Source organism: Coptis chinensis, chromosome 7 (assembly GCF_015680905.1).
Source record: "Coptis chinensis isolate HL-2020 chromosome 7, ASM1568090v1, whole genome shotgun sequence".
In the NCBI taxonomy this organism is placed as follows: domain Eukaryota; kingdom Viridiplantae; phylum Streptophyta; class Magnoliopsida; order Ranunculales; family Ranunculaceae; genus Coptis; species Coptis chinensis.
Genome location: NC_141462.1, coordinates 41,255,563 through 41,327,651, shown reverse-complemented (window position 1 = coordinate 41,327,651; position 72,089 = coordinate 41,255,563). Strand labels below are relative to the sequence as shown.

Below are 72,089 nucleotides of genomic sequence, written 5' to 3'. Positions count from 1 at the left end.
TACGTCTGGAGTATTTTTTGGGCGATCTGGAGTGCGCTATCCTTGTCGTTCACCTTCTCCAATCTTTGCGCGAAGTCTTCCAGCCTTGATTGGTGGTGTTGGTGAGGGTTGTAACGGCGTTGTTCTCCACTGTGTCTGGAGGGCCGTTGTTGGCGTTGGAGGTGGTGTTTTCGCGCATCGTCTAGTTTTCTTGTTGAAGTGCTACGAACGACTCTTGTAGCGTCTTCATCTGATCTGCTAATGCTTGTAATTGTGCTTCCATGGTGGCTTGCTTGTGACCAGCTTCGTGGGCTTGAGAAAATGGTATGTGTCTTTTCTCAAGAGAACGAACCGGCAGACGGCGCCAATATAGATGTTGTATTTACTGGACTGATGATTTGTGAGGTAGGGAATGGCTGCACTCTTCCTGGGATAAAAGTTGCCTACGTATCAAGTTTCTTGGGGTAAACTTGTATCAAGCCTTACGTAGTTTATCTCTCTCTATTTATAGATGTTTGAGCTGACCTTCCATATTTGTCTTGGACTATTATGAAGTGTAGATCCACCTTGTGTGCTATCTTGATGATTCGCCATTATTCTCCTGTTACAAAGTTAATGTCTCCTTGATTGTGGCGTTGATTGAGCTCCAAGATTGCACTAATTGATTTGCTTCCATAAATGGCTGTAATTGATGCTGTGGCCGACCTGAGTGTTGGGTCATGGGTTCGACTTGATGATATGGGACGAGCTGTGGGAGAACGACCTTGTATGTTGACACGTGCACTGTAGTGTGAAACAGAGGATACTTACAATAATTAGGTAAATAAATCTTACTAGACCAAATAACTCCAAACTAAACCTTAACAAATAAGGTTCGTTCTCTGCAATAGTTATGGCTAATGTCTCCAAGTTTTTATTATATTATTTGTTGGAAATACAGCAAAATATGAGTGTTGAAAGTTGAAACTTGAAAGAACTAGCCCTCTACCCCTCCTTTCAAAGTGAAACAATAAAAGCACGGATCAAATATAAGCAAACCCAATAGTAATCCATGAAAAAAAAAAACATAACAAGTGCCATTGAAAGCACAAATACATGAAAACCCAATACTAGTCATAGAACTTAAATATGCTGAAATCAAGCAACCTAATATAGTCCATACAGAAATATCAATAATAACCCAATCCAATAGTAGCCCATCAACTCAAACACAAAATGTACCAACCAAAACACACTAGTCCATTATTTTACTTTGGTTTATGATTGCTTCCTTTCTAACACAACAAGCTAAGTCAAGAACAATTAACCAAACATAATTAAACGATATGATATGAATATTACCTTGGGAAGAGGTTGTGGATTAATACCCATTGCTTGAAAACAATGGTTAGAATCGATCAGTAGAACTAACTAAATCTTAGCTTCAACAGTAAAGATGGGTAAACTTTTCCAAACTAAAAAAATCTGAGAACCCAAAAAAAACTAGTCCACTTTTACTTTTTTTCTATTTTGAGGGAAAAAATAAAGAGGAGATTACCACAAGGAAATTAGTAAGATGATGATAAGAAATAGAAGACAATATAGAAAACAAAGAGCACAAAGAAGTAAAAGAGAGGTAGGAAAATAATATAATCCCATAACACCAAGCCAAGTAATAAAGTAAATATGCTTCAGGAAGTGCAGCACAAAAGATCGAGTTAAGATTACAACAAGGAGATGGAGAAAAAGATAGACATTGTACAAGCAATCACGAAGAAGTGCGGTGATTAGAGCTATTCTAAAAGGGGCGTGGTATTGGCACCCCACTTTATAGGACTAGCATCCATTTTGAATGATATATGCCATATATCATCTATTTTTCTCTTCATAAAATGAATGATATGTGTCCTATATCATCCAAAATGGTGCTAGTCCCATAAAGTGGGGTGTCAATACTGCCGCCCATTCTAAAATAAGCTGCCAAGATGAGAGGAAAAGAGAATGGTGATTGATGAAAATGAGGATGGGACTTGAAGTCATGGTTAACATTTCGGATTTCTTGGTGCTCAAGACCCAAATATAACTGTAGAAGCACTGCGATGGTACGGTTTATAATTTTATATGGATTAAAATTTCAACTTACTGGAATTTCAAAACTTAGGTAACATGAATATGGAATACTTATAATTTTGGACGAAATCTCGGTACTTTTGAAAATTGTGCATCCCAAGAAATAATATTTGCAATTTCGGTGAAAACCTGGTTTATGTTACCAAATGCAAATATTATCCACTAGGCCCATATGAATCCCTATCGGACGTCCAAGAGTCATAAAAAATGAGCCAAATAAACTTGAGGGTATATATGTAAACACAAAACAAACAAAAACAAATGTTCGTTCAAACTCATCACCTGTCTTTTTATTACACTTCCTCACAACTCTTCCTCATAACTTCCTATTTCTCCTCACAGAAACACAAAAACCAACCAATCGAAATTATAAGTAATGGCAGCTTACACAATGAAATTCATAGAACTACTAGTAGTGAAGAATACGGTCGAGGAGGCTAACTACTAGTAGTGAAGAATACGGTCGAGGAGGCTTAGAAGAACAGTGACTGGGGTTACAAGTTCAGGGACGAAGCTAGGATTCTAAGTCAGGGGTGTGAGATTATGTGGACACCCTACCCCACTGGAAAAAAAAAATATGCAAGTTTTTTTTTTATTTTTCATGTCAAAATGTCTAAACAATAAAGATCAACAAAATTATGTATTTATTTCAATTCACAAAAATAGAGTGTGTTGACTACTAAGAATTGTATATAGACTGATGAAGTTAACTACTTAAGCACTTAAGTCATTAATTGATACTATTATGTCTATATATATCTACATAATCTAGTCCACAAATCTACAACAATTCAACAAATTGTTAACTTCCTATAATACTATAAGTCTATATAACTCTACTATCATGTGGAGAAAACTATAAAAGATTAATATTGAAAGTAAAAAATTACCTCGTTTTGTATTTGTTTTTTTTAAGTGAAAATTTTATTGATAATAATAACGAGTTTTACAAATAATTAGGACAAACGTGCAACAAGCTGCGCCTCAAGCCCTTTATGAATTTGTTTTTGTTTTTGTTTTTTTTTTGGTTGAGGTCTAACGTTTGTTTAAGAATTGAAAATGAAAGAAAGGAGTGGTGATTAGAATTATACAAACTGACCGGTTAGGTTTTGGGCCTTTGGCTATTTGTTTTAGTCTCATTAACCCATCAAACATTCAAATACATATTTGTCCATCTTTAATGGTTTTTTACTCAAAATATATAATAAATGATAATTTTGTAAGGGCAAAAAGAGAAGTAAAAAAAAGTTGGTTTATTGGAATATATTTTTATTAGTTTTTGTTTTCACACTATTTTTTTTGTTCATTATATTCTCACTATAGTTGTGAAAATTTTGGGGGTGCGGTAATGGAAATTTGCTAAAAAAATTTATGTGTGTGTGTGGGGGGGGTGCGAGTCCTTATAGTTTGAAGATTTTTCTAGGCAATTAGTTATGTGGTAGTGAAGTTTTTCTAATCTCAGGGGTGCGACCGCCCCACACGCATCCACCTATATCCATCTATGGTTACAAGTTTTGGAAGGCGAAGACGGAAGCTGACCAGAGAGAAAAAAAAACTAAAATAGGCCGCATGCCAGTTTGAAATTAAGGTTGGAAGATATTAAAACCGGCAGGAAAAAGAAAAGTAGATTTGAGAAATATTTGGATGAGAATATGTATGGTGGTTCTCATACCAAGCTCTCCCCATCTTCATTTCCTTTTATATTGAACTTGGGGTATTTAATTTGTTCACTGAACAAAAGTTGCTTATAGTTTCACAAACAACAAATTTCTTGGCAACAACCAAGCTTAACTTATGTTTTCCAGTTTCATTTATTGTTGCTTGGGTGTTGTTCAACAAGAATAATGATGATGCAGATAAGAAGTGAGGTGTTGTGAATGACGAAAGATCAGCAGATGAGAAGAGGTGTTGTTCACTTTCAGTTAGGCTTTAGCTTTCATTTTGTTTCTGTCTTTCCTTTATCATGTTTAACCGATCTAGGATTTTGTATGCAGACTTTGGCTATGGAGAGATCGATCTCTATCATGTTTAAATGTTTAATGTCAAATGATGGATCTAGGGATTTATCATGTTTAAATATTAAGAGCTGACGAATCTACTTCTTTAAATGGATCTAGGGTTTATTATGTTTAAATGTTTAATGTCAAATGGATCTAGGGATTTATCATATTTAAATGTTAAGAGCTGACGAATCTACTTAATTCTTTAAATGGATCTAGGGTTTATCATGTTTAAATGTTAAGAGCTGATGAATCTACTTCTTTAAATGGATCTATTGGTTATCATGTTTATCATATCTTTATATGATATAAATAAAGGTGAAATAAAGAACCAACAGAAAATAGTTATAGAAGCAATGCCAAAATAGTGAAAAGAATACAGAAGGCAAAGGTGCCACAGATTGGCAACCAAGACAGTCATGAAAGAATATTGATCTAACTAAAAACACTAAAAACAATAGTTTTACTGCTTCTAATATTATCAATACTTAATTCTAATTTAATCTCATAACACAATCTATAGCATAGATGAGTCACGAGATCGTTCCACTCTTGTTTCTCAAACACTTAATGAATAAACATAGAAAATAACTAATCACTAATGATGATCATGGTATATATAGGTATCTTTCTTTAACATAGTATTACTAGCTATGCTCAAACGAGGCCGGATATCTTCACTTTGCAATTGGTTATTTCCTTCTTGGTAACATTAACTCTATTGGAACAACTAGATACCTTCCACATTGTAATTTCTGTACCATGCATTCAGACAAGTCCTTATACCTGATTACATGTGGGTAATGAAGAACTATGGTGCAAAGGAACAACATACTGAAGATAATTGTGTTGTCTTCTATAATTCTATTGTGCATCGTACGTTTATAGGACCAACATACTGAAGATATTGTGTTGTCTTGTTCAGGAAGAAGTTGTGTCGTCCGTTTAAGAACATAATGCCTTGCATCTCACCCTTTACTTTTGCGATTTTGCCAGAGTATAACTTGTTACAAATTGGAAGGTGAGCTGAAGTCAGCTTTTGGCCGATTGGGTGCAAAGTGGCAAAGTGCATACCCAACGTGTTTTACCACTTGATTCAATACATGTTAAGTTAGTGTTAAGTTAGTGTGGATATATATATATACAGTCCCGCTCACAAGCAGACGTACTTAAAATAAATATTGAAATCTCACGATATATACTCTCAACAAACTTTAGTGCGCGGTCCCTCAAAACCCAAAATCTCTCTCTTCATTCGTGACTCTCTCTCTTATTCTCTCTCAATATTACCGGGACCTCTCTCCCTCCTGGTACTCTCTTTCTCTATCAAAGGGTTTCTCTGTTCTCTTTTTCTCATCTTATATTTATAAGCCTAAACAAAAAACGCCGGCCGGCTTTACACAAGCTTTGCGAATCTCGATTACACGTAAGTTTAATGTTTTTTTTTTCCTAACATCAATATCCATTGTTGCGTCTTCAATGCGCCTTTATTTATTAGATTAGAACGACCTATAATGCCACTAGCGCTGCTGGTGGATATGCCACTTTTTCCTGGGTTTGAAGAAAAAGTGACAGTTTCCAACCTGTTTCCTATAAGGAATAGTCTACGAAAACTCTCTTTGCCAAAGGGAGGAAATAGGAATGATTGCAAGTTATGGGTTTAATATTATTATTTATGAAATGTAGTAGCCCAATTTTTAAACTTATTGATATTGGTTTTGAAATGGGACAGATTGAACGGCGGATACATGAGATAGAGTCGGTCGTTGTAGCCGCCTTCCCTACGAAGAAATTTGGTGAGGAGTTTTTCTCAACTAGAGAAGATTCTCAGTAAGTTTTTTTTCTTCTTTTTAAGTTGTTATGTATTCGATTTTGTCACTTTTCTATTGGAATTTTGGTTTTAGAGGTAGTGCAATACTGCAATAGATAGAGAAATTAATAATGTATTAAAGAGTTTTTCTTTGTGTGGTTGGATGACATTGAGAACCATTGTTTGTCATTTAATCACAGTTATGTATTGAACAATCCTTGAATAACATTTAGACATAGAAGTAAAGAGTGGTATCTTTAGGAGTTTATAAACATTTAGTACACGAACTTTCGTTTTTTTTATTAAATGGTACCCGAACTTTGTTTTTCGCCTATTCGTACCATGAAGTTTCAATTTATTTCAATTTAGTACATCAGTTAATTTTCCATCCAATTCCGTCCAATTTCACTAACGGCATTAGCACTATTCATGTTAGTACTATCCACACAACACTATTCATGTGAACAGTGTTTTTTCAAAAATTCAAATTTTGAAAAAACAAAAACTATTCACGTGAACAATGTTTTCACTGTTCACATGATTTTTTTTTAATATCAATCTTAAAAATTAATTCTTTAATGGAAAATAATTAAAAAAAACACTATTCACGTGAACAATGTTTTTACTATTCACATGAGTAGTTTTTTTTTTTTTTTTTTTTTTTTGAAGTGGAAATTTTATTAATAATGATAACGAGTTTTACAAATAATTAAGACAAGCTGCGCCGCAAGTCCTTTCTGAATGGCAAATCCTATTCTCCTAAAAACAAACTCGTTAGAACCAACTATCATTACGTTGCAGTCCATAACTTTCTGCAATCTCTTAAGGAGCTCAACAGACTGTTGTGCCAAGAAACCAAAAATATCAAAACTGAAAGGAATGAAACAATGTTGGTTAGCTCTACAAGCCTCCTCGTGTTTCTCAATTTTCCCTGCCGCTGCTCTATTAGCTGCTTCTCCCACCTCAAAGACTCCATTCCCAAGCCCTACCAATGGAGAGGCTCCAGTTACATCAACACACGCATGCCTCCCCTCAGACCAACTGTAGATCAATACATCCACAGGCCAAAGTGTCGATCTGCCCTCATTCGGATCAGTGATAAAATTCACAGGAGCCTCCTTCTTCACTTGTACCCCAGCCCTCCAAAATGCATCACATAAAATATCTCTAACATGATCATGTCGGTATTTGAAACCTGGGAAATATCTATAATGTGCTGCATGATCCCCAAAAGCATCTAGTCTACTCTTTTTGCAAACAGGGCATAGACCACCATCAGAGTACAAAGGAATCATGAGACGGTACCGGAGAATAGAACGATACTCTACCGGTGACATACGCTGTCTAAGTCCCTCCATCGGAATATCAAGTAGGAAATCCTTTTCATGTTCTGACTGCAAGCATCCAATGACTGCTTTCTGACGAGCAGATAACACAAACTCCCTCTCAAGACCAGCAACAATCTTACCATAGAATGCTTCTGCCAAAACTTTTTGTGGTTTTGAGGGGACGGTAGCATTCACAGCCATAGAACTGAGGTCAAAATGGGTAGACAGAGACTCAATGCACTGCTAGCAACATCAAGAATCTCATCCAAAGGTATTGGGCCACAACTCCTAAAAATGTGGTTCTGAAGCTCAGAAGTCTGACAGTGAGAGGCCACAAAAGCAAAAGTAGAGACATCAGTGGCACAATAAACACCTAACCCACCAAGACGTAACAGGAGTGTCGATAAACGCCACTGCAAATCACCGAAGTCAAGACCATCAGAAACCATAATACCCTAGAGAACACTGCGGAGATGCGGATCAAAAGTCTTTTTGCCTCTCTAAACAGGGATGGTGGACAAGTACAAATCGTAAAGACCAACTTAGAGATCCCTGCACAAGCAGGTAAGAGCGCTAACTCACACTGTGGATCATCCAATGTAGCTAAATGGTCCATCAAAGTCATAGCCTTTTCAACACGCTTGATAGCAAGGCCCATGACAAAAGATGAATAAGTGCTGACCGCACCTCCAAGCAACCTGACCCCCTGCTGAGGATGTGACAAAATTGAAGGAAAGAGACTGGGAGTGGAGCGACGTGGATCTAGTGGTGGCCAAAATATCTCAGTTTTAGCCACATTAAGAACCAGCCCGTAAGAAGGTCCTTCTTCTTGAATCATACCCAAAACTTTCGCCACCTATTTTGTATCTCCGATCAGAGTCCCATCATCTAGGTACCAAGCCTGTAGCAATAACTGACAACTGGACTAGATCTGTAGAATCAGGGGATGCAAACACCAGTGCAAAGAGAAGGGGGGCTGTACCCCAGTAGCAGACCATATGTAGCCATCACCCAAATATAACCTCGCAGGTTGACAATACAAGTACTCAATCCAAGGGGCAGTAGCTGGGCAACGAATACAAACCTCTCTCAACATGGTATTCCGATCAACCATGTTAAAAGCATTCTGAAAATCTACAAGCAGCATCGAAAGAGAGGTACTGTCCCTATTAGCATACATTATACGATTGACATCATGCAGAATCGCTTCTGCTCCACCAGAAACACCAACCCCATACTGAAAATCTTGTAAGTACCCTACCACATCTTTGGAAACTCCTTTCATTGCAATCTTGGAGACCAGACGACGCCAAACCATACCCACAGCTATAGGACGAATACTATTATCCGGCTTAAGAAGTGGAGTAAGCGGAGCACTCGCTATGAATTCCGCTAATGATTGTGGACATCGTCCTTGTAACCAAAGATTCACCACAGGGGTCAATGCATCAAGCAAATCAGACGATATAGCTACTACAACACCACTTATGGCATCCAACAAGTGCTGAGCTCGAAGACCATCACGACCACAAGAAGTACCTTTCGGAAACGACTTAATGCATGACAATAGGGTGTCTCGCTCTACCAATAAAGGAGGCTTAGCAAAAGGAACAGTTGGTCTCAACAGGTGGTTGTCGCATTGGGTGTTTCTCCTCTAATGCTTGAATAGTCTCCGCCGAGTTAGAGGCAACCCCTGATGATGACAACACTTTTACCGCTGCAGTAAAATGTCTATTAACAACTTTCTATAAGCATAGACGCACATTCTGAGTGGAAATAGATCTCCGGGGTGGCTGGATTGAAAGAGGCTCTACTGCAGACTCTAAGAGGCGAAACAATCCACCAGGCTCGTTCCATATCGACAAAGCATGGAGAATCTGTTTCTGTTGAAGGTTTTTCCTATTACCAGACCGACGTTCCTGACGATTCTGTGGCTGAAAAACCTATAGAGTGCAGCACGGAAGAAGGAGAAGATGAACCCATGACATGACTGAATTAGAATCAGCCGTAATATCCCAGAGAGCAGACTTCAATGCACTAGAAAAGGCCAAACAACAAGCACGTGGTATACTTTTCACAATGCGAAAGGGTATACGGAATGCACTATCAAGTAACGTCTCATCAAGAGAGGGAACAACACCCAGAGGCCTCAGGATAACACTAGCATCTCCTTGTGATGAGAGTGCAAGTTGCATAGTCATAGGGATGGGCGGTGGTTCTGGTATACCGACAATAAGACATCCCAACTCCCCATTATCAGTCATTTCCAGTGGTTTTGTGATGCCTCCTGAATGACAACATGGTATGGTTAAGGCATGCATGCTGAGACAGTGGCCACATATCCATTTGTTTATCGTTTTCAAAAAATTAAGAAGGGATAAATATAAACTTATATCCTCTTTAATTTTATCCCGCAGTCTATCTGTATCTCCCTGGGCACTTAAGTGTTACTTCTTAATGTGAGTCTCGATATACGAAACCGCAAAACCGCCACCACCACCACCACTGTCCCCGTCTTTGCACTTGTCAAACTCACGAAATGGGCAATGCACATGCTTTTTCTGAGAGAGCATGATGATGACACCCTATGTTCTAATAAACCCAAAAACAGACGAAACCAAAACTAACCCACAACAAACAGGAGCACTGCCATAAAACGAACCCAAACAACAAACCTAGATTGAAGCAAACCCAACTCTATCAAAACCAACAAATAGCAAACCTAGCCTCGAAGCAAACCCAACTCCATCAAAACCAACAAACAACCATACCTAGCTAATCAATTAACCAAAGAAAGGCTACAAAAACAGCAAGGAAATAAAAACAAACCATCCCGACTTTTTTTTTTTTTAGGCTAATATACGGAGGGGGAAGGGATTGGGGCAGTAGTTGGTGGCCTGGGCTTGGGGAATGGTCTATTGGATATTGGAGGTTGTAGTGGAATAACCCAGATGGTGAGGATGGGTGAAGATGGTGGCAGTAGCAGTTGCGGAGCTGATTGGTGAAGCGCGAGTGAGGGTTGGTGAAGATGGTAGCAGTGGCAGTGAGGATTAGTGAAGGGCGAGTGAGGATTGGTGGAGATGTTACTGGCGGTAAGGATTGATGGAGATGGTGCGTGGGAAATGGTGCGTGGCAGTAGCAATGAGGATTGGTGGAGATGGTGTTACTGGTGGTGAGAATTGGTGAAGATGGTGGAGGCGGTGGCAGTGGTAAGTATGTAAGTGTTGGTCATGGGTGAGGATTGTGTTTGAAGATGGTGGTGACTCCAGGTGGTGGACGGTGGTGGTGCAGCACGAGTGGTGCTGCAAAGTCAGATCTGGTTATGGGTTTTCCGATTCGATGCAAGTGGCGCAGGTGCAATGGAGAAGAAGTGTTGGGTTTTTTTATTTTTTATTTTATTTTTTATTTTATTTATTTATTTAAGAATATGTTGTGTGTGTATATATATATATATATATATATATGTATGTGTGTGTGTGTGTGTGTGTGTGTGTGCTATGTAAGTTTTTATGATAATTTTTTTTTGTAATAATCTAATTTTTAAAATTGATTAAAGATTATTAAAAAAAAAAAAAAAAAAAAAAAAAAAGTTCACGTGAATAGTGTTTTTTGTTTTTTTTTCAAAATTTGATTTTTTGAAAAAAACAATGTTCATGTGAATAGTGCTAACGCCGTTAGTGAAATTAGACGGAATTGGATGGAAAATTAACTGATGTACTACATTGAAACTTCGTGGTACGAATAGGCGAGAAACAAAGTTTGGGTACCATTTAGTAAAAAAAGCGAAAGTTCGTGGTACTAAATAGTTATAAACTCTATCTTTAGAATATGAAGACCAAACTTCCTGAATAGAGTATTAAGTTTTTTTTGTATTTGTACTACTAAGCTCTTTGCAGAATTAACTAATGCGTGCTTTGGTTCATTATATTCTCATTCAGCATAACATTAAAGATTAGTGAAGTAAAGTATGTTAACTTGTCTTTTAGACAGGTAGCTCGAGGATTCTTTGCCTTTCTTGCTTTAGTTCTTCTACAAGGATCACACCTTATGAGCTTGTACTGTATTCTCATTGGTTTTTTACCAGCCTTTTGTCACTTGCTCCTTGCACATAATTACATCCTAGAAGTTAGGGCCTTAGGGGTGGGTGTGAGTAGAAGTATAAAGTTTTCCCTGTTACAAAACTTCGATGATTTTAGTTCTTAACTTTTTATTCTGTTCCTTATTCTTCGATATACATGTTAACCCTTATTGATAGATACTAATGTTTGTGCACACACGATGTGTGGAGTATGTAACTATTGATGTAATACAATTTGGTAACTTTTAATTTGGGGTATTTACTTGAAAATACTTAAGAGTTACTCCTACTCCTGTAAAGAGGAAACTAGCTTGCAGTTAGTCGAGCCCTAACATGCTCCATACACCAAAATCGTGTGTTTGATCACATCTGTGGCATTTGGTCCATGGTTTACTCAATTCCATCCCAGCTTTGACTTAAGACAGAACCTGTTAGCTTGTTGTGAACACTTAATAATAATGAGCATTTAATTTATGTTAGCTTCTTTTCATTGCTCTCTTCTTTGAATCATATATGTGATGTGGCTTCTTTCTATGCACTGGTGTTACAGTAGTAGATCGTATGACACAAAGTGATGCATTGAGAGCAATATATGTTATATATATTTTTTTCCAGGTTACATTGAGATGGAAAATGAGGATTTCGAAATTGATAGTGGGAGTGTAGGTGGGAAACCTAATCACATTTACAATCCCCAAGTATCAAATGATACCAAACCTAGAAAAGAGCAGGAGTTTGAATCACTTGATGATGTCTACAGTTTCTACAATAATTATGCCAAAGCCACTGGATTCAGTGTTCGTAGTTGGTCTGAAAGGAAGAAAGATGGTGAATGTGTAAGAAAGGAATATGTGTGTTACAAGCAAAGAAAAAGTTCAGAAATAGCGGACGTTGATACAAAAAGGCGTCGGGGCAATGTAAAAGAAGATTGTAAAGCAAAAGTTGCTGTGACAAAGTCAAACTTTAGTACATTTGTTGTTACTGTATTTGTTGAAGGGCATTCTCACCCGTTGTCGACCCCGCGAAGAGTACATCTTCTAAGATCTCACCGTGGTGTTTCCAGTGCCCAAAAATGTTTAACACAACAACTTGGCATGGTAAACATACCACAACATCAGCAGTTCAGTCTTCTTGGAGTTTAGTCAGGAGGGATAGAAAATATTGGTTTCACACAGAAAGATTTAAATAACCAGGAAAGGGACAAGCGTAATAAGATGAAAGGCCATGATGGAGATATGTTTGATGAGTTTTTAAAATTGGAACAAGGGAGGAATCCTTCTTTCACTTTTAAAATTGAGACAAACGATGAACAGAGAATTACACGTTGTTTTTGGGCTGATGCAACCTCGAGACGAGCATACAAATTTTATGGTGATGTAGCTATCTTTGATACTACCTACAACACTAATCGATATGGCTTGATTCTTGCACCGCTGTTTGGGGTTAATAATCATGGTCAGACAGTTGTTTTTTCTTGTTTATTTTTATGTGATGAGACCACAGAATCATTTATTTGGTTGTTCAACCAATTTTTAGAAGCTATGTCAGGCAATCCCCCAAAGATGATTATTACAGATCAAGATCCAGCAATGACAAAAGCCATTTCTCAAACTCTTCCAACCACTTTTCACAGGTTTTTTTATTTATTTATTTTTAAAATTAATTTGCAGACGCGTTTATTATTATTTTTTTTTTGTTTTACATGTTGAAGCTTTGGGTACTCTGTCAACAGGTACTGCAGTTGGTACATACTGGTGAAATTTTCGATGAAAATAGATTCAGTTATATATAGTAAGTACTACACTGAGTTTTCAAACTGCATTTGGGGATCTGAGATGAAAGATGAGTTTGACTTGAAGTGGAATGGTATTCTTCAAAGGAGTGGTTTACATGAGAACAAGTGGTTGGAGTCAATGTACGAAATCCGATCACAATGGGTGCCTGCACATGTGAATCACATCTTCTCTGCAGGTATGTCAGGTAGTCAACGAGCGGAAAACACTCATTCATTTTTCAAAATGTATGTTTCAAAAAAAAAATCTTTGGTAGATTTTATGGTTCAGTTTGGTAGGGGACTTGTGCGCCAACGTCATGAAGAATTAATGACAGATAACAAAGATATGATTGAGAAACCAAAAATGAAAATGCCCCATAGCTTTTTGGTACACATGGTTGATGTTTATACACGAGTTATTCTTTAAATTTCAAGATGAGTTATGGGAGAGTTTGAATTATAGATTTGTACTTGTTAGTGAGAATGAGAAGTGTTACGTTTATAAGGTTCATAGAAAAATGGCAGCCGAAAAGTCTAGAGTGCGGGAAATTTCTTATAAAAAAGATCTAGATTTTGCTTCATGCACTTGTAAAAAGTTTGAGAGCTTAGGGGTCCCTTGTAGGCATATTTTAGCTTATTTGAATAAGATGCATGATTTTGATAAGTTGCCGAATCAATATATTTTGAAAAGATGGTGTAAAACTGCAAAGTCAGGGGCAGTCATTGATGATGGTGGAATGGAGGTTCAAGATGATAAATTATACATCATGAAGCGGAATGAATTGATTCAAATGCCAACACTTGTAGTTGATAAATCCCTCGAAAGTGAAGAAGCAACTAAAGTGTTTACAAATGCTTTAAGTGGTGCACTTGAAAAAATTAATAAGTTGGTTGGTTGTGATACAAGTGTAGCAACACCACATGAGAAAAGTAGTCAAGCGTTTGGTTGTGATACAAGTGTAGGAGTTTCTGGAGCAAAGAGTTCTAATTTGGCAATTAATTATCAAGAACCAAGTCAAGCAAGACCAAAAGGATGTGGAAAAAGACTTAAAGGAGATAAAGATAAAGCACTCAAAAAGGCACAAAAATATAAAAGGAGACGGTGTAATGGATGTAACAAGGTTGGAGTGTCACACGATAAAAGGAATTGTCCGGAGCTTAAGAAGAAGGGTAAAGAAGAGCTAAACAATGGAGAAGAGCTAAACAATGGGTAAGAAATGCAAAATTCTCCTTTCTTTCTTTTTATTCCTATTAGAGTATTCACAAATTCTTTTCTTATGTTAATTGACTTGCAGTGAAAAAACTTGCTTGTACGACGAGGACGCAACTTTGGACTCTACCACAGATGATGATTCTTATTCATCTTCAGGTAAATATACATTTTTAATTATTTTTTTTATATGTATGTTTATTGTATTTTCATAGCTTTGAATATTCATGTGTTTGTTGTAGGAATGTCGCTTGATTAAAGAGAGTTGCACATAATTAGATTTTGAAGGTCGCATTGCAAAGGTTACTGCCATTTTGAAGAATACAAGCTATGATGAGTGATGTGGAGCTTGCTTTTGGAAGTTTCATTTGAATGGTTCTGCATGTATTTGGAAGGGTTTATTCTAAATTTTTTTTTGTGCATTGAATGTGTAGAAAATTAACTAGAGTGTTCGCTATATCATTTACATTCAGTTGTTGTGTCGTCCTAGATGAGTGAAACTTCTATTTCTTGTGTTCATGAGAGCTTGGAAGTGTTTGAAAACAGATTGATCTCGAAAGGAAATTGAGACATTAAATTTATTGGTCTCATGAGCTCTAGTTTTTATTTGTCCAAACATCATTGAAGAAGACTACTTTCCAGTGCTGTAAATGTATCATATCCTAGCTCTAAAGCATTTAGTTTATTGTTATTTAGAAACAAGTGTTTGCTCCTCAACTTTACTGATATCCATGTACGAAAATAACATTGAACAGGTAACATGGGCACAGATCAAGGAGGGGCTTCAAGGTCATGGAACTGGAGGCCTGTGAAAGACGTGTTTCTTAATGGAGCCAATTTCAGACAAACGGGAAATGGTGCAGCAATCCCAAATTACAACCCTTAACAAAGATTTACAGTAGCAAATGCAAGAGCTGTTAAGTCATTAACAAGATCAATAGGTGCCCTGCCGCTTGTTTCGACCCCCACCTATGTGGCAAACGTCCATTGGTAGGGGTTTTATCCTTATTCGCTCAATCGATAGGGCTAAAGCCCAATTTGCAATACCATGAATCAATGTACAGGCCCATTAATTCATGTGTCTAGGGCTAGCTGAACCCTAGCCACATGACTTGCCACTTACGTACATTAGTTTATGTCCAGATTCGTTTCGTATCAAAGAGATAATCATCAATTAAGAGTCATGATCAATTACAATTACTTGAGCTACAAGAAATCTCTACTCTACACATATAAATACCAAACTATTTTTCATACAGAACTACGTTCTTAAGACTTGATCCCATCGATAATTTGGGTACGTAGGCAACCGAAAGGTACAGTCTCATAATTCTCCCGATCACCATCACTTTTCTAACTACTTTTCTATGTTCTTCGTCTCTTTCATCAACACTTAGTGTTTTGATCATATTTGGTCGAAACATCGCTTAAATAGATCAAGATGTTGATTCAAGTTTAAAAGCAACTTGATCAATCTGATTGTCTAGCAAAAGAAAATTCATTTCATTCTACATGTGTTTTGGAACATTCTGAAATTTTAACTTGATTTTTCGTACTGATGCATGCACAGAGAGGCTCATGTCTTGCACAAAAAAAATTAAGTCAGAAACAAAAGGTTATATCATTATACTGTTGTAGTAAGATACAATGTTCCACCAATACACATCAACTTCATAACAATCAATCTTCCTCACTTTCAGAACTTTCATAGACTAAACCTAGTAAGCTTTTAATGGGGTTCTCACTTTTGAACTCAGTTTCTCCTTCATTTGGCCATGGTGATGTAAGCTCTTTCTTTGTATTGGACTCAGCCTTTTCATTTGTCACAGTTGGAGGGCTTAAAACAGCAGCAGGTTGATTTCCATCAGAAGGGATTGAGTGTCATACGATGATCCCTTTGAGATTGATAGTAGTCTTGTAGAAGAACTAAAGCAAGAAAGGCAAAGAATCCTTGAGCTACCTGTCTAAAAGACAAGTTAACATACTTTACTTCACTAATCTTTAATGTTATGCTGAATGAGAATATAATGAACCAAAGCACGCATTAGTTAATTCTGCAAAGAGCTTAGTAGCTAGTACAAATACAAAAATACTTAATACTCTATTCAGGAAGTTTGGTCTTCATATTCTAAAGATACCACTCTTTACTTCTATGTCTGAATGTTATTCAACGATTGTTCAATATATAACTGTGATTAAATGACAAACAATGGTTCTCAATGTCATCCAACCAAAAAAAAAAAAAAAACTCTTTAATACATTATTAATTTCTCTATCTATTACAGTATTGCACTACCTCTAAAACCAAAATTCCAATAGAAAAGCGACAAAATCGAATACATAACAACTTAAAAAGAAGAAAAAAAAGTTACTGAAAATCTTCTCTAGTTGAGAAAAACTCCTCACCAAATTTCTTCGTAGGAAAGGCGGCTACAACAACCGGCTCTATCTCATGTATCCGCCGTTCAATCTATCCCATTTCAAAACCAATATCAATAAGTTTAAAAATTGGGCTACTACATTTCATAAATAATAATATTAAACCCATAACTTGCAATCATTCCTGTTTCCTCCCTTTGGCAAAGAGAGTTTTCGTAGACTCTTCCTTATAGGAAACAGGTTGGAAACTATCACTTTTTCTTCAAACCCAGGAAAAAGTGGCATATCCACCAGCAGCGCTAGTGGCATTATAGGCCGTTCTAATCTAATGAATAAAGGCGCATTGAAGACGCAACAATGGATATTGATGTTAGGAAAAAAACATTAAACTTACGTGTAATCGAGATTCACAAAGCTTGTGTAAAGCCGGCCGGCGTTTTTTGTTTAGGCTTATAAATATAAGATGAGAAAAAGAGAACAGAGAAACCCTTTGATAGAGAAAAAGAGTACTAGGAGGGAGAGAGGTCCCGGTAATATTGAGAGAGAATAAGAGAGAGAGTCACGAATGAAGAGAGAGATTTTGGGTTTTGAGGGACCGTGCACTAAAGTTTGTTGAGAGTATATATCGCGAGATTTCAATAATTCTTTTAAGTCCGTTTAAGTACGGAATGCCTTGCATCTCACCCTTTACTTTTGTGCTTTTGCAAGAGTATAACTTGTTACAAATTGGAAGGTGAGTTGAAGTCAGTTTTTGGCCGGTTGGGTGCAAAGTGGCAAAGTGCATACCCAACATGTTTTACCACCTGATTCAATATATGTTAAGTTAGTGTTAAGTTAGTGTGGTGTTCTCTCCAAATCGGTTTAATTCTAACTATATATATATATATATATATATATATATTATATTATATATATATATATATATATATATATATATATATATATATGTAGCAGGATGTTAGAGGAGTTTGAATAAAATTTCTCTTGGGTGCCGGGTTAACACACATACAAATGACATCTTGTTATCAAGATTATGTAAACATAAGAAATAATATATCTTTCTGAATTCTGTGAGTAAGTGCATGTATAATGCAAGAGTGCATTGCCGGGGATTGCATTTTTGAGGTTGTCCTTGTGGAACATGTTGAAAGCGCCATTATTTCACACGTCCTTGGCTGGACTGCTACCATTCATGCAAATTGCGCATTTGCACGCTTAGAAACAGTATTGTCAATTAGTGCATAATAATCGGTTGTGTAATTTTCTTTGCTGTACTAGTGACAGTCGTCTGACAGATAATGATGAAACTTTCAATGAGTCCTTGATGCTTATTGTTACATTTGTTTCTCTGGTTTCTATAACGTTCTATAATCTATATAACTCGTTTTGTATCTATTCCAGGTTTGGTACCTTTTTTTTCCCCAAGGGAAAGTTCTTGATCCACCTAAATTCTCCACCCTTGTCTGCGGCGATATCGATCATTCCTTTTTACTTTTACTTTTTTGTAACTAGAACTTAACACTGACAGACTTATCTTCTGCTCTTATCGAGGCCTTTCTTACTTCTAGAGTTCTAGGTTGAGCTAATCACTCAGGTGTTTAGATACATTTCAATGCGCCATGAATTATACTGCAAGGGATTATTAGGGATTTATTAGTCTGGATTGGATTTATAAGTCTGATCAAGGGATTTCCATCTTTTAGTCAAGAAGGATTAACAGTCCATTGAATGTAAGTCTGGATCACAGTAAAACCTTCTCAAGTTATTCTCCATCTTTTACCTCGTGGTCTTTGCTACAAGCTTTCAAATTGATGCCATGAAATTTGGTTTTGGAGATAAAACATCTGTCCATCCAGGGGCGGACCTACAGCAAGATTGTAATCTTCCTTAACAGGTGCTTGTGGAAGTAGGCATCCCACCCTGGTCAAATACAAATTATCGCAGTAGTGGGGAATCGATTGGTATTGGTATAATCCCGTGTTCCACCGTGTCCATCAACTACGATTCACTGGCTGTAAAGCAGCCAATAATTCCTCTCCTATTCCTAACCCCAAATTAGTACATTAGACTAGGCTAGAGAGAATATGGGAATTTCCTAATGATAACTCTGATTTCGTTTTCAGTAACTTATTACCTATAGAACTATGTCCACAACACTCGACAGGACGAAAAAACCCAAACTCTAAATAAGAAAGTCATATTCTAGTAGGATTCTTTCTTATTCTACACAGCTATATATTCAATCATGTGTTTCAATAATTCAGAAAGATATCGTCCCAGGAAAATAATAGCACTTAGGAGTTCAGAAGGAGAAGCCTTTAAAGTTGAAGAAGATGTTATCATTCAATCTAAGACGTTCAAACACCTTATTAAAGATGACTGCGTGGACAACGTGATCCCTTTACCGAAGGTGACTGCAAAAATCTTAGCAAAGGTGATTCGGTACTGCACGAAACATGTTGTCATGCTAACGATGAGGATGAAGATCTGCAATTTTTTATGCAAACTTTATGAACATTGATCATGACTCATTCTGCTCTTATATCGGCTGCCAAATATTTGAACGTAGAGTCTTTGTTGGATTTAGCTTGCAAAAAACCAGAGGAGATTCACAAAACGTTCAATATCAAGAATCATTTTACTCCAGAAGAAGAGGAGGTCAGGAGGGTATATGAAGTATGTCTTCTGTTTCTGTTTTCTTGCACTTGACATGTTAGAAGAGTGCATGCTTTTTTCGTTCTTCTTGTTTCCTCAGCTACTGCTAACTTATTCACCAGTAAGTATTATTCTTGGGATTAATATTCAGTAAGTATTCTTTGATTCCTCCAAATTAATCAGGAAACAGAAATTTAAAGTCTAAGCAAAATAAGATTAAAGAATAAAGTCACTAATTACATGAAAGAATTGAAATCCAACTACAAACGTATTGAAACAAACCTGTCCCCATTCGAATATTTGAACCCCTTTGGGTTCTTGGGATTCCAAGATGTCAAGATCTTATTATCGGTTCCGCTCTATCCTGGATGGCCTGAGATCTTATCAGTTTCTTACGTCTTTCTAAATGCTCAGATTTAAAGTTTTGAACCAAAGTTTCCTCCTCTCAAAAGAGGACAGAACGCATAGATTAAGTCAGACCATGCACAAGAATAAACTGAGACCATCGGTTTAATATATGATCAAGGTACAAGTAACAAATTTTCGACTACAAGAACAGGGAAAGAGCCAGAACTTACGCAAACAGAAAATAGTAGATATATGAAGAAAATTAACTACCAGAAAAATTAGTATATTGCAGCCATTTGTGCTGGAATTGTAGCCGTGGCACTACGCCTTCTGATTAATATACATGAAACATAAGGTACTTCGGCTTCTCCCGATATTCCTTGTTCTGGCCAGATGATCGTGTTCATCCGTCGAAATATATGCAGATTCACTTTGCCTTGATAGTTGCAATTCCAAACCTGCTCTTTCCACTGTTAACATCTCACATAATTGTTTTTGCTTTGCTCGCTTTAAGAGTGTCTTTTCCAGGTTGCATAGCAGACCAGCTCCATCATGCAGCAGACTCTATCTTTGCTGCAAAATATTAGCTAGTATGTCTGACAGACATGGCACGTGGTCTGGCACTAGTTAGGGGCACATTTACCCTTAATCTCCATTCTTGTGGATAGAATCATAGGACACAATAAACAATTTTCTAAACCGTAAAAATACACATGCAATGACAAAGGAGCACAGCGCCAAATGGAAGGTGAATTCAGAATTTGATGTACAAATGGTATAGAATAATTTTACCTAAAACAGTTGTATCAAGTTCCAACATTATTGCTTTCCTTTGTATCTTGAGAATAAAGTTCCACTTTATCAAATGGCTTACTTCTCCGTGGGAGATCAGCCAAGTTACAGAACTCCGATAAATTCTTTCTAGGCTTGACTTTTTTCTTCTTCTCTAGGGGTCGAGGTCCTAAAGTATCTACATCTATAGTTGCACCAAAAGCTTTTGCTGAGTAGACAACAGCATCATAAGCCTTTGAAGAGAGCCTTAGGCCCTCATTGTGAGCTCTCAAGTACATTTCATAAGCAAGTATAGGTTTCGAATCTCTTCCAAGAGCCAGAATCAGCATTTCATACGTTATCTCATTTGGAGAGATGTTCTTACCTTTCAAGCGATCGAACCACTCAAAAGCAGAAGTCCCCATACCATTGTGCGCACATCCACTTATAATCGCATTGTAAGTGACAACAGTAGGTTCAACTCCAGAATCAACCATTTCTGTGATCACGGACTCTACCATTTCAAATTTTCCTTGTCCAACATAAATTGAAGCCAGGATAGTATAGGCATACAAGTTTGGTTTGACACCCACTTTAATCATATGTTCCCATACTCGGAGTGCCTCATCGTAGAGCTTGCCTTTTTCAAGAGCACTAAGTAACGCTCCATAGGAGAGAATTGTTGGTTTCTCACCTTGCTCGACCATCCTACTAAAAATCTGCACAGCAGCTGAGGTTTATGATGCCTTGGAACACGCTACAAGAACTGCATTCCACTCCCTAGCTACTTCCTGGTTTCAGGCCTTTCTCTTCCATTTTGTTAAGCAACCTAACACCCCATCTCCATATTCCTCTCCTACTAGCTGCAGTCAGTAGAACATTGAAGTGAGAGACTACAAGCTCATAAGAGAGGTTATTAGGCTTTGGCCCTTTGTCCAACAAGTCTTCGTAAATCTCTAATGCTGCCCACCTCTTTTTAGCCTTCCCCATCAACCAAATCGCATGGTTACATACTGATAAGCTAATCTCAGACTCCCTTTCTCTTATCCGTTTATACAAATCTTTTGCCACAATATGATGACCTTCGAGAGTACAAGCCCACACAAGACGCTCATATTCTGCCCGACCACGATTTAGCCCAGCCTTATCCATCTCTGAAAGAAGCTGCAAGACCTTTGTGCTTGAGTGGTCGCCCTTGACTAGCCAACGCCGCATCACTTGGTAGCAAATCCGTATAGTGAACTTCTCAAGCTTAACAAACTCCTTCTCCCAATCTTCATCATCATCGTTTCCTATTTCCCCCTTTTTATACCTATCTCTTAACTCAGTAAAGAACTTAAGCCCTCTGTTTCCATCTTCCATTCTTCGATAGGCCACTAAGGCTGTCAAATAGGATACTGGTGACGGTGACATACCCTTCTTTTCTATCTCCTCGAGAAAAGTAAGCGCTCTGTTAGGCCGGCCTTGCTCTAGGTAAATTGCCATCAAGTGTTGTATGTCACCATATTAGAACCAACCCCTTCCTCTGCCATGTCTTCCATCACTTTTTCCACTCCTCCAAATTGCTTACATTGCTTCATTGCACCCAAAAGGCTATTGTTTATGAAAAGGTTAGGACCGATACGCCCACCAGTTGTCTTCTTTTTCATCTTAAGCCACTCGAAAAGAGCCAATGCAGATTCCATTCTCTTATCTAATCCAAATCCTCTAATCCTAGATGAGTAAACAGGAAGTGGCAACTCTTCCATTTCTCAAAGAACCTCTTCAACATCATCTGCAGTTTTAGCAAATTGTAATCTCCCCGCTAATGCACGAACATCAACCCTTATACTCATCTGCTCACCTAAATCATTCTCATTTTGTCCATTTCCATTTCCTTCAGTCACAACATCGACAGTCTCACTATCTGCCCCTTCATCAGTACTACTACAATCAACTTCCACACTATCAGACTTATCCGACAACTCACCAATTAAACTAGTACTTTCTACACTAACTCCATTGCCAATTTCCACTTGCTCCACTGCCCAAGTTAAAGCTGAAGACACACCAACAGAACTTCTACTTGTTTGACTACTAAGTTTAAACACTTTTAAATTGCTTGGAACAAAAACAAGGTGGTATCTACTAGTGCAAGTAAGAGCATATCTAGGTGGTGGTAGCATACTCTTCAAATTTGAAGAATACGACCACAGAATCTGGTAGCAAATTTCGACCAACTTTAGGTGGTCGCAAATTGACTTTGAATCAGGTCTAAAAATTCATTGTAGGCTATGAATGAATGCATGTGCGACATTAGTACAATCGGGCCTACGAAAGACTAATAATGTCGTGCTATGTTTTATATAATATCGCGACGGTCGGACTTTTGTCATTTTACAAATTTTTTTCAACTCACCACTCATAAGCAACCTAACACCCCATCTCCACTAGTTAATAGGAAAAAAATGAGTTCCAATCCTAATTTAAATCCGTCTATAATAACCAAAACACGATGGAGTGGTGGCGGTGAAGAAGAAAAAAAAGGCATACGTTTGGGATAATCCCAGCTTTTGGTGATCTAGATGATGAACCAACCACTTCGAGCTGGAAATCAAGGAGCCGAGGTCCGATCCATCATCGCTTCAATATCTAACAACTTCGATTTTGAATTTCCTACGGAGGCTATTGATTTCAGCCATCTTAGGCGGTGTCTAAGAAGTTTCATGATAGGCATGTCTCAAGAGTTGTTCTTGAACAACAAGTATGTATTTTAATTTCATAAATTAGTAGTAGTAGTAGTTAATTTTAGTAGTTCAAATCAACCCATTATATTTTTATTTTTATTTATTTTTTTAATTTTAGTTTCATTTTGTGTACATCGAGATGTGTTATGTATCGGGTTCGGTGCACTCCACGCGGCGCTTTAAGACGTGGTGGGATGATATTAAGAAAGTCGGTTGCACTTGACCATGTTAGAGATGCAATTTTAGCGACTCCCTTTGCTCATCTAGTTGACATCCCTTACAATAAAGACCGATATTCGGGGAGTTATTAATGGTTTAGTTGAGAGATGGTGGGATAGTACACATACTTTTCACTTCCCGAGGAGGGAGAATTGGGCTTCACTCCATTAGATTTTTGCATGATATCTGGTTTGAGTATAGGATTAGGTAATCCGTTGAGATGTAGCATCAATTCGAGTTGTGCCCAAATGATGACTTTCTTCCCTTGTCCGACCGAGGAGTCATATGACTTTGGTGTTAGGATTTCTGGTATCAAGGCGCATACATTACACCGTTGACTACCGATTCAGATTGCGGTTTTGATAGATTATTTGTCACTTGATTCGATGATGGTCAAACACATGTTGATGAGTATGTAAGAGCTTTACGTATGTATTTGATGGGTGTCTTTTTTTCCTTCCGCCATTCCACGATTAACTTGGGATATCTAGCTAACTTTGAGCACTTGCATGAGTTGGGCGGTATTGATTTTGGTGGAGCCATATATCGTCATTTGTTCGTTGTTTAGATAAGGCTTCTCAACGTGGTGGTGTTGTTAATTTCCGAGAGTCCCCAGATGGGAGGGTTTGTCATTCTCTTAGAGGTATGGTTTTATGAGTATTTTCGTGCTGCAAATCCTATCGTCGCAGAGTATACCGATGAGAGGCCTAGGCTCAGGGCTTGGCACGGACCTTGTCGAGCTCGTCTGACCAGTGAGATCAGTCATAACATAACTTCTGTCCGAACCCAGATCGAGCTTAGCACACAGGCTTCTATTGTTTGGAGGCCTTGGAGGACATCTGTGCACATCGGCGCGAATGACTGTAGATATGCATTGTTCATTTCTCATAGGAGGATGGTATTCACTTGTGGGAGTGATATGGAGTGGTATTTAGGGGATAGATGTTACAGACAGCTCACACCATGCTTTGGTATCCCTCCTGATCCGCCTACCCATGTATCAGAGGCTAAGGACATGACCTTAGAGCAAGTCATCGAGAGTAACGTGCATTGGACTTGGCTACAATCTTCTGACCTAGTTACATTGCAGACTTATGAGCAGTACTACCGTTACTAGTTTAGGGTGTCTATTGGTCATTTGCTCCCAGCTGTAGGTCGTACAGGCAACATTCATACGGTTAGCAATTTGGGTGTCAGACATGAATTCCAGATTGGCCACCGCCGTCCACCGACGTTTCATTTGGACTGGCAGGTACACATTTGTTCCAAATAGCCAGATCCCCTCACCGAGTGACCTTGGGTTTTCAGTTTGAGCGATCCGAGTGGCCAGACGATTTACCAGTCCATTTCTTCTATTGATGCCACTCGCGTCGTACAGTTAGAGCCTGACCTTGGACATCTATCTCTGGTAATTAATTTTATTGGTTTTGTTTTATTATTTTGGTTTATTATGAAAATGTCATAAATTATTAATGAATAATTATTTCAGGATGACTTACGCATGAGATATAAGACAAGCATTCGTGTAAATGATGGCTTGCGCTCATCGGTATTCGCCTACAGTGTTGAGAGAGAGAGACTTATTTCCCAGGCTCATGTGGATTATGACGATTTGCAACGCCAGATTGATAAGTTACAGGCTCAGATTGATCGCACAAGGGTGAGTTCATCACAGCATGGACAGACGGAGAGTTCAGCACAAGGACAGTCGAGGAGAAGTTCACGGCAGAGGAGACGTATGTAGGATAGTCTAGGAGGTTGTTGTATGACGATTATTATTATGTTGTGTGATTTAGAATTGTTCATTTGATCATTTTGATATGTTGTGTGATTATTATTATGTTGTGTGATATGTTGTGTGGTTATTATTATGTTGTGTGATTTAGAATTTACTTCATTTGATTTAGCAAATGAATTACAATTTTTATTAATAGAATGACAACTAATACATGATTGCAAAAACATAAAATAAAAATAAATAAATAAAAGATAACTATTACATATCACCCTTTTATTACATACTACTAGAGTTACTCTAATTATCTAATAAATAAATAAAAGATAACTAATAGATGATTACAACAATCAATGTCGGTCACCCCTAATGCTCCATAGATGCTCGACAAGGTCGCTTTTAAGTCTATCATGCATAGTCTTTGATTGAACTCGTAGAGTCCCTTCAGTGTAGTGTTCCCGAGTAGGTGGGATCTGTGGTTGCCCTTCTGGATCAGGAATGTACCTCCTCATTTCATAATTTTTATTCTTAGCTCCGATTACCATATTGTGCAATATGATACATGCTCTCATAACAGTACCCATTGTCTCCACATGCCATAATTTGCAAGCTTTCTTCAAAATACCAAATTTAGCTTGCAAAACCCCAAAAGTTTTTTCAATATCTTTTCTTGCAGCTTCTTGCATCGTTGCAAACCACTTCGTCTTTAGAGCATTAGGGTTTGAAATTGTTTGTATAAATGCTGCATAGTCAGGATAGATACCATCAGCTAAATAATAACCCATATTATAGCTATGTTGATTTACATCAAAAGAAACAGGTGGAGAAGTGCCATTGATCGATCACGTGCTCAAATACCGGCGAGTTGTCCAACACGTTGATGTCATTGTGTGACCCTGGCATCCCAAAGAAAGAATGACATATCCACGGTCTTCTTCGGGTTGCAAATACCGAGAATAACAGATGGTTTTCCAGAACGACCACTGTAAGCACCTTGCCATCCAGTTGGACAATTATGTCATTCCCAATGCATACAATCAATGCTTCTCAACATACCCGGCCATCCACATGTGGCAGAATGTGCAAGCAAGCGTTATGTATCTGTAATATTTGGCCTTCGCAAGTAGACTGAATCGTACAATTTGATAATTGCATCACAGAAATGCCTCAACGCCTGGTTTCCACTTTGCTTAGAAATGTATAATTGATCGTCAAGTTGATCGCATTAATCGCGGCCATAACCAAGAATATGCAAAGCTGCAGCCACCATGACCAGAGGATCTATACCAGGTTTACCAGCATTGTTAACTTTAGGCTGAAAAAACTTAAAATGAGTTTGAATATCGTTGAAGATGTGAAGAAATAAAGATTTTTTCATACGAAAGCGCCGTTTGAAATCCTCTTTCGGAAAGACAGGACGATCGACGAAGTAGTTGTTTTTCAAGATTTCCAAAGTCAGAGCATATTTTCTATGTTTAATTTTTCGACCCTTCTTTGAACCACCATGTGGTGCCTTCGGAGCATGTACTTGTGCTTGTGCAAGTACAGCCAAAGTGTGTTTCATAAGGGGCATGGCGTTAACAAATTCTTCATCAAGACTATCTACCGAGTCTTCCGCTGGAGGAGATGTAGAAGAAGACGACGATGAAGAAGATGAAGATGAAGATGAAGCGGAAATATCTCATATACTTCATGATCCATTTTTTCGCAATGTGTGTGTTGTTTGTTAAGGATTGATGTGAAATGGTTGAGTTGTTTGATACAAATGTTTGAGTTGAGTGTGTGTAAAATGAAGAAGGAGATGAGTGTAGATATAGAAGGTAGAAATCCGGCCGTTTTTTGCCCGTTGGGACACGCGACAATAGGAGTGGCGCGCGCCAGTAGTAGTGGCGCGCGACAGTGGTAATGGCGCGGCTTTGTTGTGGTCAAAATAAAAAAGGTGGCGCGACATTAGTAATCGGGTACGCGACATTACTATTGTCGCCGCGATCCGCGATCCAAATTGCCAAATTTATTTAACAAGAATGCTAACAAAGGCGGTGATGCGACCACCTAGAGTTGGAATTCCAGGAAATTCCGACGCATTTCTTCAAATTTGAAGAATGCGACCACGAATGCATCCACCTAGAGATGCTCTAAAGTGTTTATCCTTTGTTCTTGAAGTATTTAGCCCAAAACTAAAATGGGGTACTGCCAAAAAGTCCCCTCTAACAGACCAAACACTCAAAGATTGCATTTTGAGAGGAAAACATAACTTAAAAGAGAAGCCCCACCATGGAAAAAAACACAGTTTCTTCAGTAAGCAATACCAATAGCATTAGTTTAAAGGAACAGAGAGAGAAATATACCTTGAAAAGTTGTGAACGTTGTTTTGTGAAGTGGGCAGTGAAGATTGAAGGCTTTTTTCTCTGTGTTGTGTTTGGGTGGTGTTTGTAAAGGTGCATTTTAGTTCACCTTTACATACAAGGATGGAAGGAGAAGGGGATTGAATATGGTAAAGACTGAGTTCGTTGATGAGTGAACTACCTATGTATCTTCTCTTGATTCTGAGGGGAGAGAAGAATCAGGTCTGATGTAGTTCATGTAAGTGATATTTATAGATATTGAGAGTATAGATCCACGAGACACGTGTGCTGCCATGCACAAGTATGGGGTGGAGATTAAGAATGAGTGTTAGGTTGGTTTTGGTAGGAATTATGTGATGATTGAGAGTGGTTATAGTAGTTCGTATATAACGGTGATTGGAAGTACATGTATGGCTCTGGTAATGATTGCCTCTGGATAAGGGATGGTGTCATCAGATGAAGCGTTCTACTTGAGGTCGTCTGTTCGACCTGTGATATCTTGTAGCGAGCTGAAGTGAACCACCTACACGAAGCGAGCTCAATACGAAGTGATCTTGGGGGTAGGATTCCTGCTTATGAACACGTGCTTAATATTCTTGTATGATAATATTACTCCCTCACACAGCCCTCTCAGTAAGTCGTGTTATACACTGAAGCGATTTGCTGAGAAAAAATGGTGGCACGTGTTAAGCATGAGTGGAGAAGTGGACTGGTGGAGGTCGACTCGTATTGTATGACGATATGGTGTAAGGGATAGCTGGCACGTGGCTGGCACGTGAGAGAATCGTAGCAGTTGTGGAGGAAACGTGTCGCCGCATTTCCCGAACTCTTGAAAAGACAGGTCCTTGGTACACGTGTGCGGGCTAGGGTGTAGGCTGTAATCATATTGCAGTGGGAACTGAATGGGCGGTTATTCAAAACCAAATTTCAGAGAATTGAAAAGTTATTTTCTGTTTTCTTCTTCAACAAAAACGCAGGCTAGGGTTTCTCAGGTGAGTGCTTTTGCTGCAGCTGCTTTTTCATTTTCTGTTTTCTTTCTTCTTGTTCAAGTGTTGTGTGTCTAGTAGGTAGGTCGGTGTTAGGTTTTGTTGCTTAGGTTTGGGTATTTGATAAGAAGAACACATAACATGTATGACTCTGACGATACGCGATCAGAAGAGGTTCAGAAAGTATCTTTAAGTTATGGTGAATATGAGGAAGATAAAGAGGATCGGAGTCGGTGGGTTTTAAAAGTGGTCCTGAAGATGATGAGGCTGAGGTTAGGGATGATGAGGATAAGGCACGATCTGGTTCTGTGGGTGCTGTAGCTAGCACTTCAGGGTGTGATGAGGGGTCCTCCTCTAGTGGGCTGCCCCCTAGGATGGTGGATCGACTTGCAGTGAATGCATTCCCCGAACTAAGGGCAACCTATGGGATAGAGGTAAACAACCTGGAGATACACAACCCAGGCCAGAACGAAAATGTTCAGAGTGAGGAGTACAACCCTCCGAACTATGGGATAATAATCTGTGAGGGGCAGTTGAGGGCTGGCATGAAAATACTATTCTCAAAGCTGGTTTTGTGACTTTTTGAATCTCTGTTGGAAATCCCCCTGTCAGTTTGTTGGTAACACTTGGCGGCTGTTCAAGGTGTTCGATTTACTGAATGCGAGTGGTGAATACCGCATAGGGGTATCTGATATTACTGAGCATTTCGTTGTAAAGCGATCTTGTAATTTCAACTTTAGCTTGCAAATTTTGATGGGGCGTTCTAGTGTGATGGATGGTGTAAGCAATGAGGCTTGGAAAAAGAGGTCGTTGCTGTTAGTTGGGAACTATTATGCTAGAGGATGCAGTTTGCAAACTAGGGTTTGCAATATTGCTGGTGGGTAGGAATGTATTACTCTTGTTGTTTTGCTGGTTAGGTTACTGCTATTTTAACTGACTTGAGTCTTTGTTGTGTTTGCAGAGTTCGCTGTAAAAAAGCGAACTAACCGGAAGGAAATAGAGAAGTTCGCGAAATTGACTCGGGCTCAGAAACAAGCGAAACTGCCTGAAGTCACTCATTTCTTTGTGGAAAAAGGCGGTCCCGTGATTAGGGAGAAAAGGAGGGATTAGAAGGAAAGGGCTTGGGGTCAAACGAGTGAAATAGCTATGGATAATCGTAAGATTGACCTTGTGACTAGGGAGGATAGGAACCGAGGTCCTATTGCTCCTAGACGATCCACAGGAGGTGCTGGTGCTTCGGGTGCTGGTGGGTCGAGCTGGCGACCTGAAAGGGGGTCGATTGGTACCCCTGTAGAGTTGGATATGGTAGCCTTCAACCCTCGTGAGCGGAGCAGCTCGTTGAAGAGGAAGGCTAATGCGTCACCGAAAGCGGGGATCTTTGCAAAAGGTCATCAAAGCTGCGAAGCATGTGCTTGGGGAGAGCTCCAGTACTGGGGGCGGTTCTGGTGGTGGGCGAGTTCGCGGTAAGGCCACTCGCAGCACCAGGTCGAGGCCGGACCCCGTCATGGACCTGGAGACTTTTGGGGTCAGGTAGAGATTTCCCCCTGTAGCTCGAGAGCCTACCCCGTTGGCCAAGGCGAAGGCCCCGAGTAAGGTGAGTGGAAAGTTTGTTATGGCTGTTGAGGAGTTGGATCCCCAAGCGGTGTACTTGGATGACCAAGGGGTGCAACGGTTTGTGAGGCGAACTGATGTCAGCTTCAAGTCGAGTAAGATATCGGCATGCTTGCTTGATCATATAGCTCTGGATGGCAATCGCAAGGAGCTGGATGCCAAGGGGATGGCGGATAACCTGAGGCGAATGGATATAGCGCAGTGTCTGGTAAGGGGAATGCTTATGATTTGGGTTGTCTGTTCTTTTATGAGAACGGTGCGAACTAACTGCTATTTTATGTGTGCTAATGCAGCTGGTGAGTGGGTTCCAGAAGCTGAATGAGATCGCCCAGTTCGCTGAATCGGATAGAGAGACCGTGGTGAAGCGGAAAGACGAGCTGAATAATGTTTAGGACGCGTGTAGCATAGATCGCCAAGAGCTTGACGAGGTGAAGAAATAGCACCAGGCGTTTAAGTTGGCGAAGCTTCTGAAGGATAGTGAGGTAGAAGACCTTAAGCTGAAGTTACAAGCCGCTGAGGAGAACGTTTCAGCTGCGATTGGAGAAATTGGTAGGTTGAATGACTATGCCCAGCATTGCAAGGAAATTGCTCAAAAAGCTACTAAAGCGTATGATGTTCTGGATGCTGACTTCCTTGAGTTGGTGGCAGACTACAACGCCTTGAAAGAGGAGCATGAACGTGGGGCTCCTAGTATATCAATGGTACCTATACAAGGAGATGCATGTGATGCTCCTACTTCTGTGGTAGCTACTTAGGAGGTCGTTGAATCCCGAACTGAAGGTGTTACGTCAGATGTGTTTGTGAACTTGGGTGCAGATGGTCTTTCAATTGTGGTTGAAGGGGGTGATGTAGAAGTTGAAGACCCCCTAGCTGTTGAAAATTTGGCTGTTCTTCCTGTAGTTGGAAAGTTGTGAGAGTATCTTCTTGATTCTGATGTTTGTAAACTATGATACATTAAAGCTGGTTTTCCAGGGTAACCTGGACAGCTCGACTTTCTTTTTGTTATGGTTATCAAAACACTGAGCGAACTGGCTCCCCGTATTGTTATGGGGAGCTCGTCGTATGATGAATGATGATTAGCCGAGTTGGATTTCCTGAGTAGACTCAGCAGCTCAGTTAGTAGACGAACTGGGGACTAAATTTGGTTGAACAGTTCGTCCTTTTGCTTTTATGAAATGCTGGTTTTTGCTTTTCTACTCTGTTTAACTTTTGTTGGTGTGAATGTATGATTCTTGATACTGTTGTAATGGTCTGTCTATGTGGGCGACCTTTGATATGAGTGGGGTGGCTGAGTAACTTGTGATCCTGGGTGAGCGTCCTGATCTTTATCTGTCCTTAGAGTTGTAAGTCGCGAGTATCCTTAGTACGCCTGAAGCGTTCTAGGATTTAGATCAGTAGGACTACAGTACGTGCATGGCACGTGTAAGAATATGAGCGGTCGACGACATGAAATGATGGCTGCCAGGTGGCCTGACGTTTGGCATCTCGATGTAATTATGGCGTGCCTAGGGAAGATACGTTATTTGAGAATAAATAGAACTGTTCTTGAAAGACCAAAGACATTTGCTCTTCTCATAGCTGAAGTTGCTCTTCTCCATACTTCGTGCGCCATTTTACTTTGCTGATCAACTCAGGTATGCGTTTTTTAGTGTTGTGGTTTTTCCTTTGAATTGGACAACTGTGTTCTTGTTGTTAGTTCGCTGAACGCTGTTTTGTTTGTAGAGTTTACTATGGCCAGTAGACACGTAGATGCTGGTGGGGATGAGGCGATGAGAGAAACTTCTCCGCTTGTGATAGAGGAGATGGCGTTTACACCCCATCCCTTTGGGAATCGTGGCAAGCAGAAAGCGGTTGCCTCTGGGTCAAAAAATGGCAAGCGTGCCAAGGTGGAGGGTCGTGGGCGACTTGGAGGTATCATGCTTAGGTCGCCCAGTCGCAGAGGGGGTAATGACCTAAACCGGGAGGAACATGGCAACCTGGGTCAAGGTCACAATGCTACGGCTGACAGTTCGTCGCAACGTTCTTGTGGTGTGGGGCGCGACTTCTTATACGTTGGGAAGACGGGGAAGAAGCGCATGGTCAAGCGTTCGGATTGCAGCTTCCATTCGACCTCTATAGCGACCTGCCTCTTGGAAGGAATGATTTTGGATGGTGACAAAGCTGAGCTGGAAGACGACACTCTGGAAACGACTCTGAAGACTACAAATTTGGCATGTTGTTTGGTGAGCTTTTTACTTGTACTTATTCCTTGTTGTGTTAATGACGAATATTAACATTGGCATTTTCTTTGTAGTTCCTAGCTGGCTATGATAAGTTGAAGCGCACTGTTAATCGTACTGATAATGTTGATAGTGATACGACCGAGTTGTTGAGGATGTGTGCTGCCTGGGAAGCTGACAAGAAGAAGATGAAGGCTTTGAGGAGAAAACGTCAAGATGCGCTGTAAGAGAAAAGGGTGTTGGTTAGTTCGATGGTGGACCTGCGGGAAAAACTGGCTTCCGTGACTGAGTACGCCAAGCAGTGTGAAGGTGTGGCACGAAAAGCACAAAGGGAGTATGATCGAGTTTGTGAAGATCATGTTGTGCTGGCGGAAATGTATGTGGAACTACTGGAGAAGCAAGACTGTGAGGCCGAGGGTACTGCTGCACTCTTTGTATCACAAGATGTGAGTAATGTCCCTTCTACCAGTGCCGCTCCTACTGACAAGCATGTTGTTGGTGATGCTTGATTGTGCTGCTGGACTTGTCTCTTGTAAGTGTTGAAGAATTTTTTGGATGTTTTGTTTGTTCTCCTCTCTGTAAGAGAGTTAAACAATAGAGCTGGTTTCTCAGGCTTGTCTGAGCAGTTTGCCTCATGGTACAGATACATAACGAACTGGTTTCCACGAAAGTGGCAGTTCGATATTTTGCAAAAGTTGTAAGAAATACCGATCTGGATTTCCTGGGTAGACCTAGCAGATTGGCGGATTTGCGAACTAGTTTCCTGGTGTTGGTCAGGCAGTTCCATTGATGAATGTGGATGGAATGCATGTTTCTTGCTTATGCTTAATTACTTGTAGCTATTGTGTTGTTTATAATGTGTATGGCGTATAGTGGCCAAGAAGCCTTAGAATTAGCTTAAGGAAGCATTTTGCTTGTCGATAACATTCTCAGATATGGGTTGCCCACCCGTAAGAACTGTATAGGCTGCGGAGCTTGGTAGCTCGGGTGAGCATGCTAGCCTAATATGGCATGAGGCTCGTTAAGAGCGTTCTCTTTGAGCTGATCCTAAAGTTAAAGGTAGTTAACTAATGAGAATTTGATAAGCTATGAAGCCTGTGAGCTCAAGAGAGTGTGCGGCTCACGGAGAGTGTATTGCTTATGTAGAACGTGCTAGCTTAATAAAGCATATCGCTCACTGAGAGCGTTCTCACTGAGTTGATCCTAGAAGTATAGGAGCTAAACTAGTGAGAATTTGAGAGGCTCTAGAGCTTGCAAGCTCAAGAAAGCGTGCTGCTCACTAAAAGCGTTCTCACTGAGTTGATCCTAGAAGTATAGGTCCTCAACTAGTGAGAATTGGATAGGCTATGGAGCCTGTAAGCTCAAGAGAACGTGCTGCTCATAGAGAGTGTGGTAGCTTATGAAAGTGTATTGCTCACTGAGTTGATCCTAGAAGTATAGGTCCTCAACTAGTGAGAATTGGAGAGGCTATGGAGCCTGTAAGCTCAAGAGAGCGTGCTGTTCACGAAGAGCGTGGTAGCTTATGAAAGCGTATTGCTCACTGAGAGCGTTCTCACTAAGTTGATCCTAGAAGTATAGGTCCTCAACTAGTGAGAATTGGAGAGGCTATAGAGCCTGTAAGCTCAAGAGAGCGTGTTGCTCACGGAGAGCATGGTAGCTTATGAAAGCGTATTTCTCATTGAGAGCGTTCTCACTGAGTTGATCCTAGAAGTATAGGTCCTCAACTAGTGAGAATTGGAGAGGCTATGGAGCCTGTAAGCTCAAGAGAGCGTGCTGCTCACAAAAAGCGTGGTAGCTTATGAAAGCATATTGCTCACTAAGAGCGTTCTCACTGAGTTGATCCTAGAAGTATAGGTCCTCAACTAGTGAGAATTGGAGAGGCTATGGAGCCTGTAATTTACAGACGGCGCCAATGTAAAGGAGCGTTTTAGTTCACCTTTACATACAAGGATGGAAAGAGAAGGGGATTGAATATGGTAAAGACCAAGTTCGTTAATGAGCGAACTGCCTACGTATCTTCTCTTGATTCTGGGGGGAGAGAAGAATCAGGTCTGATGTAGTTCATGCAGGTGGTATTTATAGTTGTTGAGCATGAAGATTTATGCAACACGTGTAAAGACGAGTACAATTGTGTGGTTGAGATCTAGGATGCGTCTATGGTTGGTGTTAGTAGGAATCCCGCAATGATGGGGAGTGGTTGGGTTGTGCTAGTACGGCTCTGGTAATGATTGGTTCTGGATAATGGATGATGTCATTAGATGGAACATTCCGTATGAGGGTGTGCAAGTTGAGCTACTCTGGAGCGAGCTCGTAGGATGAACATCTTAGATCGCGTGTGCGAGCTGATGATGTGAGTCGCTCTGAAGCGAGCTGAGTATACCACTTGCGTGAGGTGAATTGCTATGCACCAAGTTCAGAGGACGATGACATGAGGTCGGTGCGGTATTTCTGTTTGTGCTGGACACATGTGTGGTATTCATTGGATGTGAATACTACTCCCTCATTACCCCTCGGTAGGTCACTTTGTACGTAAGAGCGTCCGGCGAGAGAGAATGATAGCACGCGTGTTTAGCATACGCGAAGATGCGCGGCGGTTGTGAACGAAATGCCGATCGCGGCTCGGTGAGTATGTTGTATAGCTGTTAGAGCATTTGAGCTCGAATGAAAGTGTTTGGGCTCCTGAGAGTATGTTATTTTGATTTCGCATTCGGTTCGTTGAGAGCGTTCTGTACTGACTTGATCCTAAAAATGTAGGTCCTTAACTAGTGAGAAGTATTGTGGCTAAGCAGCCTATGAGCTCGAGAGAGCGTTTTGTGCTGGAGAACATTTGAACTCCTGAGAGTGTTCAAGTTCGACTGCGTATTTAGCTCATTTAGAGCATTCTGCACTGAGTTGATCCTAAAACTGTAGGCTCTCAACTAGTGAGAATTAAGTGGAGCCTAGAGTGGTAGGTCGTCAACTAGTAAGATTTGTAGATGCTATGAAGCCTGGTAGCTCGAGTGAACGTGGTAGCTTAAGAAAGCATGTTGCTCGTGGAGAGCGTGTTAGCTTAAGAAAGTGAGTTGCTCGCGAAGAGCGTGTTAGCTTAAGAAAGCAAGTTGCTCGCGAAGAACGTGTTAGCTTAAGAAAGCACGTTGCTCACGGAGAGCGTGTTACTCGTAGAGAGCGTTCTCACTGAGTTGACCCTATAGTTGTAGGTCATCAACTAGTGGGAATTGGAGAGGCTATGGAGCCTATGAGCTCAAGAGAGCCTGTTGCTCGCGGAGAGCGTGTTAGCATAAAAAAGCGTGTTGTTCACGGAGAACGTGTTAGCTTAAGAAAGTGCGTTGCTCATGGAGAGCATGTTAGCTTAAGAAAGCGCATTGCTCACAAATAGCATGTTGCTAGTAGAGAGCGTTCTCACTGAGTTGACCCTACAATTGTAGGTCCTCAACTAGTGGGAATTGGAGAGGCTATGGAGCCTATGAGCTCAAGAGAGCGTGTTGCTCGCGGAGAGTGTGTTGGCTTAAGAAAACGTGTTGCTCACGGAGAGCTTTCTCACTGAGTTGATCCTACAGTTGTAGGTCTTCAACTAGTGGGAATTTGAGAGACTGGGGTGACCTCTAGGGTCTTGATAACAGGAGCTGAGGTGACCTCTGGGATCTTGACAACAGGAGCTAAGGCGACCTCTGGGGTCTTGATAACAGGAGCGGAGGCGACCTCTGGGATCTTGTCAACAGGAGCTGGGGCGACCTCTGGAATTTGTACTGGTGAACTAACAAGTGTTGGGGTGACCTCTGGGGTTCTGACTAGTGGATTAATAGGAACTTGGGCGACCTCTGGGGTCCTGACTAACTAATGGATTTGTTTTTATAAAGCCCCAAGCATTTTGCTTTGGTGCTTTGGACTTGACTTCAGCAATTAAATCTTTGGCCATCGTGTAGCTGGTGGGCTCGCTCCTAGGGCTGATAGACGGGTTAGTAGACTTGTTCGCGGAGAGGATCTGATTGCAGTGATAAGCCTCGACCGATTGCTGCGAAGCTCCATCATACCCCTAGGGCCAAGAAAGCAGAGCAGTTGTGGGAATTGGAGATGTTGTGGAGCCTATGAGCTCAAGAGAGCGAGTTGCTCACGGAGAGCATATTAGCTTAAGAAAGCGTGTTGCTCACAGAGAGCGTTCTCACTGAGTTGATCCTACAGTTGTAGGTCCTCAACTAGTGGGAATTGGAGAGGCTATGGAGCCTATGAGCTCAAGAGAGCGTGTTGCTCGCGGAGCGTGTTAGCGTGTTAGCTTAAGAAAGTGTGTTGCTCGTAGAGAGCGTTCTCGCTGCGTTGAGCCTAGAGGTGTAGGTCATCAACTAGTAAGAACTGGAGAGGTTATGGAGCATATGAGCTCGAGTCAGCGTGTTACCCAGGTGGGCGTCATGACCCGAGTGAGTTTGCTTGCTCGAGTGAGCGGGTGGCTCTAGTGAGCATCCTGATTTGGAGATCGCAGTTGATAGCTAGCCTTGAATTGGCGTGACTATAGGTAGCCCTAGTTTTGGAGCTTTGATTGACTTGTAAAAAATGCGAGCTAGCACCAAAGAGTTAGTGCGAACTAACAGTAGTAATTTTGGAGATGCATGGAGCATAATAACATAATTGAACATGTTTAGATGGCAATAGTGAGCCCCAATCCGGAGATGGTTGTGGCTAGCCCCCAGTGTGCATTGGAGCTTGATTGACCCTCACTAGATCGAATTGTGCATATGGTTGTTGTGAGCCCCAGTTCGGCGTGTAGCTCTTGCATAGTTTGGTGTCTTATCATTAACAGACCTGCAATTTATCGATCTATACTGGAAGATCATTAGTAGAAAAAGCTAATTTAATAGAACTAGTCCAAAATAAATTAAGTTAGTTAGACGGGCAAGACTGGTTGTATCTAAGTCGCTCCTGGTTCGTGTTGTAAACGACTTGACAAGGAGCGAGCTGGATTAGTTGTAGCCTTTGTCCAAATTGATCAACGCTGGCGAGGTCACTTATCAACACCGATAGTTTACTTAAACATTGGTACGTTCTTGGTGGGACAAACGACCTGCAAGCTAAGCGGTACTAAAAACAGCAATAGCTAGTCTTTACTGAAAACCAATCACATGCATATTTTGAGAGTATAAAAGATAGCTAAGATGTTGAGCTCTGGATTTGAGCTTCGAGGCTTGCCATGCTTCGTGGGCTTGAGGATTTTGTTTATTGGTTTTGGGATTTATGAAGTGGTTTCTCAAGAAATCGAGACCATAGACGACGCCAATGTAAAGGAGCGTTTTAGTTCACCTTTACATACAAGGATGGAAGGAGAAGGGGATTGAATATGGTAAATACCGAGTTCCTTGATGAGCAAACTGCCTACGTATCTTCTCTTGATTCTTGGGGAGAGAAGAATCAGGTCTAACGTAGTTCATATAGGTGGCATTTATAGATATTGAGAGTATAGATCCACGAGACACGTATGCTTCCATGCACAAGTATGGGGTGGAGATTAAGAATGAGTGTTAGGTTGGTTTTGGTAGGAATTATGTGATGATTGAGAGTGGTTGTAGTAGTTCGTATATCACAGTGATTGGAAGTACATGTATGGCTCTGGTAATGATTGCCTCTGGATAAGGGATGGTGTCATCAGATGAAGCGTTCTACTTGAGGTCGTTTGTTCGACCTGTGATATCTTGTAGCGAGTTGAAGTGGACCACCTACACGAAGAGAGCTCAATACGAAGCGATCTTGGGGGTAGGATTCCTGCTTATGAACACGTGCTTAATATTTTTGTATGAGAATATTACTCCCTCATAGTGTTCTTACAACCATTCAATTGAAAGGGAGAATGAGTTCGAGCCAAAATGATATGGTTATTGGTTTCACAGTTGACCCGAGGAGGCCTTGGGCTAATTTTATTCACACCCAATATTACAAATGCATACCCCAAAACTAACTTAATACTTAATTCCAAGTAGAAGAATATCGGTAGTAATTCGGGATGTTGAAAAAGAAAGCCATAACCATGCAAAATCTAGAATAAGGAATGAGTGATAAGGATATATACCAATTAATAATTGGAGCCTCTTATAATAAATTTCTAGTAGAATGCCCCTTATAAACAAAGTTAAAAACTATCGAAAATTAGTGGTCCACTTTTTATTGGAGCTTATAAGACCTTGATGTCTTATAAAAGATGGAACCCCTCACATCAAGACAAAATCAACTAACACAAAACATGTAGCATTGCTTGAAAATTACCAAACTACTCTTGGCTAAATTTCAAGGCATTACGTACAATTACCTTGAAAGACTTGAAGCATATAATCAATCTTTAGTTTTTGTAGTCCTACTCGGCTTATCTTCTGTCTTCAACAACTCCATGGACCATTCCTTCTCATCTTCTTTAGTGTCAATTAAACTAAACTCTAAAGTACTCGAACAATGCGAGATATAAATCTCTTATTGTTACGATGTGGTATGCCACCCCGAAAATGATTTTCAATGGAACATCATTCTTTAAACTCATTACTAATTTATTACATATTTTACTATTCCTGTCATAAGCAAGTTTGATACATGTGCAAATGCAAGCCCAATTAAATCTCAGCTCACTTTTAATGGGAAAATGCATACATCTTGCAAGTTGAACCCAAATGACTTTTGAAACGTCTCAGCCATGCTAGAAATGGGAGAAAAAAATATTATCTATTGTTTTTTTCTCTTTTTTTTTTGCTTGTAATCTCAATCTCTCTCACAATATTCCTTCTCCTTCTCAAAGTAGCAATCTTACTATTTAAATTTCTTGTCGATATCTGAAATACTTCGAGAATTTTGAGATTCTAAAGCAAATTAACCAAAAAAAAAACGCATGATGCAATCAATATACACAACTGGTTATCTTTAAATAAATAAAAATGTAACACGCTTGACCTCTGAAATTTGCAATATGGGCTTTAAAAGGAATTAAACACTTGATAAGGTCCTTAAACATACCATAGCAATCAGATTAAACTTAGATATAACAATCCCACAATTTTGGGAAAGAGTTAATTGTCTACCATATCTTTAGGTGTTTTTTTTAAGATATATCATTAAATAGTGGTTAACCATTATATGTCCTAAAAACTCATGTTTTTTAATATGTTGAAACTTATGAACTCAAATTTTTTGTGAGGGTGAGATCTATATTTATGTTTGTTCCATGGGATCTAACAAAAAAAAAAAAATGTAGAGCATAAATAGGAAAAAGTAGAAAAAAAAAAAATAGTTTCCACATTGTTTACTACTTGAACTCATAATATTTTTGTACAACACAGATCTCAATGCATAATATTTAATCTTAGCCACCACATAACTTTCTCTAGACATACAGCCCTCTCAAACAAACCCAATTAAGTGAGAGAATGGGACAAACAAGCAACTTTAAAATGATGTTGAGTAATGGAAGATTCAAATACTAATAATACATATTGGGTTAGTAACTAGAATATTGTCATGTTGTCTTGGGTATGTGTTGCCCACCACAAGTTAATTTGTTTGTCCTTTTATCCAATCATAGATCTTGTCAACCTTAGATTGCATAGAGCTCCCAACATGCGAGCTAAAATGATAATAAATATAGATATTAAAAAAAAACATTTGAATTGAAATTACTAAAAATATAACTGATTTAAGCTTAAGTCTTCACCCCAATCTCTCGACCGTCTTGAAGTCATTAACACATATGGTTGTACCAATAAACTTTGATCCAACATCCAAACTAACTAAAGGGAGGTTGTACTTGCGAGCTTGAGTCATCAGATTGAAATTTTCAACCAATTGTGTGTTTGGTAAAACTAGCTGCGTTTTTGATAAAAATGTCGCCATCTATCTACAAGATAAACACTTGGAGGTGGAGAGGACCAAGAGACTAGTTGATGTGAATTAGGGTTTCACATTGATAATTGAGTACTATATTAGTTTCTATGTCATTAGGGAGTACTAGAATTGGGTCTAATTAGTATTGAGGATTTTGAGGTTATTTAGTATAACCTCAAAATAAAGAGTTATTAAGGGTATTTTGGGGTTATTATTAATTCCGAATTTAGAGTGTTTTTTTTCCCCCCGATATAAGGAGTTGCAGGCCTTTGCCATAGTTAGTTTTTTTTTATTGAATTGAATTGATTTTACCGATGATTCGTGGAATTCATTTAATTGCAATTGCGATTGCATCAAATTGGTATCAAGAGCTAGATTTCAAAGCTTCTATTACTTTTGAAGGTCTTAGTTAATTATTATTATCATTAAAGAAGATAAAAGAATTAGACGGAAAAAAAAAATCGCTTCTGCAACTCTATCAAAGGTTTATATGTTTATTGTTTCTTCTAAACAAAGATTTTTTTAAGGGTGTAAAAAAAAACGGTACTGTTCATCATTGTTACTGTTTCACAGCACTGTTCACTTACATTACTATTCATCGTTATTGTTCCCCGATACTGTTTATGTTACTGTTCACCGTGCACTGTTCACTGCGAAAATAAAAAATTATTATTCTTATGGCTGCGACAATTAGAGAACTTAATGTAAAGTTTGAGGCATTAGAGAAGAGTGTGAATGATATAATTGAGAAAACATCTTATTATGATGAGAAGTTCATTGCTTTGAATGAAAAAAATTGAGAAATTGAAAGTGGATTTGATGACTTCTCTCGATGTACGTTTTGCTGACTTGCGAGATTTGTTGACGAATGGAAAGGAACCTTGTAGAGATAATTTGCCTCCTCCCATTATTATGAATCATCCTCCACCAACTGAGCGTGAGTTCAAACTAAAAGTTGATATTCCAGAGTTTATAGATATTTTGGAACCCGAGGGTCTGTCTTGAGTGGATTGCCACGATAGATAATTTATTTGTTTATCAAAATATGTTAGAAGATCGCAAGGTTTCTTGGGTTGCTACTAGCTAGGTTTCGCGGGTTGCTTTGATTTGGGAGTGCATGAAAGAAGTTTTGGTTACTAAGTTTGTGCCTATGAATTATGCGCAACAATTGTACGGGAAGTTGCAAAATTTGAAACAAGATTCTGGTGATTGCATCACTAGTGGTTGGTGTCTTGGCGATGAAGAAGCAACTTTAGGCTGACATAATAAAGACAACCAGATAAATCCATGTCTAAAGCAATTCACATAGACCATACGTAATTCAAAGAACTAAGGTCATGTAAACAATAAATACAAAAAAAAACATTTATATTGAAAATCCCAATAAAGTACTTCATAAAAATCTCTTTGTATCAACGTCTTAAAATTTTAAAAATTAAGACCAGCGTGATAGTATGCAACCTCTCCCTATCAATGAGAGAGTCAGTATGCACCTCAATTACAAAAACCTATGGCAACCAATACAAAAAATGATCCTAGATGTGCAACCAAAAAGTATAAACATCTGACATTATTCTCTATACAATCTATAAACTTAGATACCGAAATAAAGTCAGTTTAATGGTTAACAGATAGATATATTATGGTCAGTTTATGTTGACAAAAGATATGGTAAATAAGAACACAACCCACTAAGAAAAAGAGAGAGATGTGTACCCTGTTGACGATCCCTTATGTGATCGAAGAGATGACACAATTGAGTGGTTTACTTTAAGATTTTAGACAGTTATAACACTTGCCAGCGAAGTCAAGACATGCCGCTTGAGAAAAGTTGCCCACATGTTTCTATGAAGAAGAGGAGTTGTAATCAGGCTAGGAGAAATTATTTTTTAGACAAATAATTGAAAATTTTGACTTAGGTCGTGTATTTGCACTCTATGAAATACACAGCTAGATGATGTGAGATTTGAAGAAACTACCCGCAATATAGCATGTTCATTCAGTTCATGCTCAAGCTTAAAATTGACAAAGTTATGTGTGGTAATGATAAGGTGGTGAAGATAGCAGTTGTCAAGGCTGAGAAAGTAGATTCTGCATCTGAAAGCAATTATTTGATTGATGTCATGATGCGTGATGTCATTTAAAGTGGTCTCTCTGTGGTGACTTATTATTTGGGGCTCTGGATTTAAGAGTGGTGATTTATTATTATTTTTTTTGGATGAGAAGGAACTATATATATATATATATATAGAGAGAGAGAGAGAGAGAGAGAGAGAGAGAGAGAGAGAGAGAGAGAGAGAGAGAGAGAGAGAGAGAGAGAGAGAGAGAGAGAGAGAGACTTATTACATTGAAGGACCTTAGCCCCAAGGGCTCATCAACCCTAAAGGGAACCTAACCCGTGCTCTCGCCGAGTGCCACTTTAAGTAGACCTAACCGCCGCCACCTTGTCATGAAGACTTGTTTTCGCTCCTCGGCCCACCTATCGTAGTAACACCATGTCTCTAGTCCGAAGACTCACCTGGCCCAAAGGCCCATTACATAATTACACAAGAAAGAAATCTCAACCAACACTTGGCTCACTTGGCCCATGAGGAGAGGGGTACACAACCAATTGAGCTAGAAGCTCTTGTGCATGAGGAGGAACTAACTATTGACATAAAGGTTACACGATAATTTCTATGCCAAGGCCTACTATGGAAAATGTTATAACTCTTGTTGTTACTACACCAATAGAGAATGTGACCCCTACACCGCGAGTAACTCGCCATGCTCCACACTACTCTGATTGTTCCTACAACTTTCTAGTGGACAGACTAGGCATCGACATGCTCTTCAGAAGCATAGTGACAAAGCAAGTGCAATGGAATAAACCTCCCCCTGAGGCCTTGATACTGTTATGCTAAATTGTGATGGTACACTCCAAACTCTCTTTGCAGGTTATGGTGGTGTGTTTAGGGATGCAAATGGAAGAGTTATACTTTTGTATAAATGTGGCTATAAGAAGAAGTCCATTGTTTTCTTGTAACTCTTAGTTATTGAAGTTGGCATGAGGATATAGTGAGAATGGGTTTTCAATACTTGCATATCAACTTGGATTCTGAAATAGCAGTGAATATTGTAAATGAAACTGAAGTAACACCTTGGCATTGTTTGAATGTTCTGCAGGCTATCATGATGCATAAACAAAAGATCACTAGACTGGAGGTGAAACACATTTACAGAGAAAGTAATAGGGCAGCTGACTTTGTTGCCAAATCTTGTTGTCCAAGAGGTGAAACTATAAGATGTCATATAGGTCTTTTAAAGGAAAAATTGTCTGTAATTGTGCATGAAGAATGAAGATGAATATGTACATTATTGGATGTATATACACAAGGTTTTAAATCAATACAAGTTTGGGTCGGCCATAACCTATACCTTCACAAAAAAAAAACTTGAGAATAACTAACAACTAGGATATCATCATGTGTGTTCTCATCTATCTCAGCAAGGAGGGCAAATGTGTTGTTGCTCACTAGTTCAACAACAGGAGGAGGCAACTGTGTAAGATTAGTTCTCAGCTGGGTGCATACATGTTACCATAAGCCTTGTAGCCCCTGTGTGTGTCAGCATTTTTGAGCTCCATTTTATATATATATATATATATATATATATATATATATATATATATATATATATATATATATATATATATATATATAGTTTCATTTTCTTCATTATATCCTTTAGAACCGGAAAATGAGAGTGGAACCTCTTCTTGAATCTTTTGTACGTAGTTTCTCTCGTTCCTCAAAATATAAATAACAACAAAAACCATAGCCCTTACAATCTCAAAGTTAGTTGTATTCTTCCTTGTTATTTTAAATATCTTGTACCACTCATGATTTGAGTCAAGGACATCAACTTCCATGCCCAAACTTCGTTTTGCTCCTGACCACACCTCTTTGGTATAAGGACAATAAAAAAGGAAATGATGTGAATTCTCATTTGAATTTTTGCAAAAAATGCATTCAGATTGATGAAGTATGTTCTTCTTGGTGAGTCTGCCCATGTTCTTCTTGGTGAGTCTGCCCTGAGTAGATAGACTGTCACTAAAGAGTTGCCAAGTTATGAAGGAGTGTTTAGGGACACAAAATTTTCCCCATAAATTTTTTAACTATTTAGTACCATGAACTTTCATTTTTTTTTTCCTAAATGATACTCAAACTTTTTTTCTCGCTTATAAGTACCATGAACTTTCAATTTTTTACGATTTGATACTAAATGTCTAATTTCTATTTCATGATAACCAAAGTGTCCTTAGGGCATCACCAATCAGATTAAACTTAGATATAGCAATCCTACAATTTTGGGAAAGAGTTAATTGTCTACCATATCTTTAGGTCATTTTTAAATAAATATCATTAAATAGTAGTTAACCATTACATGTGCTAAGAACGAGCGATGCTACACAAACGACCTACTTTTTAGACCCACTATCGCGACTCACTATTTGGACAACGTTAGTTTGCATTGAAATACACATGAACACGTGTCTCGATGTAAATCAATAGTTATTATGCTAAGAACTCATGTTTTTAATATGTTGAGACTTATGAACTCAAATGTTTTAGTGGAGATGAGATCTATGCTTATGTTAACACTTCCCCAAACATAAGTGTCTATTTTTGGAGATTGGAAATATATAATCATAATTAAGTCAAACCTTATTGCCAATAATTTTATCATAAAATCACAAAATCAAATAATGTGGTCCCAAAGAAACATTTATTTGGTATATTTAAAAACCACTTAATTAACAATCTCAAATTTGAAGCAAAATAATCCATTCATTCACATTCTCCCGTGTACCTCGTACTAAAAAAATACAACTATTTGTTATTCCAACAACCAGAAATCCAGCCGTCCATTCCGCACACGTGTTAAACCAAATAACAAAATCTAAACCGTTATTTTAATTCCCCACAACAATCACGATCAAAATATCTTAACGGCTCTGAATTTCATAAAAAATAAGAAAATAAGAAAAAGTAAAAGTAAAAGTAAAACCGCTTAACTAGCCAACAACTCTCAACACATGCAAACAAAAGTAGAAAACCGCAACCTCGTTAACTATCTCTTTAAAACAGTTCGATACTTAACATCCGACTCAGACTATATAACTCGTGATGACGTCGGCATAAAATCTATCGTGTGGACTTTATTTTGTGGCGTATCGAAAATTCTCCAACCTTTTTGTTCCGTTCCGTACCAGAGGTGAGTTTAAAGTTTGTTTGTCTTACGTTTGTTTGAATCAATTTTTTGGTTAGAGATTCGATTAGGCAACTAGCAGAAGAGTACGGATTAATTTACATCGTTTATTTCGATGCAAACCAACGTTATCCTCTAATTATTATATATATCTGAAAAGTTAATGAAAACAATATTTTAACATCCAGATGAGGAAAGATACTACTAAGGTACATGGTCATTATTTCCTAGATTAGATTAGACTTCAATCTTGAGGGACAATAACCATGCTAGTAAACAGAGCTGAATGAATGGAGGAATAGGAACAGACCCTTCCTTGTCTTTTAAGTATTTTTTTCATCACATTTGTAGCCTTTTTAAATGTTAAAGAATATGTAACAAAGAGAATGATGATGCTTTTGTTTTTTGTCTTGTTATAAACAAGAATAGACATCCTACGAGAAATTATGTCTGGTTTTGTTTTTTTCTTACGAGAATTTTGAATTAACTGTATCATAGTTGAATTAATTATAATGCTATTCTTAATTGTTGAGATGTTTAGTCCCACATGGGATATGTTAAGCCACTTATAAAAATCTATAAGTCTTGGGGCCTCTCCTTTTATCACCAATTGGTTTTAAGTTGGATGCTCATCTTCAATATTAATCTTTTTAGCAATTTTTGCTATTAACTTTTACGCAATAAACATAAATGACATGACTTTGGGACGGGAGGATTCTAGCCTCTGAGTCGTGGAATATAATAGTGGTTTCCGTCAATTTGCTTTCAATTGTTTATGGCATTTGTTAGGTTGTTGCTGAAGCTTGATATTGTTTAGTTGTAAAACTGAAACATTATTTAGGATCCGTACATATGAATCACTTGAGATATTGCACTATGTTGTCAAAGACGACACTCTATTGTGTGAAAATAGTTACAGGTTGTTGTCAATGGCATTTTGAAGGCAGAGCGAAAGCGTCAGTGAGAAATGTAACACTTTGCGCATCGCCTCGCCCCTGACAACATGGATGCTGTATAAGAATATAATTTCTCTATTATAGTCTGAGAGCTGATAGATTTTCATTTTAGTTAGTCAAACAAAAAGAAGCTTCTGGTATGAATGGTAGTAATATATTTAACAAAATGTTTGTGACTTAGAATCTTGTCGAGTAAGTGATATATTTACTATGTTTGGTTCCACTTTAGCTTTTCTTGAAAGATGTGCCAGCATCACATGCATCACCATCCCCACTGTTATTGGATAAAGTTTTCATATATATTAGAGTGAGGTCTAGACCTTTCAAGCTTAAAAGAAAAGAACATAGAGTTAGATTAAGTCCTGTTTAAGAAAAAAATGAGGAGGTACTCTTGGGTTTGATGTTTTTTTTTCGTATATCAAATTATCAAGCGGAAGTACGTCTAGTGTCGGCAAAAGATCAACCATGTGCTAGAATCGGGATCTCACATATTGTAATGATTCTCGGTCCACTGAGGATAAATATTGAGTGACAATTAAATATGAAGTGTCTGGGGTTTCGACTAGTTCATTCTTGGGTTTGAGTTATTGTTGAACTTAAGAAACAATGTAGTAGTTGCGAAAATGCCTTTTGAATCTCTAGTTTGGTAATTCATATCTAGTAGGGGAAACTGGTGCGTGCTGTATCTGTTGTGTATGTCACCTCTTCTTTATATTTCCTTACTGCGTAGTTCATACTGTTCGTATCTATCTTGTTAGTATTGTTGTGTTGGCAAATATCTTTCTTTAGGATGTTTGTCTACATTTGGTTGCTCTGTTGAAAGTACTCTTAACATAGGCGAGGATTACTGTTTTGCACCATTTTATACTAATTTAGGAAGTAGCACTGGATTTTGTAGGAACTATGCTATTGTGTGGTGTCCGTAGTGAACATATATTCATGCTAAATGAAAACCTTTTTTTTTTGTCTATATTGCGATCCATTCCTACTGTATAAGTAGACATATTTTTTATGTTTATTATCAAATCATGAAGTCGAGTGCTACATTTTCCAGGAGCTCCTCGAAGTTTTTCATAGATAGAAACTGTGCCGCTTCATATTATACGTAAAACATGATTACCTACGAGCAAGATCCTGATGTTGTTCGTTGGGGTCTGCATCTTCTTGATGGCGATCCATATTCTAATTCTACCTACTGTGGGAGTTCAACCCATTATGAGCCAGACTATTACAATGAACAATATGCTTGTGAAGGTCATCATGGAGTAGTACGTACTATTGTGGAGAACGATGGAGTAGAACGTACTAATGTGGAGAATGATGAGATGATTGCACATGCTCTTCAGGAAGAACTATCACATCTTGCAGTTGCGGAAGCGTCTGGATCTGCAAATTCAGGGGAAGGCCATGTACAAGCATCCATTCTTGCTCAAGACTGGCTTGGTCCATCCATGAGAAACTATGGTCCTGGTATTATGACAGTTAGTTAGTGGCAGCTCAATTTCTTGTTTATTCTTCTAATTATACTTATTTTCTAAATTTTATTTTTTGGTTACTGATTATATTTACTCAAATAAGTAGGTCCCGAGGGGGTCCTCGAAGATGGAGATGATATCGAACTTTCAAGTTCGTGCTCTAGCCCTGAAGAAAATGCATACAATATTGAGGAGTGGGCTTATTCACTGGAGCTAACAGACGAGACATCTTTAGATGGGGAAGTAGGGAAGAGGTTGAACCAGATGGTGCCTATCCCTGTAAGTTCGACGTCTTCATTGTTGTCACAATATCTGATATTAGATCCATTTTTAGTGTGTGACTAGAATTTAGATTTTCTCTGATTGCTTCACATAATTACATGTTAGATCAGGAATCAGTGTGATCAGTGGAGCTTGCATGTTGAAATAGTGTATAAGACCTCTCATTGTTTGTACGTTGGGATCAGGAGGAAGTGAATCTGTTGTATTTTCATTTAGTGTTCTGCGATTCTGCTCTAGTTCTAGAACTGACCAGTACTAATGGATATTTTGATTTCATTGAGATCTAAAAAAATATATCGCCTAAGCTATCACAAATGCCTTGTTGGCAGTATGACAGACATCGTTTTTGTTGTTTAGGCAACCTGAAGCATGCACCTGTTTTGCCACATTGGTAACTCATTGTTAAATTCATTTTCTAGTCCAGTTTGCTTATTGCTCAATGTGGACGTCTACAAGGAATCCAAGGAGAATTTATCCACAAAAAATTAGTTCATTTGAGTATGTCTAACCTTATAAAAACTGTGTTGCAAAATTGAGACATTATGGACCTTTTAGATAAATCGTAAAACTTGACCACATATTTTGACATAATTTCAAATAATCAAATGATCTATTTATTTATTCATTTTATTTATTTATTTGTGTATTCTTTATATGCATCTCTATGATGGAGAGAACATATCCATAAAAAAAAATGAGCCCTTAATTCCTTCTGGAAGTGCGCTTTTTGGTCGCGGTGTCTACTTCGGATGGCTAGGTACCTTTTTTAAATATAGCATGTTAAAGATTTTTTATGGTTTTCTGCAGCATGTTCCTAAGATTAACGGAGAAATACCATCAATTGATGAGGCAACATCTGATCACCAGAGGCTGCTGGACAGGTAGCATCTCGAGTTCCTTCGTACATTTCAACCTTTATCACTAATAGAGATGCTTCATGTTTTTGGTCTTCAGTTGTAGCTTTTCTTCTGTTGTATATGAGAGTTGGGTTTCTGGTTTGTTTAAGAGTGCCAAGTTTTGATGGTCTTATATTATACTTTTAATCGATAAAAGATAGTATATTGATATAACCAATAAAAGATATTGTCAATCGCTTAATGCGTCAACAAGTTGTATACAAAACGTCAAAAAGCTAAACCTTAACCCCGAACGAGAACCCTAAAGGCCTACACCAGTCGCCACAGAGATTTACAATCGGCTCCTCGTCTTCCATCCCACCACAACCTTTTTGCAGTCACAAGAGTTTCTGTGCTGTTCTCCATGCTTTCTTTCTTTTTCACGGACATACTGCTACACTGCTATGTAAATATTGTATGATTATTGCTGTTGTCGTGTTTACATTTATTTTAGGGGCATTGCCTTGTTTTGCCTTGTTTTTGTTTCTCTTTCTCGTTTCCTTTCTATTAATAGCATTTGTGATTTTCATCTGTGCTGGAGTTAAATTAATTTATGGGACATTTCTTCAGGGGCCGTCATCTCTTTGCTTTCCTTTCTTTATCTTTGCTAAAAAGAAACAAATAATTTTTCTATTTGCATTTGATGATTGAAAATAAATTTCCTTCTTTTGTAGATTGCAGTTATATGATCTTATTGAGCGCAAAGTTCAGGGAGATGGTAATTGCCAGGTTAGTTCTGAACTATAGACAATTGTTTCTTTTGTTTTCCAGATATGATGGTCTTAGTGTTTTAGCATTGGTTGATACATTTTGAATTTGTTAAACAACCAAATTCTTAAACAACTAAATTCTTATGTTCTTTTTGAAGAACACTTTGATTAGTTACAAGCTTTTCATGGCAGTAGATAAAACAAAATCAGCACTATTTTGTTTTTGCGGGCTGGACTTTTCCCTCTTGTCTTCTTTCAAACTAGCCTGACACTTGTTGCAAGAAGTGACACGTCACTTGTTGCAAGGTGTTAATAGCCTGGTCTGAACGGCTTTCAGTATAGTGTAGGATTTCATTTTACTGACTTTCAATGATATCATATTAGTTTTGCATTCTTTGCAGTTTCGTGCTTTGTCAGATCAATTCTATCGTACACCTGAGCACCATAGGTTTGTGAGGCAACAAGTTGTCAATCAGGTTAGCTGACATTTATTGATTAATGCTACACACTGTTACTTTCGTAGTGGCATTGCTTCTTGTGATCTTTCGTATATGTTTCTTGAACTCATATATGAGTCTGACTTCATGTTCTTTTCTGTGCATTCTCTTAATAACATCAGCTCAAATCTCACCCAGACATATACGAGGGATATGTTCCTATGGAATATGGGGACTATCTGAAGAAAATCTCCACGTACTGTCCAAAGCCTTTTCCCCTTGTTTCTGAAATCATTATTGTTTTTACATAATAAGGTTATGTTAACACCCTTGTTGTGGATGTAAACAGGGGAGGTGAATGGGGTGACCATGTTACTTTACAAGCTGCTGCAGATTCGGTATGAATCAGCAACCTTCTTCTCTTTTATAATTTAATTCTTCATTTCACTGGTGCTTGAGAGAACAGTTTGATATGACAAACTGTTTCTTCACTGAAACATCTGCTGGGGCACTTTCTTGATTGTTTACGTATTTTACATCATTTGGATTCTAGATAGTGCAAATAGAGAGTAAATTTAAGGACTCAAAACTTTATGAATCGAATCTGAAGCAAGATGTAAGATGCTCTATAAAAGCTTGCCTCTGTTATGTGCTTATGATGAATGGAACTGTTTGAAATTGCCTCTACTATAATTCATTGATGTAGTTACACGCAATTAGATATTTCATATTTGGAATATGAATATCTAAATGGTCCAGGCTTGGCTTCTCATAGGTTAATATTTGATTTACATTGTAGATAAGATGCATGCATTGATTTGTGGATTTTAGCCTTATCCTCCTATTAGTTTGATGGCCTGACAAGGATCTCTACCTAGTCTTAATCTCTGGGAAGATCAGGGGACCATGACGCGAAAGGTCAATTTAGAGTTAGATCTTGGTATAATGTTCCTCTTTCTACCCTTTCTTCAACCTCCTAGCCTTTCCCATGCCCCTTTTATTCTTTGAAATAGATTTGGAGGGAAAAGATTCCTCCCCGAGTTTATTTTTTCTCTTGGCTTTCGGTTTTGGGTTGATTTTAACTTTAGACAATATTAGGAATATGAATATCACTATTCTATGTTACGCTTCCGGGAAATCTCTCAAGATACTCTTATTTATTTTTCCTTTTCTTGGGTATATCCTAGGTTGGTGGGTGTTCTGTTGTTGATGTGGTCCAATCTGTGGTCACCTACACAGACTAAGAGGAAGTGGTTGGGCATAACTTTCTTTGCAATATTCAGGGGAATTTGTTTTTGATACGTATCACAGATAGTTTCAGGCGAACAAGCATAAGTTTCTGCAGATGGTTCTTGAATGATTGCTTTCCAAATGGTGTGATTCAAGGAGATACCATTTGGGGGTTTTGCATTCTCATTTTCTAGGTAGTCTATTATCCAGGAGGGTTGAGTGGTGGATGCATTTGTAGTCTCTCGTGTTTTCTGTTTCCTGCTTTGATTTTTTTTTCTAGTGGGATAGCTCTCGTAAATTGTGACTAAAACAGTAAAGAACAAGTATGCATATCACAAGATTATGACAAGAATGTCAAAGTAATTTAGGGATATTTGTTATGTTGAAGTATCATTTAACCAATTATGAATCATTCCCAAGCAGGGTTATGATTTATCAGTTATTTTCTTGAGTGTCCTTACATATGGGGATTCTAAGTCTTGGGGAATAGTAGACTTCAACTCTCAGTATCCAAATAGATAAATACAACACATAGGAATAACTAATTTATATGACTAGTACACAACCTAAACTTGAAAGAGTCTCCTAAAACTCCAAAGGGCCTGACTGGTCAACTCACAACTAAAGATGGTTCACACACAACCAAAGTGTATAATAGCTTGTAAGGCATCCTAGATATTGACACACAATTTAAATCATGTTGGTTGACACACAACCTTAAACCATACGTCCTAAATTGTTATGAGTTTAATTTATTTATATGGAAATTAGTGGATACCTATTGGGGTAACTTTTATGATCAGTTATTTGTAGGTATGGTAATTAGTGTTTATGGTTACTCTACATCTGAAGATCTTCACATCTAAATCTTTTGAGTTTTGGATTTGTTATTGGTCAGAGCCTTACCAAGATTGGGCAGATTCAACCTTAAACTATAAATTCAAATTTCATCAAACCAGTGATTTATCAACGCAGCATACTTCAAAACAGTTGTCAATCAAGGTAGGTATATGCACATTTGATCAATTCATAGAAGGGTATGGCTAGAATTATGTTCCTACCCTCAAAACGAATGGGAAGGAGATCATCAAGTAAGCAAGAACTTGCCTCATTGCGAAGCAGATTACAAAACTACATAGAGATACACAGCAACTAGTTTGAGAGCTCCAATAGGGGCACAGCCGAAATCTCACAAGGTTGCTATGTTTCTCTGCCTTGTTTCGTCATCTTCATTGCGTTAAGGCAAGTTCTCGCTTATTATCAGATCTACCTCCCATTCTTTTCTTGCCATATATCCTTGTATGATCTGGAGCTAGGGTGCACATACCTTGATTTACCACTGTTTTGGAGCTTGTTGTGTTGATATAGATTGTTTTATGCAAGCATGCATAGATGAAATTCGAAATTGATCTTTATGATTACATCTGCCTATTTTGGCAAAGCTCAAATATGAGTCTTGACAACTTTTTGTCTTGAAATTTTATGGCAGTTAGAGAAATTACATAAGGATAATATATCCAAAATTCTGAAGGTGAGTGTGTGGATCTTCAGATATAAAATAAACTTTATTCAGACATTTCCGATATGATGGTCTACCTTTAATTTGCTCTGAAATATTTTTGGAAGTTAGATACTAACATAATATAATTCAGAAGGTTTGGATGTGGTGATCTTTGGTTATGAAATAAGTAACATTTAGTATTGAAGGTTTGAGTGCTCAAGTTTTTTTTGTTAGTTAGAGATGACGTATGAATGTTTAACATATTCTAAATTCAGAACGTTCAAGTGTGTAATATAGTTGTTAGAGTTCTAAGAGGACATCTCCCGAGGGGATTTTTGGAAGTTTCTATTATTGTAAACTCTTATTTTTCATATATATATTGAAGTGATACAAGACTGAAACTAATAAAGCTGTATGCTCTTTTTCTCTTTTCTCTCTAAACTTCCTCTCCACTGACAAGTGTTCAATTTTACTATAATAACATTGAAGGTAATTTTAGGGATATTTATTTTTCTTTCAGTAAGGATATCAAAGAACAAAATTTGGTAGATAAACCTAAAATAATAACCAACTTAAAGAACAACTAAAAACAACAGTAGTTACTAAAAACACAAATGCAACCTCTTAAGAATTTGGTGCGCCTAAAGATGGTTCGATGATAACGTACCCCTGACCGCGTCATCAGATCAAAGTTGTTTTGTTTGGTGTGAAAATTAAATGCTTAGTATTACTGTTGCCTTGTGCTCAAAAGTGGTACTTGTATTACTAACATAAGAATTTTTTTGAAAAGCAGACAAGAGTGAATAATGAAAAGCTAAAGCTGGGAGAATTGTAGGATTTAAAAACACGCCAAAACTTTTTATTGCTGATTATCTTTTTTCTCTTTTACTTGTCTTGTATTCATTATAGCTATTGCAACATTTACTTTTAGCTTAGGTGTTTGATAAAAATAAAAATATGCTTGCTGATTCTTATGCTTGAGATGAAGTTATTTTTTACTTTTTTCATTAATACTGATTGATATTGAAATTGCTTAATTTTGTTTTTCTCTTATCACGAAATGTGGACTTAACATTTATAATTCTAGTTTGTTACAAAATACAAGCTGCAACAAGTTTTACTTATGTTTTTGTGTATGTGAGTGTGTGTCTGTGTGGCGCTTGGTATTGTCTGTATGTATGTCTGTACAATCATATGTTTGTGGCCAAGTGCATCAAATGACAGTCTAAACATTCAAGGATTGTTAGGCCTACACACTAGTGGCGCTTAGGCTGGACAAAGTTGATGCTCTGATTTGGAGACATTTAGTCATTCAACTAATCAACTCCATTACGTGTGAGTTATACACCAGGAATTTTTTTGGAAAGACTTCCCAATTTTTATTGTGGGAGACATTAAAATTTTCAAAATTTTTAGGGAAATTCATACTTTCCTCATTATATACGAAATTTGATTATTGTGATTGCTTAAGATTTCTGAGTGTTTATCTTTACAGTAAGCAGGATTCAAGTTATTCACAACTTGAATCATTTTATGTTATGTGTTTCCTACGTGGAAATGTAAAGAGGCCAACCTTAATGGGCGATGATGCCACATAGGAGGATAAAAATGGACTTTTCAACATTGGGTGTAATAATCATGCTAGTATATGTATTACATGCTTAGCACCGACATTCAGAATGGGTTTGTGTTGTCTGAGGACGATGCACTTTAAGTGATTGGTCTTTTCCATTGTTTATCAGTAGAATTAAGTTTTACATTTCTTTAAAAAAAAAAGTAATCAGCTAAACAGAACCACTTATTTGAATATGAAAAATATGGTTAACTTCTTCTCATGTTACTATATAAATCAAGTATTTCTTTATTTTTCTTGTGGGATAGATGTACAGTTGTACACGGTAATCATTTTTGGTTGTTGAGTGATCTTACTTTTCTTAATCATGAATTCATGATAAAATTTCCCAATAAAATTGCAGATGCCAGCTACCTTAGTTGGTGAAGTTAGTCGGCATTGTCACCACATAATTAAGATGCATAGTTCCGTTTGATTAGTAACATTCATAAAGACACTACCAATAAATATGAAGCACCTTACAACCTACCATAATTAAGACTTCCAATTCAGTACATAGTCTTGGAATTTCATATTCCCGAACAAGCTTTTACCAGTAACCCAAATATAGAAGTTTCATTGAGCTCCATGGTTGTGTTGCATAATGCATATCATTTTCCACATTGTCAAATACTCATCCTTGCATTTATTTCCAAATAGTTAAAACCTTAGTAATATTAATATATACATATAAGAAGCCTGATTGCACGGTACTTCAGGGAAGAGAGAACATTCCTTTTTCGTATAAAATTTATACCCTGGTCGTATTTTAGGTGTTTATTCTGGTGTAATTCTGATCCATTGGTTTACTAGCTGTGTCAACTCCGATAATATTGATGCCTGATGTCATCTGCTTTAAACACATGGCCGTGTTATCCATATGCTCTTGCCCTAACAAGAACTAGGTGACTATGGGACTAATATTGATAGTTATTGATAGACAGTGCCGTGTTATCCATATGCTCTTGCCCTAACAAGAACTAGGTGACTATGGGACTAATATTGAGAGTTATTGATAGACAGTAGAAATTGTGTTAAAAAAAGTATTTAAGCATAAACTTTTATTGATTTCAGTGAAGATATTTTATTGATGAGTAATGCATGTCTTGTTGTTTGGTGCAGTATGGCGTTAAGATATTTGTGATTACGTCTTTCAAGGATACATGTTACATTGAGATTCTCCCAAACATTCAGAAGTCAAAGCGAGGTAAGGTTTTGAAGGATCACAATTATCTGGATTATGGTGGTCACTGTCATACATATAATTTATCTTGTTTCTTGCTTAAGGCTGATGATGGTTTTTCTCTTCATTTCAAGTTGATTAAAAAGAGTTAAAGATGAAGTTGATCATGTTATGTGTGTCTCCTATGAACAATGTCATCTCCGTTCCTATCGTTTCTCCTTGTTCTTGTAACCAGTGTTGTAGAAACCGGTAAAAACCGCGAGTTGACTTGCGAGTTAAACCAAACCTCATATAAATCGAGTTGACTTATTGGCAAAACCGGAAATTGTCAAACCCACATTAAATCGCTTGTGATTTGTCTAAAAATAGCAAATTGCGAGTTAAATCTTAAATATTTCAGTTTATATACAAGAAATTTATTTGAAACTTCAACAAAAAAAAAATAAAGAGAATAAAATCCAAGCAGAGAATAAGATGCAAGAGATCTAATTTGTCGTTATTGGTTATGTAAATTTGTAAACCTTATGCAATGATTGATGGAGTCATGCAGTTTAGTATGTTCTTGTATTTAAATTTGGATTTGGAATCATTTTGTGTTATTTACTTAAGTAAATTTGGAAATCATTGAAAAATTCACATAAACTTCATGCATGTATAGGTTTATAATCATACATATATTGTTTGAAGTCTAAAATACTTGGGGAACAAAATCTTACGATTTACGATACGGTTTAAGATTTAATCTGACTCTTAACCTCTACGGTTTAAGATACGAGTTACGATTTTACAACATTACTTGTAACTATTAAAATCACTGTAATAATGCAGAGGTCTCTGGTGTACTTCTTATAGCTATTCTTGAACCATGTTTCCATTTCTTCATATTTATATTTATTCTTTATCTACTGTTTCCTTGGGCACTGTTTGCATATGCTCAAGATAAATCATTGGGAGATGAGTTGTTTCAAGTCACACAGCCCTGCTTTAAGAGTATACATAGTTTTCAATTGCATTACGCAGGTGGCAGGAAAGTACTTGAAGATTTATAGGAATAGCTCTCCCAAAACGTCTTTTTGGTCTTCAGTAGAGTACAGAAAAATTGCCCAATGTTAGTTCTGCTACTATAATTGTATACCATAGTTTAGCACCCTCTAAGCTGATGATGGAAAGTTCTCTATGTGAAACATGGGGAGTTTACTATTTCTTCGCGCTACTTTAAGACTTTATTAGCTCACTTGGTTGCAGTCTATAAATCTATGAGATATACTAAATTTTCTCTCTAGCCTTAGATCATTTATTGATTTTTTTTCGACTTACTGCAACGAAATTTAATTGAGGTGCTTGTGTGTTGAGCAGTTATATTCTTGAGCTTTTGGGCGGAGGTGCACTACAATTCTATTTATCCAGAAGGAGGTGATTCTTCTTCCCCCCAGACTCTTTGTTCCTTGTGTATTTAATGGGCAAATAGAATGTTTAATGGGATTTTGTGTCAAATATTTCTCAAGTAGAAATATCAAATATGTAGTACTGGTCACCAGTTAATAGTTTGAGATGCTTTCTTACTTTTTTTGTAGTGTTGAATAAGAGTTGCAATTTCACTTTGTATATAACTTTGCTCGTATGTTTGTTTTGTGTTTTCTGGGCTCAGATATACCAGAATTTGAGATAAAGAAGAAGAGAAGGTGGTGGAAATTCGGAAATAAATACTAGTGGATGAATGTGAAATATTTCAGTTTCTCCTACTATTTGATAGTTGATGCTTCTATCACAAAAAGGGCAATGGTTCCCTCATTGACACGTTCTACTTGGGGTTTCTGTCAGGGAAACGTTTCTGGAGCAGATACCATCCAGTTGCTCCATAATGTAAAGATGAGGGATCTCTTTGGTTCCCAGTTACTGCTAATCTGCCTCGCCCTCGTTTGTAAATATCATTTTCAGACCTTTTTATATTCTTTTAAATTTAATTTTACATTCTTACTCCATCTTTTAACGTTCGTCTGTTTCCGTAATCATATTTCTATTTATAGTTATAAATAGCTTGTCTGTTTTATGGCATTTTTTTGTGCCTCGTGCAATTCAGAGGGGTTGTATCAATTGTTGTAGGAGTCCAAGCAGGCAGGCTGTTTTCTGGTGCGCACAGTTTTAAAGCTAATTGATGGCAAATTAGAAGTTATATATATTACCATTTGACAACTATAGAAGTAGTTGGAAATTTTCAGTTTCCGGACACGAGGTAAAGTGGAGATAAACTGAGAGAAGAAATAGGGCTGAAGATTATGGTCGTACTAATGAAGTAGAAATATAATGAAGAACATTGCAGTGATAAATTTGCAACTCTTTTTGGAGGCAATATTAAAGATATCTATTTTTGTAGTATATTACATGGGAAGAACGCTCAGATCTGGTAATGTTCATTAATTAATTTAAGAAGTATAGTAATGGTCGAATGGCGTTTCACAGAAAATGAAAAATCATGATGGCGCTTAGCAATACATTTAAGCTCTTTCCTTATTCAACTGCATTGTGAAGATTTTTGTGTGTTCCTATGATTATTAAATGATTAGAAATCTCACATTTATATTTTCCGATCAGAGCAGTTTCAAGTTTCAACTGCAGATCGAAAAAACTAAACTGTAGGACTGTCATATCCAAGGATTCAATAAAGGTGATGCGGGCCAGCACAAAGTCTAGTACAATTCATGGGACCTACCATATCCAACAAAGTCGGGTTTGTAGAGAAGACAAATAAAAAAACGATTTTCAGATTAACCAAAACTTACATCTGATTGATTAGTTTACATACTGAATCATGAACAAGCCACTTAACCCCGCCCTAACTGCATTTTCAAAAAAAAGTCGTCTTGCTGTTTCAAGCATGAGTAAGAAGACGAACACCATCTTGAGCATCAGCACCATCATTCCTCGACGACTCCATCAACAAAGAAGTAAACGGCATACTAGTACGATAAACATTAAACCCATTGGTAGTATTACTAGTATTATTATACCCCAATGGCTGACAAAGTTGAAGTGAGTACATCTCATTTGAAGAAGGAGCATGAATCGGAGCCATAAAAGAAGCAGTACAACCAGATGAATTATTAGATGAATGGGGTGATGAGGTGGAAACTGGGTCTGCAGGAGTGGTACCAGTCCCAGTAGCAGCTATAATAGACGGCTCGGCGTGGCGAAGGAGCCATTCGACTGTTTCGCCATCGGAGCGGTGACCGAGTTCGCGGGTTAGTTGGAAGATTCTAGCTGCGGTTAATGTTGGTATGCGGACTCGACGACCTCGGCCGTTTACTTTAGTGTGACGGTCTTTGGTTCTTTTGTTGGGTTTGGTTGGGTAACTAGGGTTTCTAATTGAGATTGGGGGAGGAATGGAGCTGGGGTTTTCAAGGACTAACTCTGAACTGAAATCCATTTTTTTTTTTTTTTAAGACTTTGTTCAGTAGTGTGGTGGGGACTGAAGAAGCAAGGGTTTTATAGATTTTATTGTCCCCACTTAATAAAAAGGTTTTTGTTGTTTTGGTTTTAGGGTTTTCTTGCCATTTTGGGTATTATTTTTTATTTTTTATACAAAATGTGTAATGCTTCAGTGGGCCTGGTTTGACCAAACGGATCACGATTAGAATAGCAAGTCTTAATTCTGTCATTATTTAGTCTCTAAAAAGTTTAGAATCAGATTGTGTTCTAAATTTGAGCTATCAATTAATTTTGGTGAAGAATAATGTAGCCTGAAATGGAAGGATAAAGTAATGCACAACAAAAGAGGTAGGCAATTAAAGTTGCATTTTCACTGGAAAATTTGCTTTTGTCAATCATTGGGCTCGTGTTAACTAAGGCCCAGTTGAAAATCACGTGAGTTGCGCACTACAGATTCTGGAAACTCCGTCGTCATCTTTCGCCCATACAACCCTCAACTATATCCACAACCTTAAACCCATAAACCCCCGTAACTAAAACTCTTTCTTTTTAGACTTGTCTCTTTAAAAATGGCTTCAGCAAACGCTATTTCAACAGCATCCATATTCCAAACTCCTAAACAGGTATACTTTTGATGTAACATTACAGCTGCCACATTTCTTATATATATATATATTATGCATTTGTATATAATTGTGCAGGGGAGTTTGAGTGGGAGAATAGATCAGGGGCAGAGAGTGAATTATGGCTCATCTGGGAGCAAGTTTGATGTGAGAGCAAGTGCTAAGAAAATAGCATTTGACCAGGATTCACGGACAGCTATTCAAAGTGGGATTGATAAACTTGCTGATGCTGTAGGGGTTACTCTTGGTCCTAGAGGTATTTGTCTCTTAGTAGGGAAAGACTTTACTTAAACATTATTGTTGATGACTAGTTGGTGCTCAGGTGATTATATATTTGGTTTTTATATGATACAGCAATGTTTGAGATAATGTTTATAAGCCTCGAACTGGAGAGGCGAGGGCCTTATTGAGGTTCAAGGTGAGCCTCACAGGCATACGAGGTCTAACCCTTAATATCTAAAAGCATGCCTGTGTTTTTTTAAAAATATAAGATTAAATGAATAAAAATGAGAAACATCATGTCAGATGCATAGAATTGCTAAAAGAAGCGTAAAAATATTTGAGGGTGTTAGTTTGAGTTTGCAACTAGCACGGTTGAGTTGCATATAAGAAATCTTGAACAAAGTGAGGGGACATAATACTAAAGGAATGATAGAAGTTATTGTGGACATAACACGCCATATGTCAAAATTAAAATACTATGCGACAACATCAACGTATAACAAGGGCATAGTGTTGCTGTTTCATGCTGGATATGGAGGAGTTTTTGTCTAAGGGGTTTAGGGGTTCAAACTTATACGAAGGATATCTAAGTGGAAAACTTAAATGGATAAGTTTGTTTAAAAAAATAAAAAACAAGCATTCACTGAGGCTGTTGAGCCTAGAGTATCAAGTACTGAGACGCAAGCCTCTTACAGTTATAGAGGCTATAGCGAGGAGGTTGCATTATGGAAAGAGATTATAAGAGAGAAATATGGTATGGAGCCTATGGGTTGGTTTACTAGAGTAGAAACCAGAATAATATTGATAATAGAAAAGGTTAAGTGATTACATGGGATCACTCTCTTTAAATAATGAGAGAACACATACTTAGACTACTACCTACTCAATATGGGACTGAACCACATACTATAATTTATATATATCTCAACACTCCCCCTCAAGCCGAAATATACAGACTCTGTATATTTCAGACTTGCAATTACAATGTCAACCCCAAAAAAATACTCCCCCTCAAATACAAAGATAAGAGTTAGATAGATTCTCCATCTCCAAGCTCCAGCCGCAAGCGAAATCTATGAACGAGCACCTAGTAAAAACAACGACAAAGGCTCCGCGCACTTTATGCCTCGGTAGCTCTACAAATAAATGTTCCTCGACTAGAGGTAGCTCCACAAACAAATGCACCTCAATTAGATATAGCTCGAGAACCAGGGCAACACACAATGGAAAAGCTTGACCAATACGACGAAAAATTGCTGAGTTGGATCCAAGAATCAATAACAAAGACCAATCATAGCATTAGGAGAGATGTATCCAAACAATTCATAAACAACTAGGGGAGATGCAACCAAACCAACTAGAAAATCCTTCATCCAAACGCCAAAAATAACAATTACATCAATAAACACCTTATACCAAAACTTCCAATATCACTTGATAGATAATGTAGAACCAAATACTTCCAATACTCCCCCTCAAATCCAAAGACATATATCGCAAGCTCCCTATAAGCATCTTGTCACAACAAATAATGGCAGCATAAAAAAACAACGTATTACCTCAACAAGAGAGAGTAAAAGTCTGCGAAACACCTGAGTATTCGGCACCATTACGGTATAAAAAAAGGGAATCAAACTCGGAAAAAGCTGAACTATCAATGACAGCAGCATACAATAAATTCCTCAATAAGAGGGCTAAAACAAAAAAAGGCTGAGAAACACCAGAGAACTCGGCACCACAACATAAAAGGGAGTCAAACCCTTACAAACGAAAATGCTTATCAACCAACCAATAATTAGGGAGTCCTACCAACTCGCACAAGTCGAGAGGAGGAAAAAACTTGGACCCGTATCTCACCAAAAATAGATCAAGTCAGCCAAGAGATTGAGAGCTCATCAACAAAACCAAAGAAATAGAACAGATGATAATTCTACTAGATCACAGTGAATACTAACTCAGTAAACAGTACCATGAACAGTAACTCGACAAACAGTGTATAAACAGTACGCGTGAACAGTAATCCATCAATAGTGCCGGAACAATACCATGATGAGCAGTGCCATAATGAACAACAACGTGAACAGTAAACCCAAGAGCATAAAAAAATAGAATCATCGAGAACACTACTAAATTTGTTTGCTAGAATAAATTTCCAATTCACATAAACAATATCACCAAAAAAGAATAAAATAAACCTAACAAAATGACCTGAAAAAAGAATTTTTGTTCTTCGAACAACTGGTCACTGATCACCACAATCCGGCCACCGGTGACCAGAAAACGTGAAGCCTAAGTCTGAACTCTTTGGCTTTGATACCAAGTAGAAACCAGAATAATATTGATAATAGAAAAGGTTAAGTGATTACATGGGATCACTCTCCTTAAATAATGAGAGAACACATACTTAGACTACTACCTACTCAATATGGGACTGAACCACATACTATAATTTATATATATCTCAACAACTAAAAAGGTCTCTAATACTTATGATTATTCATTTTGGTGCGGTATTACGAACTGCAAGAGTCTTATGGATGATTACATTAGTTTCAAAGTGGGAGATGGTGTGAACGTACGTTTTTGAGAAAATAGGTGGTGTACTGAAAGGCCTCTCAAATTCAAATTAATGTTTGATGATCTCTTTGCCATTTCAAATAACAAGAATGGGACAATTCAACAACATGTTGATATTAGAGATGGTGTTCTTAAACGGGACTTTCATTTTAGGAGAGGATGGTTTGATAAAGAATTGAAATATCTATGTGTGAGTTTATTGAGAGTAAGAGAATGGTGGATTTGTATATCAGTATTTTCATATAAGAGGAATTTGAATCCTAAAGTGCCAACTAAAGTGAGTTCCTTTTGTATGGGCTTTGATTTGGGGTAGAACTTTGGCAACAAATAATTTGAAGACAAGGGGTATTGGTGATGGTTAATAGGTGTGTCATGTTCTTTCAAAGCAGAAGAATCGATTTTCGTTGATTGTCCAATATCTTTTGCATATGGAGATAATTCATTTCTTCCTTTTGTAGTCAGTTGGTCATAGACGGTCTGTGATTAATGTCTTGGCTAGATGAAAATGTTTTAATCTCTCCCATGTTGGTTGAGTGATTTGGAAAGTTCTTTTTCATGCTATTTGTTGGGGCATCTGGTTAGAGAAAAATAAAAGAATTTCTGAGACCATTTGAAAGGATTGTGGTAACTTAGCATATTTATTTCGGAATTGGCTATTTGGTAATCCTGCAATGAAGAAGGCTAGGCTTAATGACTTAGACATTTTGTGGGGATAATATTGTGATAGATGTCCATCGTTGTAATTTGATTATATGATAGGGCAGGCGTGATCCCCACTATCACACATCTATCTAATAAAAAGCAATGGTGTGGAGCCCACAGAGATTCCATCCAATGGTTGCCATTGTCTTTTCTAAGTTGTGACATGGCAGATCCAAGTGTTTGAAGAGTTTGTGTAATTTTGTTAAGTGTAATCAATACTATGGGATCTATCCAAAAATCAACAATTGCAGCTGAACTTATAAATTGTTGGGCTAGCCCATAAACTGTTAGCGCCTCCAAATGATTTGGGCTTATAGATAATGGGTAATTGGGATGGCCTTGCGGCTGTATTTATAAATTGAGTTGTTTCGATGGTCTTGTGCCGAATATTTTACGCCTAAGATGCGTGTACGCCTTGCGACGAAGGCGCGATGAGTTGTCGGGGTAATGTCGCAGGCGCGTCGAGGTCTCGCGGGCCGTAGGCACAGGCATACCCTAGTTATTTTATAAAAACATTGTTTTACCGGGAATTAAAAATTAAAAAAAAATAGAGAGACTATAGCCTCAACATGTTTCTCTTTTTGAGGCTTTGGACCACGCTTTGAGGCCTAAGCCTCGATGCATTTTCTTACCATTGGAACAGAGCACATCCAGTGATGATCCTTAAAGTTTGAGTGCTCAAATTACATGATCTAAAGACTACAAATCACTGTTTTGGTTGAGTTAAGCACCAAAACCTACTAAATCATGCTACATGGCAAAAACTTGGAGTAATATATTACTATGGAAGTGGCCAGATGGGACCATCCCTTATATGGACCCATGCATTAAAAGGCAATTTGTTCCAATTAATTCTTGTGCTGAAAATTGTGAAAATCTTATGGTTGCAATCTTCAACATTATAAAAATGTTAGGACTTAGGTTTTTTTAGTTCTTTACAAGTCACTCTGATTGTTTGTTTATGGTTCATGTAAGGGTAGGCTAACATACCAGGTTGATATCTTTAAAGAACTTCTCACATGGCTGGGTTTGTTGCGGGGATTGCTGATATCTCTAACCCATCTGGTTCTTCATACTCATGTAAAGAAGATTTTAGATAGTACTTTATCGACCACAAAAAAAGAAAATTTAGGTTTCTTTCTAGAGACTACTTTTAGTTTTGGTTTTTCTAAGGAGCTATTGTATAATTGGTCAAGGAACGTGTCCATCTTTAGGGAGTTGAGATTTCTTGATTTTATTTGTAATTGGGATACACTAGTGTTGTAATGTTGCTTTTGGGAATCTTGTGGGGATGTAGTTAGCTACTCTTAATTTCTCGCTAAGGGCTAGCTATCTTGTTTGTAACACTCTTATTATTATTGGGAATGAAATTTAACTTTTACAGAACAAAAAACAAAGTTTTGGTTTTCCTAATAATGCCAGTGAATTCTTTTTTAGAACCTATATCTGCCTGTATAGTGGGTTTGTATTTGTCATTCTTTGCTTTGTTGTCAAATTGTGTTTCGGAAAGCATTGAGTGCAGCTAGATTGTGATATCTTATAGCATGTTCATTATATTTTTTACATCTACTATGTGTCTCTTATGCGTGAAGGGAGGAATGTTGTGTTGGATGAGTATGGGAGTCCTAAAGTGGTTAATGATGGGGTTACTATTGCTCGAGCTATCGAACTTGCGGATGCAATGGAAAATGCTGGTGCCGCCCTCATAAGGGAGGTATGAATTCCCCTGTACTAAACCAGAAACTTGAGCTCCATTCACAGTCATGAAAACAATGTCTCAAAATAGTATATATTCTCTTACATGACAATGTGTATGTGCAGCCCCATTCATGCATATCTAATGTCTATTTTATGGGTTTTGTACTTTTGTTATCTTTTGTATTGTATATGCGGGTTGGACTACTGCTTATTGATGCAACTTTAGCAAGTTTTGTTGGGCTTAAATATTTACTGGTCCGACATAAGTTACTTTATCTCCAACCCAAGCCTCACCCCGTAGTATCTACCTGAGCCCACTTAATCCAATCCTTGACTGAAGCCTCAGTTGGGTTGTTGAGGTTGTATTTTTCTTTCTTGCTTTTGGTTTCATCATTTCATTTCCTTTGAAAATTTATAATACGTGGAACCAAAGACATGGAACCAAGGATTAGGGAGAAGATTATTGGAAAGAACCATGTAATTTAGAAGTCTAAGTCATCTTTTGATCCTTGAAGGAAAGAAAATCAAAATAAGTCTTTGTACTTCAGACGCCTAGAAGGTTGGTGGTCTGGTATACTGGGTTATACAGCGTCCTAATTAAGTCCATTCCACATTCAGTAGGGCATCATTCTTTCAAGCCATCCCCGACTCAAGACATGAACTTGCAATTCCATCTCGGGTCAAACGTTAGCTTTTGTGACTCAAATATCCTTACTTCTAGTAGTCTGTATTATCCGGTATGAGTTTGACTATAAATCCAAACATGTTTGAATCTAGAAAGTTGATGGGAGGAACGACAATGGTTCCATCAATTACTGGAGGGAAGGGGTTCTCTATCTGGAAGCACGGATCTGGGTAGAAATATTGTATCTGGAATATGGATATGATGATATGACAAATATTGAAAATTAGGATATTTGCACCATGAGGATAGAGCGATGAAATAGGAAATTGGATGGATTTTTATACTCTATGTGTAGAGTCAAAAAGTCAGTATGCAGAGAAGTCCTACAGTTGAATTAAAGAAAGCAATTATGAGGAAGAAAACGAAAGAAAATGTGATAAGCTCATAAGTTATACAAAAGACCTAGAAGTACCCCATATCTAGCTCAAAAATGATAAAAGCCCTAAGGTACCGCGGTATCACCTTCCCCTTTCCCTACGTATACATCCTTTTGTTTTACATAATTAAGTACACTCTTCAATTTATAGATTCAGTAGTCGTTAGCTTTTCCCAGTTAGACCCAACTTCATGAAGCTGATCATCTACGATGCCCCATCTCCTTTGAAAAAAATATATTCCTTCTCATTGGTACAAACTCATTTTTTTTAATCAATAAAATCATGGTTGTGAGCAGGAACTTTTGGCTGGGTGGATTCTTAGATGTACCAGTGTTGTATCCCCGCTTAAGACATTTCCACAACTCTATATTGTATGTGTTTGTGCTTCTTTGGTTTGTAAGCATGCCTCAATGTGTGGTGCCAAGAATTTATGATGCAACAGGCTAAGATGTATCTGGAATCTACTTTGGAAGCATAACAATCTTTATTTATTTCTTATTTTATTCTTTGGATGATTTTATTTTTTGAAGATGAACCCTAGGTTTTAGCGCTATGTCTAAATTACCTATAAGAGTCAAGCTTACTTCGTTTTAAACTTCTATGTTTTCAAAATCTATTCCAGACTAGCTGTTTGGGTAACCCTTCTAGTCTTCTAGAGATCTCCCGTTGCACGTTGCCGCTATTTTTGCCTATGTTACAGTCTTGACTGTTGACTTATGATTAATCAGTTTTGGTTTTCACATTTATTTGCAACTTATTGCTTATGGAGGATGATTTCAATAACCATCAATGCATTATTGTTTTTGATTGAGTGTTAGCCTGATTTTACTTTCTTGGAAAGAGAATAAGTTAACAGCAAGATGTTATAATTTGGGATGTAGGTTGCTAGCAAAACTAATGACTCTGCTGGTGATGGTACAACGACGGCATCAGTACTTGCACGTGAAATTATTCAGTTGGGTTTGTTCGCTGTTACATCTGGTGCAAACCCCGTCTCCATTAAGAAAGGGATTGATAAGACTGTACAAGGGCTAGTGCACAAGTTGGAAGAAAAAGCTAGGCCTCTCAAAGGACATGATGATATCAAAGGTACTGTAATTTTGACCAAGTATTTTAGTCGTGTTTTAAGGCTCAATGTCACCAATGCCAAATCGAGTTACTGTTGACCAAATGTCTCTTGACCTACCCTGAATTGATGGTTGCAATGGGCATGTTTCAGCTATTGCCTCTATCTCTGCTGGCAATGATGAGATAATTGGGACCATGATTGCTGATGCTATTGATAAGGTCGGGCCTGATGGTGTTTTGTCTATTGAGTCCTCGGCGTCCTTTGAGACGACTGTTGAGGTGGAAGAAGGGATGGAGGTTAGATATTGTGTACGCTGATTAATTTGCTAATTACGTAGTATAGAATGGTTTAGGAATGATTCAAATTATTGATAAATCTCCTTGTACTAAATTTGCAGATCGACAGAGGTTATATCTCTCCTCAATTTGTCACAAACCCAGAGAAGCTAATTGTTGAATTTGAGAGTGCTAGAGTCTTGGTGACTGATCAAAAGATCTCAGCAATAAAGGATATAATCCCGTTGTTAGAGAAAACATCCCAACTTAGGGCCCCATTACTTATTATTGCAGAAGATGTTTCTGGGGAGGCTTTGGCCACCCTTGTTGTGAACAAGCTGCGAGGTATCCTCAATGTTGTTGCAATCAAGGCACCAGGTTTTGGTGAGAGGAGGAAGGCTCTTCTGCAAGACATTGCGATTTTGACCGGTACCTTTCTGTCATATTATCTGAAATGAAATGTGTTATCTTGAGGTTTCAATGTATTGTTTAGTCATCATTGTGTTTGTCTTCACTCTTCAGGAGCCGAGTTCCAAGCAAGTGATTTGGGATTGTTGATAGAGAAAACGGATATTGAGCAACTTGGTGTGGCAAGGAAAGTGACTGTCACCAAGGACTCGACCACTATCATTGCTGATGCTGCTTCTAAAGATGAGGTCCAAGCTAGAATTGCTCAAATAAAAAAAGAGTTGGCTGAAACAGACTCTGTATATGACTCTGAAAAGCTGGCTGAAAGAATAGCCAAGTTGTCAGGTGGAGTTGCTGTCATCAAAGTAGGGGCTGCCACGGAGACTGAACTCGAGGACCGAAAACTTAGAATTGAGGACGCAAAGAATGCCACTTTTGCTGCTATTGAGGAGGGAATTGTGCCAGGTGGTGGTGCCGCTTTGGTTCACCTTTCTGCATGTGTTCCAGCAATTAAGGATAAACTTGAAGATGCTGATGAACGACTTGGTGCAGACATCGTACAAAAGGTAACATATGACCTTCTGTTTGCAAAAGACGTTGGTGTGAAATTCAAAGATATTAGAATAACGACACCCCAATGGTTTCAAAATGCTGACAATATAGGCCAAATGTAAATGTTTTCTTGCAAAGTACACTGTCTTCATAATGTGCAAGTATTCGGTTCTCTTCTAATCTGAACTTGCACTTTTAAGGTTGTTCATGCTTCTGAATCCCATCGAAGGTAGTGATTTTTGGATGTGGGTTCCTAATTCTGAAAAATTGGTTTTTTCTATCCTTTTTTTGTGAAAGAGCCGGTAAAAACAAATTGTAATAGTAATAATAATAACAATATTATTATTAAATCAGTTCTTTCATTTAACCTGAATGTTTAGTTGGTGAGACCTGTCAGATCTGTGAATACAGGTTTCCTTTGATAGAGTTCTCGTTGTTTAATTTGGATTATTTTATGCAGGCATTAGTATCACCAGCGTCTTTGATAGCCCAAAATGCTGGAGTGGAAGGCGAGGTGGTCGTGGAGAAGGTGAAAGCAAGTGCATGGGAAGTTGGATATAATGCAATGACGGACACATATGAAAACTTGATGGCATCTGGGGTTATTGATCCCGCGAAGGTGACTAGGTGTGCGTTGCAGAATGCAGCTTCAGTGGCAGGGATGGTCCTCACCACACAGGCCATTGTGGTGGAGAAGCCGAAGGACAAGTCTACTACTGCTGCGGTGTCGTCAGGCCTTGCAGTGTAGATTCGGGTGCTTGTGGCTAGTTCTGTAAGTTGAGGCCATTGTCGCGGGAATTAGGTTTTTTATTTTCTGCTTACTATTATTAGTTAGACAATGCAACTTTTGTAGAAAACTGATCAGAATATTTAATCAGAGAATGTATTTTCTTATCATCATAAGATTTACCAGAGAATGTATTTTCTTATCATCATTAGTTTGGTGTACCAGTGCAGCTTCCTCTTCTATTCCGTATTTATGCCTTTATTGCCGTCTCCTCTTATCAATACTTGTGCCTCTAATACCTCCTCTTCTCAGTACTTGTACCTCTATGACAAACATGAACCTCGATCAATGGGCAACACTTAACTCAAGCGCATTAGTAAAAGTAGAAGTCTAGTGAATCACAAAAGTGGCCGACTACTCAGATTCATTGATCATTCACAATGACAAGCCAGTTATTCTCATTTCCCAGTGATTAAAATTCAGATTCTGGTATAGCCCTCTTTCCTAGGAGTGTGGCCAATTTTGTGGTATAGGTCGTATAGCAAAGGCTCTAAGGCTTTAGCAGTTTTTGTTCACTTTACTGGCACAAAAATAATTATGGGCCAAAATCATCTTTACAAAAGCTTCTGCGAGAATGTTATGGACATAGTACTAGTTCAGCCTCTGTGCATCTAAAGACCTGTTAGATATGGAAAATTTATCCCCTTAGCAACTTTGAAAATATTGACCGCGACAAGTTAAAAGATCCTAAACTTGTGTCAAGTCTCGAACACCTTTGGTACTCTTTTTTGGTAAAACTGTGTCTCAGTGTGATGCATCTTTCTTACAGACTGCTAAGTATCCTTTGAGGAAGTACTATGGCCAGCTCGGAGTGGATTTGTGTGACAAAAAAGTCAATTTTGTTGCAAGGGTTTAAAACTTTAAATTATTCCCACCTATACAACACAATATAAATAGGGGAGGCCCAAGCACCCACAGCTAGGAATATATAGTTTTGTTTTGATTTAAGAGAGAAGAGTTTGACGAAATTGTCATCTGCCTACACAAAAAGACAAAATCCTTGAGACAAGTTCATAACACTCTTACTAAGGAAATACCAGCTGAGCAATACACCTCGAGAGTTAGTTTTATTGACGAATTGTGACAGTTAGAAAGAACACCAAAATAGATGAAACAGGTTATGGATTATGGAAAGTGATAATTAACTTTTCCACAATTGACGGTGAGAGGAATTGATAATTTGATAGAGAATGTGAAGTTTGGACCATTAAACGAGGCAAGGTCATAAAAGAAAACGGGGCAATGTCAATAGTGACAATAATAGACAGGTATGAAGATGTCAGTACGCCACATTTATTGAGAAATTGACACACTGAGTAATAGACGATGCGTAGAGATTCCAGCGGAGAAAGACCTGACGTCTACAAGAGTATTTGTAGCAAATATATGGATTCACTTTTATCACCCCCGCACAAAGATTCCCTGTCACTTTCTCCACCTAAAATTTTCAAATCATTCTAGAATCTTTGTGTCCTTGCCCCTTTTTCTTTCTGCTTTCCCACGCCTCAATAATTCGTTCGTTTGAGTACTTCCTTTTACTTCCACAACATCTCTTTTAGTTTTCAACTTTTCCTCAAGAAACAATGACTAAAAAGGGTATCAAATTTTAGACGTTTTGATAATATGGAGACAAATTTATTTTCTTGACAATTTGGGGACCAAACTGTTTTATTTTTGCAATGTAGGAACTTCCGTCAAAGTTTTCTAACACCATTTATAATTTGTATTAATTTTTATTTTATAAATTAATACAAATAAAAATTAATTTGTAATGTTGAAAAAAAATTAATATAAATTATTTTGTAATGTTGAAAAAAATTAATATAAATTTTCTAATTTGCAAAGTTGAAAAAAAAAATACAAATTAATACAAATTAGAAACGGTATTAGAGAAATTTAACGGAAGTTCCTACATTGCAAAAATCAAACAGTTTGGTCCCCAAATTGCCAGGAAAAAAAGTTTGGTTCCCATATTGTCAAAAGGTATAAAGTTTGATACCCTTTTTAGTCGTTTTTCGTTTCCTCAATTGTATAGAAAAAGGAAAACACTAATAAATTGTTCAAAATCCTCACTTATCCATTATCACATTTTCCTTCAAACTATTGCAATTGTGCAGGGCAAGAAGCACGTTCAAATCTTGACGAGAGAGCGACCTTGAATTTAATTTGAGAAAAAACAATATCATGGGCCTTTTTGTAGAATCAATAAACCATTGAAACATTGTGAAAATAATGTGCAAAATTTTGCAATGTCTTGTCAAAATTATATATAACTGTTAAGGACCCAATACTTAATTACTATTATGAGTTCAGTAGAATTGGTTATTTCTAATTGAGTTGTGTCTAGTTATGAAAGTTGTTTAAGTTGAGTCCTAGTGAAATTAGGAGGATGTTTATCTTTAAATTGAAAGGTATCATTGTAATTAGTTTTCCCCAAGCAGTTATTTAATTCAATAAGAATTCGGTGGTTTGTGATCTCCAATCAAAGGGTTGTCATTAGGTGGTTTGATCTCCAATTCAAAATATCAATTTAGGGTGCGGTTCTTCAATTTATTGGTTAAGGATCTTATTATTTGGTATCAGAGCGTTCGATGTTTGATAGTTATCAAGTTCATCTTTTCGTGTTATTAGGTTTGGTACATTCAACAAGCCTCACCAAAGAACAACACACTTTTGGTTATATATATATTTGGTATCATCTCTCAATCACGTTGTTGTCTTCCTTATTCAAAAAGACACATTCTGTTCACCCAATCCACCCAAAAAAAAAAGTCCATTTTACATAGTTATTTGACTTTCTTCAAGACGATAGTAATAGAATTAGAAGAAAATTTTGATACTCTTACCTCTCGAGTTGATGCAATGTCGACGAATGTCCAAGAGTTAATGCAGGATCGCCAGAATACTAATACTATCATCAAAGAGATACAAGATTCCATAAAAAAAAAAAAATTAGCAAATGGCGAACCAACACCTCAAGCACCCCAACCTGTCCAACACGACCTTATTCGTAATCATACTCAACAATT

The 72,089-nt window shown here is 37.9% G+C and overlaps 4 protein-coding genes and 3 pseudogenes across 6 annotated transcripts; 3 read left to right on the top strand and 4 right to left on the bottom strand.

The window, feature by feature from the left end:
- Positions 1–7,768: 7,768 nt before the first annotated feature.
- On the bottom strand, positions 7,769–9,490 carry LOC147487571 (uncharacterized; annotated as a pseudogene).
- A 9,352-nt stretch (positions 9,491–18,842) lies between these two features.
- On the top strand, positions 18,843–19,479 carry LOC147487570 (SKP1-like protein 1A pseudogene; annotated as a pseudogene).
- A 115-nt stretch (positions 19,480–19,594) lies between these two features.
- Positions 19,595–22,606, bottom strand: LOC147487569 (protein LOW PHOTOSYNTHETIC EFFICIENCY 1, chloroplastic pseudogene; annotated as a pseudogene).
- A 2,865-nt stretch (positions 22,607–25,471) lies between these two features.
- On the bottom strand, positions 25,472–25,807 carry LOC147487568 (uncharacterized). The gene has a single exon (XM_086574069.1). It carries the CDS (start codon positions 25,805–25,807, stop codon positions 25,472–25,474), a length of 336 nt encoding a protein of 111 aa, XP_086430195.1.
- A 19,401-nt stretch (positions 25,808–45,208) lies between these two features.
- Positions 45,209–57,714, top strand: LOC147487567 (OVARIAN TUMOR DOMAIN-containing deubiquitinating enzyme 12-like). 3 transcript variants are annotated; one of them, XM_086575149.1, is made up of 11 exons: positions 45,209–45,383; positions 47,388–47,797; positions 47,915–48,087; positions 48,898–48,971; positions 49,661–49,715; positions 50,098–50,172; positions 50,316–50,389; positions 50,483–50,531; positions 55,599–55,683; positions 57,016–57,072; positions 57,308–57,714. In XM_086575149.1, the coding sequence occupies exons 2-11, from the start codon at positions 47,446–47,448 to the stop codon at positions 57,367–57,369; spliced, it is 1,056 nt and encodes a 351-aa protein (XP_086431275.1). In that variant the 5' UTR covers positions 45,209–45,383; positions 47,388–47,445; the 3' UTR covers positions 57,370–57,714. The 3 variants fall into 3 exon arrangements, with proteins under 3 accessions (XP_086431275.1, XP_086431274.1, XP_086431273.1); XM_086575148.1 differs by having other exon boundaries at positions 47,388–47,803; XM_086575147.1 differs by having other exon boundaries at positions 47,388–47,818.
- Positions 57,715–58,528: 814 nt separating this feature from the next.
- LOC147487566 (transcription factor TCP11-like) lies at positions 58,529–59,083 on the bottom strand. Its single transcript, XM_086574068.1, has one exon. It carries the CDS (start codon positions 59,081–59,083, stop codon positions 58,529–58,531), a length of 555 nt encoding a protein of 184 aa, XP_086430194.1.
- Positions 59,084–59,520: 437 nt separating this feature from the next.
- Positions 59,521–69,208, top strand: LOC147487565 (ruBisCO large subunit-binding protein subunit alpha-like). Its single transcript, XM_086575145.1, has 8 exons — positions 59,521–59,708; positions 59,787–59,964; positions 64,802–64,923; positions 66,851–67,058; positions 67,189–67,334; positions 67,436–67,742; positions 67,836–68,287; positions 68,734–69,208. Exons 1-8 carry the CDS (start codon positions 59,655–59,657, stop codon positions 69,019–69,021), a joined length of 1,755 nt encoding a protein of 584 aa, XP_086431271.1. The 5' UTR covers positions 59,521–59,654; the 3' UTR covers positions 69,022–69,208.
- The last annotated feature ends 2,881 nt before the right edge of the window (positions 69,209–72,089 follow it).

Excerpts from the sequence above, each read along its gene's own strand:
- LOC147487568 (XM_086574069.1), bottom strand. The coding sequence starts at position 25,807 with ATGCAAGAAGCTGCAAGAAAAGATATTGAAAAAACTTTTGGGGTTTTG.
- LOC147487567 (XM_086575147.1), top strand. The coding sequence starts at position 47,446 with ATGATTACCTACGAGCAAGATCCTGATGTTGTTCGTTGGGGTCTGCAT. Across the intron at positions 50,390-50,482 it reads TATCTGAAGAAAATCTCCAC|GGGAGGTGAATGGGGTGACC; the intron begins GTACTGTCCAAA and ends GGATGTAAACAG. Across the intron at positions 50,532-55,598 it reads TACAAGCTGCTGCAGATTCG|TATGGCGTTAAGATATTTGT; the intron begins GTATGAATCAGC and ends TGTTTGGTGCAG.
- LOC147487566 (XM_086574068.1), bottom strand. The coding sequence starts at position 59,083 with ATGGATTTCAGTTCAGAGTTAGTCCTTGAAAACCCCAGCTCCATTCCT.
- LOC147487565 (XM_086575145.1), top strand. The coding sequence starts at position 59,655 with ATGGCTTCAGCAAACGCTATTTCAACAGCATCCATATTCCAAACTCCT. Across the intron at positions 64,924-66,850 it reads GTGCCGCCCTCATAAGGGAG|GTTGCTAGCAAAACTAATGA; the intron begins GTATGAATTCCC and ends TTTGGGATGTAG. Across the intron at positions 67,059-67,188 it reads AGGACATGATGATATCAAAG|CTATTGCCTCTATCTCTGCT; the intron begins GTACTGTAATTT and ends GGCATGTTTCAG.